This window comes from Typopeltis vanoorti, chromosome 24 (assembly GCF_054136105.1).
Source record: "Typopeltis vanoorti isolate ZY-2024b chromosome 24, IOZ_Tvanoo_1.0, whole genome shotgun sequence".
NCBI lineage: Eukaryota > Metazoa > Arthropoda > Arachnida > Uropygi > Thelyphonidae > Typopeltis > Typopeltis vanoorti.
This window is the reverse complement of record NC_143572.1, coordinates 84,478,809-84,550,897: the sequence shown is the minus strand read 5'-3', so window position 1 is coordinate 84,550,897 and position 72,089 is coordinate 84,478,809. Positions and strand designations below refer to the sequence as shown.

Below are 72,089 nucleotides of genomic sequence, written 5' to 3'. Positions count from 1 at the left end.
ATAAAATTTGATTTTTAAGTCGCGCGTTGAAAAATATATGAAAAGATAAAGGAATACTACAATTTGTAGACCGCGTTATATCGAAACCGCGTTGTATAAGTACCGCATTATACGAGGGTTACCTGTATATTGTTTTCTATTATTCAGATAGGATCTGAACCAGTCATTAGTAATTCCTCTAATGCCGTATTCAGATATTTACATTAACAATAGATCATGATGAACATGAAGGCCTTAGCGCTTTTTCGGTATGGTATCCAGATCTAAACCAATATTGATTATTTGCATAAAAGGATGTGGTATTTAAATAGCTATTTAAGAATTTTTTGTTGTTGTTATTAGAATTTCAATAACCTTTGAGATTGTGGATAGTATAGATATAAATCAATAATGTAATTTCTGAATTCATCGCTGTTAACTCCTTTAAAGGAGGTAGAACTGAAGCAGTCTTTAAGTGTTCTATGAATTTATAGTGTTCAAAGAATTTATTAATGATATTTGTAAAGAACTGTAATTTGTGCTTAATGATAATTTTTACTTTTTTGACATTTATATTGTCACACCCCATTTTTTAAATCCGATTACGGCACTCTTTACCTCAACTTTGTTTACTGCACGTAGATACATGGAATTCTTAATCCACGGAAGGTGACTCACGTACTTTGTCCTTTCTGCAGAGTCGAAATCACAACTACCATAGTTTGTAAAGTGGTTGTTCATTTTAAGTACATCGGTGACGTCATTTCCCTCTGGGAATTCGCGCGTTTCTGCCTTGCGTTACCAATTACCACATTAACCAGCCTCCATTCTTTACTTTTATCATTCATACAAGAAAAAAATTTCGATAATAGACGATGTTCTTTTGCTTTCTTTATTTTTCCTTCAGGTGTTGAGCGAAATTTTTGTAGTCGTGTTCAAATTAAATTGTAGGGATTTTTCCTATGCTTATGGCAGAGCTTCTCTATTGTCCATATCATATTTTTTAGTTCGTCTATTATCCAATTTGAGTAAACATCCTTTTTTTGCTGTAACTCTTTTGTGATATTGCGATTTGCTATCTGCATATTTGTTCATTTTGATAAATTCCTCAAATAGCTGATTTGTGACCAATATGTGGCTTTGAGACAGTTGATAATGTTTTATGTAGTTCTCAGATTTATTATAATTGGTGCCAATTTCGAATTTTTAAATGTCTACCTGAGTAGATCATGTCAATACTATTAGGTAAGATAGATTCAACAGTATCGAATGGTGCTCTGTTATTTTGCTAAAGTAGATTGCAGAAGATACCTCATAGGCCATTCTGTTTCTTATGAATATGTGACAATACAACTTGCTGAGTTGTTCGCTTCTCTCGTATTGCCATCGATGTAAGCAAGAAACCCATAAATAGATACTATATTTTTATATTCTTCAGTTTTACTATTATTCTTATAAAGGTTCGATACATTTATTAAATTTATAAATTAATAAAGGATATAAATTTATATCCCCCATTAGCATGACACTGTTGTGGTTTAAGGTTTTTAGGACATTATTTAGCTGTGATAGAAAGATATCAACTGGGCCATCGTGTGCACGGTATATAGCAAATATAAGTACATTCATTGCTGTGTCGTAAATCATTACAATTTCAGCGCTTTGCATTTTGATTCAAGTGTATGAAATTTATAAATATTTTTCCTAGTGTATACCACCTTAACCATTATAGTCACAAGTAGTATGGTAGGCACTAGTGATCAGATCAACATCAAGATAAGATAAGGAATCGTGACATGATTGGTCGTTCATTTGATGATGTTATTATGTGTGATATCATGAGTTTGAAATGTTTGGAATTTCCCTGTGGGCAGCATATGTGTCAGTGACGTCAGTTCCTGTGTTTTGGTTCGCATATGGAATTATGGGTGATGGTAGAGATAATGATTCGTGTGGTGATTGGTGGTGCACTTCTGACCAGATCAAGATCAAGATAAGAAGGAATCATGTCGTGTGTGTGTGTTGTTTTCAGATGTTGATAAGTGACGTCATTTGTTGTTGTCAATGAGTGACATACTTTGTTAGGTGTAAATAAGTGACGTTATGATTTTGAATGGAAAAGGGAAATATATTAGTGGATAAGGAATCATGTCATGATTGTGGGGACTCTTTTAACCAGATCAAGATAAGATAAGGAATTCTGATGTGGATGTGTGTTATTATAGAGTTTGGAATATTTGGAATTTCACTGGGCTCTCGTCTGTCAGGAATATAACGTAGTGTGTTTGGTTTGCTTAAACATTGTGGGTATAGTTTGGATATAGGAATCATGACGTATGTGTTTGGAAATTTCTGGGGAACATATGTCTCTCTGTGATATCATATGCTGTTTTGGTTTGCCTATGGAATTGTGGGTGATGTTTTTAAGATAAGATACCTTGGAATTTTTCCAGGGTAACATCCGTCATTGTCATTATGTTTTGTCTTTGGTTGTCTATAGATGCCTGTACTAATTTTCCAATACATTTTGGGGTATTTCTTTCCTATTAAAGGGTGGGAATTCTTAGAGTAAGTTGTGATGGCAGCAGTGTTTAGGATTTTCTGAATAATTTTATTCAGAAAATCCTCAAACACACACACACACACACACACACACACACACACACACACACACACACACACACACACACACACACACACACACACACACACACACACACATTAGAACTAAAATGTCGCTAATGTATCCATGCTGATACTTTAATATGTACTTTTTTGTATTTAGTCTAGAAATTCTAATGATAATTTAAATTTACTTACAGTCTTTCCAGAATGATTCTTCTTAATGCAAATAGATATTCCAAAAAATACTCACCATTGGAAAAGAAAAATCAAAAAACATTAACGAACTTAACAGCCAGACCTGTTCTTCATTTAAATGATACCAAATGATGAAACAATATGTGCATGAATTTCAAAACTTCAAAAAAGCTGATGAATTTCTTGTTTCCTCTGGTCATAAATATTCCTAGTTACACAAAATGTAAACAAACAAACAAGCCATCTACTTGAAAACAATAAGTGTGTAAAATCCTTAATCAGGAATGAATAAGTTTAGGATATGCGTCATCACAATCATGTGAATGGTAATCACTTAGACATATGTAAGTGTTTGAGAAACAACCAACTGTGCGAAAATGATACATGTTGAACAATACCACAACTCATATACAGGGTGTTCGGGATAAATTTGACATATTTATAATTAATTATATTTTTCCGTAAGTTACATGTATTAACACACACTTCTCTTCATTTAAAAGTTTGGACCCTTCTTCATTCACATACAAGATGTCAGAAAGGATGGATAGCTGGAACCCACCTGAATCATGGAAGAGAATAACTTCTATCATGATGATTCGTGCCCGCCATCAAAATAAGGATATTACGACTGCTGCCCAATGCTCCCTGAATACAGTAAAAACAATCAGGCATGAACTAGAGACTTGCAATGGTGACTACGATGATGTAGCAAGAAGAAAGATCCCTAGCAGACGATCTGATTGCGTTCGTACAGCAGAATTCCTCGCAAATCTGCAGGAACAGGTGTTGAACAACCCTGGCATTGGAATTCGGGCTTTGTTCGTGGAGTTGCTAACTGTAGTCAAGCCCTGGATAACAAGGGTAGCCAATGGTAGGCCGTATGTATGGCAGCAGGATTCGGCCCCTTGCCACACCTCCGGGAAAAGTCAAAAATGGTTGTCTGAAAATTTCTACGACTTCACCAGTTCAAATGTTTGGCCTCCAAACTCCCCAGACCTTAACCCCATGGATTATTTTGTATGGGGCGCAGTTGAAAAAGACACCAATCGCACTTCCAGTAATACAAAAGCCCAGTTAATGGATAAAATTAAAACAGTTTTTGCGGCCCTTCCCAGGGAGACTGTAGCATCAGCTTGTTCGAGGTTCCGAAGCAGAATTGAAGCTGTGATCGATGCTAATGGTGGTTATTTTGAGTAAATCTTGTTGATAGTATTGTAATTAACTCTGCCTGTAATGTTTTTTTGTCAATTCATTAAATTTAATAGATACAAAGAAGATTTTCTTTTTCCTTACGAAACTGTCAAATTTATCCCGAACACCCTGTATTACAGGGTGTGATTAATACAAACAGATTAACCTACAGTTCCATAGTCTCTTTTGTGCTGTGAATATATGTTAGCCCCAGTAACCTATAATGAAAAAGTCAACTGCATTTTCAGACTTGTCTTTGTGTTCTGTGCTGTGAATATATGTTAAAAATCAACTATTTGGAATATTCAGAAAACCTAGATAGTACCAAGATATTCCCATTCTGGAAAGAAATGTAAGTTAATTTCCTTTTTTTTGACTTAAACATAACAACTGATAATTGTAATTTCAATAATCTTTGCTCGTATGTTTTGGTAAACATAATTCTAATACTTAATAGTTTTTTTTTCTATAAGAATAATCATAGGGCACATATTAGAGTATCAACATGGATACATTAGCGACTTTTCATGTCTAATTGTTTACATGGATATGACTCAGTCATTTTCATGAAAAGACACCTTTGAACAATACAGCGCTTTCAAGTAACCACTCGCTGGCGGATAATTACTCATAAAAAACACACCACATTCACTACCGTGGGAAAATAAACAGAATGATCCCACGAGCTGAAATCTAAAAGAAGAAGTACTCAACTATTTCAGTTTACAGTATTTACAGAAATTTCGTTCTTTTTGGTTTTTGTGTTTGTGGTGTGTTGGGGATATAAAATTCAACTCTTTTGGAACATTTTTTTTTGGAATATTCGCATTTAGAAGAGCCGTTCTGGAAAGCCTGTAAGTAATTTAAATTATCATTAGAATTTCTAGAATACATACAAAAGGTTTTGTAATCCATTTAAATGTCCATTTATTTTAATTTATTTTTAAATGCTGTAGAGACACCAGAATATAATTAAATTATTCAGAAAAGCTGAAAACACTGCCACCACTAGACTCTACTGTACTCTAAGAATTCCCACCCTTTAACAGGAAAGAAATACCCCAAAATGTATTGGAAAATTTGTACAGCATCTATATTCAACCAAAGACAAAACATGATGACAATGACAGATGTGTGTCACTCTGGGAAAATTCCAAGATATCTAATATCAAAAACATTGCCCACAATTCCATAGGCAAACCAAAACACCATGTTTTGGTTTGCCTATGGAATTGTGATATATGCACATATATCACAGAGAGACATATGTTCCATAGAAATTTCCAAACACTTAACGTCACGATTCTTATCTCTAACTTAAACTCACAATGTGAAAGTGAACCAAACACACCACCTAATGTCCCTGACAGACGAGGGCCCCAGCAAAATTCCAAACATTCCAAACTCTATAATAACACACATCCACGTTACAATTCCTTATCTTATCTTGATCTTGATCTGGTTAAAAGTGTCCCACCTATCATGACACGATTCCTTATCCACTAATATATCTTCCTTTCCATTCAAAACAATAATGTCACTTATTTACAGTTAACAAATGAGATCACTTATCTTCATCTGATAACAACAAACATTCACATCACGATTCCTTATCTTATCTTGATCTGGTTAAAAGTGCCCTACCACTCACAGTACGATTCCTTATCCACTAATATAACTCCCTTTTCCATTCAAAACAATAACGTCACTTATTTACAACTAACAAATGAAGTCAATTGTTTAGAACTAACAAATGACGTCACTTATCTTCATCTGATAACAAAAAACATTCACGTCATGATTCTTTATCTTATCTTATCTTGATCTTGATGTGGTCAGACGTGCACCACGAATCACAACACGAATCCTTATCTCTACCATCACCCATAATTCCATAGGCGAACCAAAGCACAGGAACTGACATCACTGAAACATATGCCCACAGGAAAATTCGAAACTCATGATGTCACACACAATGACATCATCAAATAAACAACCATTCACATCACGATTCCTTATCTTATCTTGATCTGGTCAGAAGTGACCCATATACTACTTCGTCTGCTTACCATGTTATGCAGTGCTTGCAGACAGAACATAATTTCATCGCATAAAGCTATCCTTTCTTCCAGTCCTCTTGACCACAAAACAGCTTTTGTGCTTACACCATCGCACTATTGCCACCTTTTGCTTGAAAGTTGAGAGGCTTTCTCTAACCTAACCTAACCAATTTCGGAAGTTGTCTCGACAACGTAGATTTAGACACATTCTCGCCTAGTTTTTTCCATCGGTTGTGAAATTACATTACACACTGGAAGCAGTTTTTTCTTGATATTCTTCAATCTCCTCTAATTTCTTGATGTAGTTATTAACTTTCGATCGCTGCAACAGCAGTTGAAAGGTTTTAAGTAACAGTTTGAAGCTGAAAATTTCGTTATTACTTTTAGTAATAACTAAAGGTAATAACGAAAAGTTTGAAAACTCCAGTGATTAGAATACTGTCTCAAAACTCTACTCAAACTTGCTTGAAAACATTTCAATTCCTTAGCATAAAACTGTGGAGTTTGGCCTATGCACAGAGACCATATGAAACTTCTTAGCTTCCGATATGTCACTCGTTTGACCTATGTTTTACGAATGATTAATTGAAATCTACACAGAAACGATTCCTCAAACACGAGTCAGTCCTGCAACTACTGAAATATATGCTATTCCTACGCTCTCCTCAAAACCGATGGAATAAATTTGGAATATTGTAATATGTTGAATCACAATAAAAAATTATTCTATTTTTTTAATGTTTTCAAATAAGTTTCTTATAATTAAAATTACATTTTTATGTGATTAAATGGTTATATAATCTACAAAGTAAGTAGATTCAAAGGATGGTAATTCATCTCATCTCATGTCGTATTCCTTTTTTATTATTTATTTATTTTTTTTAATATGCTAATTCATATTTTGAAGTAAGTATTCTTTGCAATAAATTACAACTGCAAATAATTCAACACATTTTCCTTGATTAATCTAATTTTTTGATTCGAAGGTGTGGAATCTACTGGTGGCTTTTAAGTAGTGACTGTTATGTCAATAACGATCACTACTTAACAGAGTTGAGAGAATGCAGTCCAGTATGTGGCATGCTGATATGGTTATTTGGAAATCATTGAAGTAGTGTTTTAACATCCCTGTATAGTGTAACTGGAGTTTTAAGTGTAGTAGTTTGTGTTTTGTCTTTGCGGCCAGTATGACAGTCTTCTTCACTTCCAGAGTCCTAAATGGACCTCTGGGTCACTCATGGCTGTTAGATGATGTTTCTTGTTAGCCTCCTCCCATCATCTTGGTCTCTTGTTTTTGATGTCAGTTGAGAAATGGAGGAAACTGCCAATTTTTTGATGTTTTCAGACCATTTTAGACCATCGATGTCGGACCTATATCCTGAAACGATATAGGTCCGACATTCCTAAAGTGCTTGCCTTGGAATGCAATTAGCCCTCTCCACATATCTGAAACATTTCTTCTCTCTTCTTCTGACGACTGTTAGAATATTTTCCTTTTTTTCGTCTGTTGAATCAATCAGTTTTCGGACATTTTCGTTGGTTTCGTGAGCTGTATGGGGAATTCTCAAATATCTTCTGTAAGTTTCCATTTCAAAAGACATGAGTCTCCTCTCATCTTCCCTCATAAAGTCCAGGCCTCACAACCAAACAAGAGGATAGAATTCACCAAAGTGTCAATTAGTCTTAGTCTGGTTGCGATTGCTATTCTGTTATCTCTCCACAATGGTTTTAACTTTTGTAGTGCCTAGTTGCCTTAGCAATTCGGTATTTAATTGCGGTTTCGAGCGACCATCTTGACTCAGTGTGCTTCCTAGATAAGTGAACTTCTTTGCATTCTTAATTTGTATCTCTCAGGATGCGATGTCTGATTTTGAGGTTATCATTGTTTTTGTTTTTTGCAGGTTTATGTATAATTTATATTTTTTTTAATGTTCCGAAAACTCTGTTTGTTATCTATTGTAATTCTTCTTCACTTTCTGCCAGAAGATCGATATCGTCTGCACAAGGTAAGTTGTTTATTATTAGTCCGCCAACTACTATTCTATTGTCATATTCATGAAGAGCTTCATTTATGATATATTCCATTAAACAATTAAAAAGAAGAGGGGACAAGATGCTTCCCTGGCTTATCCTCCATTCTGCCTGAAACTGTTTACTGTGGCAATTTTTAATTTCAATTCTCATATCAGATGAGGAATCAAGAGCTTTATTAATCTTAATGATTTTATTGTCTATACCATATAATGTTCTAAAATTTTCCATAATGCCTCTACCATATTGAGTAAAAAGTTTTTTGAAGCTCTTAAAAGCTGTGACAGATTATTTTGTAATGTTCAATGTATTTTTCACCTACTATGTGTAATGTAAAAATATGGTCGATTGTACTTCTGAACCTTCGGAAACCTGCTTGTTCTGATAGTCTGCTTTCTATTTTCTCGTCGATTCTTCACAATAATATTTTTAACAGGATTTTGCTTGCATGGCTAATAAGTCGTATTGTCCTATAGTTGCTACATTTGTTGCTGTTTCCCTTTTCAGGAATAGTTCCATATACATCCTGAAATAAATTTAGCAAGGTGCCTATGATGATGCCATCTCCTTTGCATATCAGTTCCATTGTATCACCATCAAGTCCTTGTGAGTTTTCTATTTTTAAGGAGTTAAAAGCTGTAATGACTTCTTTTAATATCAGGTAATCTCCTTCCTCCGAACCTCCTGACAAAATTCCGTCCAAATATCATAAGTCAGTATGGGGTCCTTTCGAGAAAACTTGGTTGTGTAACATTTCCATCTATCAACTAGTTTCTGGTTATCCATGATAAGAGTTCCATCTTCTATGCTCCAATTAATTGCAGTAAAAGGTTTGGTTATTTTATTGATAATTTGAAAAGCACTTTTAGAATTATTTTTATTTAGGTCCTTTATGATTTTGCATTCGTCTAGTATACGTAGGTTTCTAGCATGTTTGACTGCTTTATTTAATATTCTTGGTAATATCTTTATTCTGCTCTCTATTGTCACCACTCTTAATATGAGATTTTAAATTTATTCTTTAAATAAAAGATCCAAAATATTATTGATTATCCATGGTTTATTGACTTTTCTTTTGTATCTAAGAATTTCTTCAGCTGTTTCAGTTATCTTTTATGAGAAGTATTTGGTTTTGATTCGATATTATTATATTTTTTGAAGCTTGTGTCAAAAATTTGTTTTTATTTGTGTTGAAAAAATAATATTTATTTGGGTGTTTCTTAAGTTTTCTATATTGTACCTTTTACGATTTGTTTCTGTAGGTGATATTTCCCTCATTTTCATATTTGTGATGACCATATTGTGGTCATTGCCAGTGTCAGGTCCAGGAAACGATCTGCTTCTTTTGAGTTTGATGGAGTTTTTAAATTTTGATATTGCAAGGACTAAGTCTATTTGGTTGTGGTTTACATTAGGGGAAGTCCATGTCCATCTTCTGGAAGGTAAATGGGAAAACAGTATTAGTAATGGTGAGTTCATTTGGTAGGCAAAATTGATCAATTCAAAACCTGTTCCTTTCTCTCCCATATCCATAGGGTCCGACAAATGGGAGATAATGCTTACCGATGTCTGTTCCAATTTTGTTATTCCAATCACCATGTACAACAAAAGGTATTTTGAATTCGCTCCAGTCATTGTTGCATTAAGTTGACCAAAAAATTCCTCAACTTCGGAATCCTCATCACCTGTGGTTGGGACATTGACATGTATGATGGTGACATTGAGAGGTTTTATTTTTAGGCAAATTAAAGCAATTCTGCTATTGATAGGATTAAATTCCATGACAGAATTTCGTGATGTTTTCTGTATCAAAAACTTAACACCTTCTTTTCATCTGCAATCACATCCAAAGTAAAGAAGTGGAATCTTTCATCTGTTGTTAGCTCTCTTGTTTTGGGCCATCGAATTTCACAAAGTCTGATAATAGTCCATTCATATCTTTTTAGTTTGTGCTGTAGTAGTTTGAGTTGATCTAATATTCCAGGTTCTGGTCTTTAATGGTTGCAGAATCTGAATCCAGTTTTTTCATTAATTCTGTCAGTGATATTGCCAGTCTCTAATTTCTAATTGCCAATCTTGGAGCTGCTACCAAATAACAACGCAGACATTATTGAACTGGGCGACTTCTGAGCTGGAATGGTATGCTGTGTTAAATACTTCACCATTAATGTCTAATGCAGTAAATGAAGTCAGATGGAGCCCATCCCCTCTTCTGTCTTAACCTACTAGCATTTAGCTGGGCATAGTGGGATGGCCTTCATGCCTTGGATATCCCAACCAGGAATAATAATACTCCCGACGTGCTTCGCCCATCCCACCCAGGGCATTTTCATTTCGTTTCCATAATACCAACTCTTATTTTTTAATGCAGTAAATATAATATGTTAATAAATAAAATAATGCCTGAAATTTTGATAATTGACTCTAAAACATTTAGCAGTTACAATCGACTGTAAATGTTTCCAGAATAGAAAACAATATGAACTTTTTTAAAGTTCCTTGAATCTCATCAGATACCTTTTCCTGATGTAAGTTTTTAATAATGGCCAACACTTCTTCCAAATGGTGTACTGCACTTTAGAAATAACTTGGATCATGTACAAAATCTTATGGGTATGGTGTCGTTTCAAATGAAACTAAACAATAGCGGGGAGGGGAGAGATTTGTATAGCGATAGATAACCATGAGCGAAATTAATGAGAAACAAAATTTGAATTTAAACTGATTATAAATTGGATTAGAAATTAGGTAAATCGCTGTCAGAATTATAAGAGAATACTGTGGTGAATATTAGAGAATATTATGGTGCTATTAAAGCGATTGTATAGCCGGAAACCGAGAGCTACAAACGGTACGAACGAAAGGTTTCTCACCAGTAGCATTCTTACATGTCTTTTCAGACTCGAACTGTCTGAAAACATCTTGTTGTAAATTTCACAAAGAAAAGGTTTCTCATGAGTATGCACTCATAGATATCTTTTCAGATCACAACTGTTTGAAAACGTCTTGTTTGAAATTTCGCATAGAAAAGATTTCTCACCAGTATGCACCTTAGATACCTTTTCAGACTCGAACTGCATGAAAACATTTTTTTTCAAATTTCCCAAAGAATAGAGTTCTCACCAGTATGCACTCTTGGATGTGTTTTCAGATCATATCTCTGAAAAATTCTTGCAAATTTCGCATAGAAAAGGTTTCTCACCAGTGTTCGCTGTTAGATGACTTTTCAGACTCTAACTGTATGGAAACGTATTGTTCCAAATTTCACATAGAAAAGGTTTCTCTCCACTCATAGATGTCTTTTCATACTCGAACTGTCGGAAAATTTCTTGTTGCAAATTTCGCATGGAAAAGGTTTCCCACAGATATGCTATCTTAGATGACTTTTCAGATCCCAAATCGTTGAAAACCTCTTTCTGCAAATTTTGCATAGAAAAGGTTTCACATTAGTGTGCACTCTTAGATGACTTTTCAAATTACAACTCATTGAAAACTTCTTGCAAATTTCGCATAGCAAAGGCTTCTCACCAGTATGCATTCTTAAATGACTTTTCAGACATGAACTGTATGAAAACTTTTTGTTGCAAATTTCACAGAGAAAATTTTTTTCACCAGTATGCAATCTTAGATGATTTGTCACACTCGAACTGAAAGAAAATGTTTTGTTGCAAATTTCGCATAGAAAAGGTTTCTCACCAGTATGCACTCTTAGATGACTTTTCAGATTACAACTCTGTGAAAACTTCTTGCAAATTTCGCATAGAAAAGGTTTCACACCAGTATGAACTCTTAGATGACTTTTCAGACTCGAACTGTATGGAAACGTATTGTTGCAAATTTCACATAGAAAAGCTTTCTCTTTAGTATGCACTCTTAGATGACTTTTCAGACTCGAACTGTCTGAAAAATTCTTGTTGCAAATTTCGCATAGAAAAGGTTTCTCACCAGTATGCACTCTTTGATGACTTTTCAGATTACAACTCTGTGAAAACGTCTTGCAAATTTCGCAAAGAAAAGGTTTCTTACCAGTATGCATTCTTAGATGTCTTTTCAGGCACAAACTGTATGAAGACATTTTGTTTCAAATTTCACAGAGAAAAGGTTTCTCGCTAGTATGCAATGTTAAATGCCTTTTCAGACTGGAACTGCCTGAAAATTTCTTGTTGCAAATTTCACATAGAAAAGGTTTCTCACCAGTATGAGCCCTTAAATGACTTTTCAGAACAGAATGGTCTGCAAATTTCCCATGGAAAAGGTTTCTCACCAGTATGCACTCCTAGATGTCTTTTCAGACTCGATCTGTAAGAAGACGTTTTGTTGCAAATTTCACATAGAAAAGGTTTCTCACCAGTATGCAGTCTTAGATGTCTTTTCAGATCACAACTGTCTGAAAACGACTTGTTGCAAATTTTGCATTGAAAACGTTTCTCACAAGTATGCACTCTTATATGACTTTTCAGACTCGATCTGACAAACATCTTGTTTCAAACTTCAAAGAAAAGGTGTCTTACAGTATGCAATTTTAGATTACTTTTCTGACTCGAATTGTCTGAAAACCTCTTGCAAATTTTGCAGAGAAAAGGTTTCTCACTAGTATAAACTCCTAAATGACTTTCCAGATCCCAGCTCCTTGAAAATTTGTTGAATAGAAAATGTTTCTCATTAGTATGCATTTAGTTAATTTTTGACTCATGTTGCAAATTTGACATGAAAACAGTTTCTCTCTGATGTGACCTCTTAGATGAGTCGAGTCGAAAAATTTCTTGTAACAGATTTCGGTTTTAAACGAATAATCATCTTTTGTTTGCTGCTTGATGTGGTTTTTATGATTGAGAACATTGTCTTCCACATATTTTCGAAGGAAAAGCTTTTCTTCAGTGAGAACATGAAGATCTTGGTGCCTTTTAAGGTACCATAGAGATGAGAACGTAGAGGTATGCATAATTAATAATTAAAAGGTTTTTCTTCAGCGTGAGATCTGAGATGCATTTTAAATCTTTGTCTATAACCATATGATTTTCTACAAATTTTATAGAAAATTTGTAGAAAATCATATACTCAAACGGCTTCTCTCTCTCTCCTGAACCCTTCTGATGTAAAGCAAAAGCTTTACTTTATCATAAAAGGTTGTGTTTCATATTAAACAGGTGAAACCTTTCTCCTGCAAGGGCACACAAACTATTTGGAGTTTTAGTTTCTGAGACAGAGCAAATGTCTTGTTTCATATTTGGGATTGAAAAGTCCTCTCATTCGTGTGAATAACGGAATGTGTTTAAAGAAATGCCGTTGGGTCAGATGATTTGCCACTTCCTTCACAGGAAACACGCCTTTCTCCACGCCTTTGCACATTGATTTGTGGTCGGTTGTTTTTGTGTTCTGTATGCCTGGTAATTTATTTGGGAAAACTTTGTAGTGTTCACAATTTCTGAAATGCACCTCAAAAGAACTAAAATAGGAAACGTTTTTTACATTCGGAAAAATGAAAATGTTTCCCAGTATTAGCCAGTTTTATGTGTCTTTGAAGAGAGGACTGTAAGCGATATGTTTTCTTGCATTATTCGGACTTGAAACGGTGTTCTGATGCGTGAAGCACAAGTTTGTGAATCTTCAAATAAACAGCTGGAAAACCGTCTGTCGCATTTCGCATGTCAACAGATTTTCATTGCAGTTCAGTGTAGCCTTGTGCCTCTTCAGGTGTGTAAATGAGGAAAGGGTCTTGCTGTAATTTTCACATGAAAATAGCTTCCCAACTGAGTGCGTTTTCAGATACTCTCGAAGATTTCCTGAATCAAAGAAATTCTTCTGACATGTTGTACAAAAGGAATATTTTCCCTTCTTCCACGTGCATTTGCTGCCCTTTTAGGCTGTCACGAGGATGAAAGTTTCCCCATATTTTTAGCATGACTGTTTACCTCTGGAGTCTATTATTGTTCGATTGCTGTTATTTATCTCGTGCGTTTCAAGTTGACCTGATCGCTTAAAGGATTTGTGGTATTCTTTGACATAGATTTTTTTTATTTGACTGATTATTGTGCGTTTTCTGATGTCCGAAATTCTGCTCTAATATACCAACTGCGTCTTGGATGATGCACGAACGAAATTCTTTTCCCGATTTTCTTCTCAATTAAGATATTTCAATAGGCAATGCTACTGAGCTATTCTTGCAGGAGATTTCCTCATTGTTTATTGAATTTGGGGTCGTCAATTCCATTCTCATTTGATGCTTTTCCGTTACGCCATTAGAAGAGCAACCTCTTCGGAATTATTTGATTTTTATTTCGCAAATCCAACATGAAATGTTTATTACAACATAATAGTTTTCATACAAAGCGGCTTATCAGCTTGGTTTTAATGCATTAGTAAGCAAAATGTCTCATGGCAGTAACCCTATTCACAATCTGTAAAGAGAAATTATGTAATTAATGCTAAATTAAAACTCCATTTAGTAAATAAAATATTCTCAACATGTTAAATAATATTTAATCGCAATTAATATATGAATTTTAATCTAGAAATTCAATATTTTTAATGAATAGTGGAAACTTCGTTTTTTTCAGCATACATCTTCCATCATTTTGGATAATTCCTCCAAGATATTAGTGATTTTGTTGTGTCCCATTTTATGATTTTTATTCTACTTTATAATTTCCGCTTACCTATGTTCTTCTATTATTTACGCACGAGATACCACCAAAATTTTTACTAATACTTAGGTTATTTCTCCCCTTTGTACCCCTAATATTTGTATTTATACTGCGCCTTTTGGGATATTTAGTTTAAGATATTTTATACAAAAACAAGGAGAAAGAACTCAAATATGTCTGAAAGTGTAACTATGTTGCAGTCGTGACACTTTATCTCGTTTCTTAACACATTACTTTCCCGCATGATTAGGTTCGTATTTTTCAAGTGGTGCATTGGACAGTACGAGCGATTTAAAGCGCCAGTACGAGCCATTGCAGGTTCTTACGCATTTATTCGTTTACTAACAAGCGAGAGCGGTGAGCGCTCCGATTCTGATCTGCACACCGCTTTGAATAATAGGCTATATCTTCGGGAATTTTTCGAATGTCTTGATAAAAAGTTACGAACAGATTTTTAAAAGCACATACTTTTAGAAAATAATATTAAAAAAATCGATTTTTTTGATCCTCTAAATAGTACTGCCTCCTTAAAACTATCAAAAACTTACAAATTAGCAAAAAGAAAATGCCACAGAGGAAAAACCTGACGTGATAGAGAAAAAGGGATTTGATATTTGAAATCAGCGCACCGAAATTAGTAAAAAACAAGTGTCAGATCCTAATCAGCAGAAATTTTTTTTTTTTTTGTTGGCCAGTGTAATAATATGAAAATCTTTAATCATAGCAAATGGAAAGTGTAATACCTTTAAAAGCAAAATTAAATGAAAGTAGATATTTACAATTCATGTACAGTGGTGCCTTGGTTAACGATGGTAATCCGTTCCAGGATTACCGCCATTATCCAAGGCACGATTCCCCATAAGATTTAATTGAAAATCGATTAATTTGTTCCGGCTCCTCTCAACCATAGTACATATTAAAATGCAGATAAAACTCATTTAAAATATCATAAAAATACGGTAAATATCATTTATTTATTATACATTACATGTATTTGCTTCAAAAAAATTAACATTAATAATATTAATTGTTCATGAAAACGATATATAACGATAATTATCAATCTTCACCAGAAGGACAATTGGGCTCACTTCGGAGTTTTTTGACAAATGGACCTGTAAAAAACATGTCTAGGGTTGTTTGCTTCTGCCTCTTTTTTTAAAATGTTTCTGAAAAACTGCATGGACTTTTCATTAAATAGACCTACAGTTCTGATAACCCTAGATTTGCTTGGATTCCATTTCATACTAACATTTTGAACTTCCCACCACTTTGCCAAAACATTTTTGATTTCATCAGTCGTAATTTGTTCTTTCTCTCCATCCTCATCTTCAGATGAAATTTCCATTTCCTTTTCTTCATATTGCTGCTTAAAAAATTCTTTTAGCTCGTCAGTAGTCAGTCTCGGTCATGCATCTCCAATAATTCTTCAACATCATCTTCCTCTACTTCCAAGTTAAGATCATGAGCAGTTGCCACAATATCCTTTACCAATTTGTTTCCTTCATCTGAAGTTTCTTCATTACCAAAGGAAGGACACAGTTTCCTCCATGCTTCTTTGAGACATTTCATTGTTACTTCTTGCCAAGCCTTTACAATTAGCCTAATTGCTATGACAATGTTGAAATCTTCCTTCCAAATTCTTCTTAGGATTATGTTGGTAGCCTCACATATTTCAAAGCACCTGGTAAAAAGTGCCCTTGTGTAAAGTTTTTTTAAAATTTGCAATTATCAGCTGACCCATAGATTGAATCAGAGATAGTCTTGGGAGGAAGAAAAATCACCTTGATAAAATCTAATTCCTCTGGTAGCTCTTTTCTATGCCCGTTAAATGGCCAGGTGCGTTATCCAAGGTTAAAATGGCTTTTAGAGGCAGATTGTTTTGCTCAAGATAGGCTTTGACAGTTGGTCCAAACACTTCGCGAATCCAGTCTCTAAATTATATTTTTGTGACCCAGGCTTTGCTATTAGGCTTCCACAAAACACCAAGATTGGATTTAGAGACATTGAACTTTTTGAATGCTCGGGATTCTCGGAGTGGTAGATTAACATTGGTTTTACCTTGCAGTCTCCACTTGTATTTGCTGCTAAAAGCAATGGAAACCTATCATTCATTGGTTTATGCCCAGGAAGTGTTTTTACTTCCTTTCGTGATAAATATCCTGTTGGGCATTTTCTTCCAAAATAACCCAGTCTCATCACAATTGAAGACTTGTTGAGGTAGGTAGTCTCCTTCTTCTATAATTCTTGTAAAGCTATTGACAAATTTATCTGCTGCTGCTTTGTCAGCACTAGCTGCCTCTCCGTGTCTGACCACACTATGGTTTCCTGTTCTTTTTTTAAAGTTGTCAAACCAACCTCTGATACTTTTGAAATCATCATCATCTACCTCAGAACTTGATTCCAAAGTCTTCTTTTTCAAATCTTATAATTCTGTTTAGCTTTCTGGCAGATTGCAATTTGAGATGTAGTATCGCCGGCCCTTTCTCTTTCTTTGATCCAAAATAGTAATCGATTTTCCATTTGCTCAGAAAGAAGCCCTCTGACATTCAACTTTGAAGTTCCCTTAGCAACTTTAAGTTCTTTTTTAGCCAAAATGATTGATATTGTAGAATGACTGGTTTCATATATTCGGGCTAGCTGCATAACTTTCACACCTTCATGATGTTTTGCTATTATTTCTTTCTTCTGTTCAATAGAGAAAATTTTTCTGTTTTTTTTCCCTCACTAGCTTTCTTTTTGGGACCCATTTTGTCACACGGTAAAAAAATCCACTCTATAAAAAAAGATATGTAAAATATGGTTTTATTACAAATTGCACAACACTAAGACAAGGGATATAAAGGACATATTGTCACCTCAAAATAAAAGTAAAAGTTAAAAAAAAAACTTTTTGAAATAAAAGTTAAGTTAAATTCGAAACCTGCAATTTTTGACTTAGTGCATTTTCTTGTAAGGTGACGATATTAGATACAGCACCTACCGTAACATACACTGATTAGCAGCTTATAGATACAACGATTATATATAGATGAGATTTGATTTTGCCTTTTGATGGCGAACGAACAGTGACATGCACCTGCCGATTTATTGTCCATATGAACCAACACATAAACAATAAATGCTTAAATACTCATTTTCATCATGAAACGCATTTATAACCACAAATTTTAAAATAAAGCACAGTACACTACAAGAAAAGAAAGAATAAACGGAAAAAAAAGTCACAGCTGGCTACGACTGGTCAAACATATCCGCACTTTACAGCTATGCCACGTAGCTGTTCTCTATTTGACAATGTCTTCCTGCGTATGGCTGAGTGCGATCAGAAAATCCCGGTTTTTTAGATCGGATAGAGGTTCACATAATTGAGAGTCGTTAACGAAGCGATTTTTTTCTTACAGCCACTCGTCGTTAACCAAGTGTTGTGTCCCAATTTGTGATTTTTATTCTAACTAGTAATTTCCTCTCATCTATGTTCTACTATTATCTATGCTCGAGATATCACAAAAATTTTTTTTTTTAATATCCAAGTTATTTCTCCCCTTAGTATCCCTAATATTTGTATTTATACTGCGCCTTTTGAGATATTTAGTTTGAGATATTATATACTAAAACAAGGAGAAAGAACTCAAATATGTCGGAAAGTGTAACTATGTTGCAGTCGTGACACTTTATCTCGTTTCTTAACATTAATTTCCCGCGTGATTAGGTTCGTATTTTTCAAGTGGTGCATTGGACAGCAATTTCAGACAACTTTTATCATTGGACAAAAGGTTTATTAAATTCCTTAACATGGTACAATTCAAATATTAGTTATTACTCAATTCAATGCTATACTAAATATTTACAAACTGACATTAGCTTATCATAAATATTTAAGCTATGATCCTATAATGGGTATTACGATCATGCAGCCATAACAATTCAACACATAACTTCATATGACATGGACATATAATATTAATTCACACTAACTATCCAAACTTAAGTAGCTTAACTAAACCATTTACTGCACTAACACATAAATATGACATTTAAACTTTCTTATACAATATAATAGATATGCAAAATTCTCTGGACACTTAATTACTCATATAACATTAACACTAGCCAGCTTACTTTCAATATATTCTGTCAAATACTAAAGTCCTAGTATTGTTTTCTTGGTCACTTTAACAATTCAGTATTAGAATAATGATAACTAATACAGAAGAATCTTAGTTAACACGAGATATAATTTACAGTACCTTTCTTTCCTGAGTTTTCCATATGGGCCTCTATCTTTTTCTGATTGAAGTATCCTGGTATAACCTCTCTGATAATCTGTTTCTCTTATGTTCCTTTTGGAACTGAACTATGCATACGTGGTTTTTACCTTTCGTTATTCAGGACACACTTTGAATCGTCTAAATAACGGCTGTGCAACTCGCGACGTGGATATCGATTTCTTTACAGTTTTCCCTTTTTCGTGGTTGTCACTGAAGTTGAAACACAAAGAATATGCTTTCTTTTCCTCGACTATATGGCATTCTTCGCTTCTTACATAGGAAATACGGAACCGAAATTCCGCTCACTTTTGCTCTCCGTGTTGTTACGCGGAGATACAATTCCAATCTCGCCACTCAGGAAAACACCTTGAAACCCATACGAAGGAGCTCGCGAAGAACTCTCCTGGAACAGCACCAAAAGCCAAAAGGTCTAAAAGCCTAAAAAAGCCTAAAAGCCTAAAAGTCTTGTGGGGGTGGGGGAGTTCCAACCCTTTTATACCTGCTCTCCTAACGGCACTTTCCTTAACTTCTTTTCTCCGCCCCCTACTTGTTTTTACTTCACCGATCAATTAGGGTGGCGTTTTTCTACCAAACGTCCTTTGATCGGCGAGCCTGTAACAATGTCTCAATCCGGGAATTGACCCTAAGCGTTGTTTGTTTTTTTTCTTTCGCTAGCCTCTAAATTAATCCCCTTTCAAAATTTCTCTATGAATTTACTTAATATTTTAATCTCTAGCCTCTCACATACCATATCTTATGACTAATCATTTTCTGTCGTATTTAGTTAAATTTTCTCTCTTATATCATATCACAACATTAATATATTCTTTCTTTTTTTTAGTTAGTTTAACAAACACCTTTATTTTTTATATATTTTATTGGATGCAAGAAAATTTCTTTTTCTTTTAAATAATTCATCTATTATCTTTTATGCAGGGTTTTTAATTTATTTATTGTTTATATTACACCATGATAGCTGAGAATTCTACATTCTTAAGATATCAGTTGTAACACAAGTACGTCGTTAGCTGAGGCTGTTGTTAACCGAGGCACCACTGTATTATGAGTGATTTTGGCACGGTAGGGGGGGGGAGAAAATTCATTTTGTAGTAAATAAGAAATTTTTCTATGTTGGATGCTGTGCTGCTTGTGTTCGTTACATTTGAATGCATGTTTGATTTGAATATTCCTTTGTACGGAAACCGATGGCTAATATATAACCCACGGCATCCATAATAGTAAGACGTTGCCTGCATGCGGTGGTTAGTGTGGTCGGCCGCATTTTCCTGCCAGCGACCGTACATTACCAATACGAAATATAGGGGAACTTGAATTGCAGGTTTTATTCCTGGTGGCAACACGAAACGGGAAGAAAGGACCAGCTCAGCACGGTAAGAAGACCATGCATCACATCAGTGCGTCTCCTTCAATGCATGCTAAAGTGACTAGAAAAATTAAATCAGATAAAAAATTAGTTAACACCTTTTTATTCCAGTATAGGGAGAAGGCAAGGATGTTTCTACCATATCTAACTTTAAAAAAAAGTTAATATTAGCCTTTATTAAATATGGATATGCACTAAATATACCGTAATAAATAGTGCGCCTGTTAATAACATTTAGGAAACAATACAAGTTGTTTTTCGCTCTGAATAGTATAGAGATTGCAGAAGCCATGGACGTCCAGTGGACACCCATCCATGAGATCGTTTCAGGGGACGTCCTTACTCCGACATTTTTTTTTTTTTTTACATGCAGGATGCATTGAAAGGATATGGTTCGACAGAGTACTAGTTGTTGTTTGGCCACAAGTGATGTCTCTTATGTTCTTAGAGATGTAATTCGATGGATTTTTCCATCTGGTTAAAAGAAAGTTTATTGCAGTTGCACCAAATTTGGAAAATGCCGAGATATTTCAGGTTGCAATGTTTTTGTTTGGGCATACTAAGCAAGGAGCAGAGTTTCTGAAGAGGAGTAAAAGAAGTCCAGATGTTGTTCTTTTTAAGAACTTTCGCCAGTTTAGGTGAAACGGAGCTAATATACGGTAGGGTTATCTAACCTTTTTCACTATTTCTATTTTCAGTATGGCAAGGAGATGGATTGAAAAGTAACTTATTATTTGTATCGAATAAATAGGTATATACAATTCAGCATAATTCTTAGCGTGAAAGTCAGCAACAGAGTTCATGAGAATTTTATCACGATTAAGTATGGTGGCCTGTAAATAGCATTTAGTATTAAAGGGTGTGTTCGATTGGCCGTATTAATTATTTCAATGTAAAGGATTTCAGCATGCTCAAACTGATAAAGTTTAATTTGCTATTAATTTTTCTTCGAGAAATATTAAAATTCCAGTCTGGAATTTGAAAAGCTGTTGCTTCATCATTTGTAACGAATACGTCTGTTATGACCAATATATCAATAACATCGTTGATTCTTCTAATGTTAATATACAGGATGGAGAGGCCTCTCGTTTAAACTCTGTGTTGTTTCCATGTATCGAGGTCTTCAAAAGTACAATTGCTGATATATTCTAGTTTATTTACGTCTGGCTGATTGTTCACATCATCATTGTTGTTGTTGTTTTTGTACTGAAGTCCACTTTTTGATCTAATTAGAAATTTATTGTTATGCTTTTGCAACCTGTCTTTGTCTTCCAAGATTTTGATTTATATTGACTTTGAAATGTGTGATATCCTTAAGAATATCTTAGCATCTCTGGTCCAGAATAATTGATACTTTTTTTTTTCTGTGTTCGATTTTCTGACTTGGTAAAACATATCATGGTTGAACTGTGTTAACATCCTCAAGTATTTATACGTAAATCCGGCAATTTATGCAGTGCCGGATTTACGTATAAGCTAAAAAAGCTACAGCTAAGCGCCTAATCTGCAGTGGCCTCAAATAAAATTTTCATATATTAAAAAGGCGTATATATTTTTAATTTTTCTGAGACCAGCTGATGTAAATTAAAACAGTAGGAGTTCACTGGGTTTTGTATAGCTTAGGACCTCAGCAAGTCTAAATCGGGCCCTGACTTTATGACTCACCTTTCTTCCCTTGAGAAACTGAAGCTTTGTTCTTCGCATGTGAATGACCAGTGTCCACACTGTGATCAAATTTCAGCACTCAAAGTTTGGATACTATAAAGGCGATTTCGATGATTTATATATCACTGGCTTTAGCATGACAGGTAGAATTACTGTGCAACAACTTTAAATTAAAAACAGGAATTAGAACCCCTTTAACCACCTTACCGGCCATTAAAGATCAAATATGCACCTTCAAAAGCTTCGTATCCATCATAAATTTCAATGTGATATCAATGGTATTACAATTTTAATAGGCACTTCGCATCCATGGAAATGTGGACGTATATATACGTCCTGGCCGGTAGCGTGGTTTTAAGCCATAATAGCAGAGGAGCAGCGATATCACCTGTGTAGGCATATGAAGTGGTGTCATCACATCCGTTAGTAAAATGAAACCGAACGCTCTCAGATTGATATTTATTTTTATAGTAATTATAATAATAATAAGAATCTTCAAAATATCGATGCAAAATTTTGTTTAAAAATAGAAAATAATTCATCTGGATGATTTCAAATGATACCTAATTTATAAACAAGGATTAACTGGCTTATTTATATACAGTTTTTCTTCAATCCGACAAGGAATATCAGAATTTTGGCAAAAAATTGCGATACCATTTATCAATGACGCCACTTGTGAATATATATTAGAAACTTGATTTTGGTTCCAATATCAATTATTTCTATTTACTAAATGTCTTACTAAAGATAAAAATATAGTGTCCATAATCGGTTCGTTTCGCATCCAAGAACGTTTTAGACATGTTAAATAAAAGGAACAGACTTTGTCCCTCCCCTTTGTTCAACTCCCTAAATAAAGGAATTCAGTAAAATAATAAAATATGAATGCATACTGTTCGAAAATAGATCATTCTCTTCTTTTATAATATTATTTTCACCTAGAAAAAACGAGTATTAGCAATTTAAATATGCGCTTTCATTCGTGAAAGAATTAGTGCTCATTCCTGTGTTTTATTCTAATCAGTAAAAGGACGAACTTGATCCAGGTAGTTGAAATGCGAGAATATTCTCTTCGTCTGAGAAAAGGAATATGAATAAAAGTTAACATATCATTGCATGCCCCAAATTATTCCTGCGATGGTAATGTGAATTCGAATGCTCTGAAAAACTAATTAATGGGATATCTTAAAGATATCCCATTAATGTTGAATAACTAACATGTATAGCAATAAAATAATGAGAGAAATCTTATTTGACATTAGAAGGCTACTACTGCTAGTAACAAGAATAAACATTTTTGTTCATATACCTGGAGAAGCGAGAGAGAGAGATTTGTTGGTTTAAAGTAAATCAGAGGCAGTTACGATCTTTATATCCTCATCGATTTAATGAGAATATTGAGATCATGGCTGACACAGCTCCGAATTTCACAGATCCTCTTATAAAAATTAGAAAAAGAGCACATCAGATAAATTGGGTGCTTCAAAGCCTGACACCTAGTTGTGATGAAGTAGTTTCCATCCCTTAATAAAGTTTTGATGCATCCATATTTGGAACTTTTTGTTCAGATTTTTTCAGTGGGTTTCTTCAGGATGTAGAAGTGGTTGGGAGAATTCAATGGCAGTTCCTCTCAAGGTGCTTTCAGGTTTGTAGAAAAAATTCCTAAGAGAGAGGAGCAGGAGATCACCGTTGGAAATTCAGTAACAGTGTAGTTAGTAGGGATGTAAGGTTCAAATTGTTTGCTATGAAAGTGGCAAATGAGTGGAATAGGATGTGTGAGGTGGTTGGCAATGAGAAACGCCAATTAAATTTACATCAGATAGAATATTTTATATCTGAACCAGAAACGAATGGCCAGAAGACAAGCACATTTCTGCGGTGTGTAGGTAAGAGAAATAGAAGAAAGGCGGAATCTGTTCCAATGCTGCTTGAACAGCTAAGTTTTCATTCTTTGAGGAAATCATAGTGGTCAAGGTTTTTCCAAAGGACAGAAGCAGATAGAATAAAAGAGATGGCAGCGAAGTTTCTTCGGTGAGTGTCAAGATGGTCTTTAATATATTTTTTACCAGTTGTCGTTGTTCTAATGATTTTAAAGTAGGCTGGAGGAATATTAGTGTCAATTCAGCATTACACTGTGCATGAAAGTGTGTGTAGAAGTGGCACAGGCAAAAACTGAACGTCTATGGGAGAGAATTTGAAGTGGGTATTCGAGAAATTATCATTAATTAGTTGGATTGCCCTTTTCAGATAGAATCGAGCAATTTTACAGAGGAGCTTGTTGTACCACTTCAAATATAGGAGCAGTATTCCATGACTTAGTGGATTTTGGATTTCTATAGAGCCAGGATCTGTGGAGGTTCGAAGTAGTGTCTTTTGGGAAAAAATACAAATATTTTCGAGAATGCAGAAGCTATATTTGAAATGTTGTTGTGCCAGAAAAGATCGGGTGTACAGATCAGTGCAAGAAGAGAATTCTGTTCATGTTAATGTTTTCTTAATATTATTGAAGGCAAGATGTCTGGAATTCCAGTTCTTTTTTGCGATTGATCATAAAGATCTGAGTTTTGGTGGCATTGACACTTACAATGTTGTGATTGCCCAACTGGGAAAAACTCTTAGAACCAAGTTCAGGTCACTGGTCATGACATCGAGGATTCTAATGCTTTATTACTACAAGTATTGTCGAATGAAAAGGAGGAATAGGGTGTACTGTCATCTGCATAGCTATGGATAAGATTGGAAAAGACCAGATCATTTATATACAAAGAGGAAGAGAAAAGGGAAAGAATAGAACCCTGGTGTAATCCTACATTGTTTGGTAACACGATGAGCATAAACCGTCCACTATGATATGTAGTGAGCAAAAAGTGGGAAAGTTAATGATCACGTTGCAGAGTGAATACGGCAGACCATAAGATGGATGTTGATTATATTGGCTCCTTAACAAAACCCGATCAAATAAATTTGAAATGTTGAGAGCAAAAATATCAGCTTCTGCAAATTTATCTATGGGGTGAGTCCAGAGGTGATTGCTGAACACAAGTTCAGCTGTAGATGGAGAGTGGAGAAATTCATACTTTTGGCCATGATTAGTTGATATGTCTCTAGATGCTTCAGGAGTTTGTAGTTGTTAACCTCCATTTTTTCAGAGACAGTAGAAGTGAGACTAATTGGATTGCATATCATTGGTTGTCTATAATCATTTTTCATTGGGATAGAATGGATGTGAACCTGTTACCACGTTGCAAAGTAGATGAGATCTGAATATGATAGATTCAAGTGGCAAAACAGAATTGGTGTTAGTTCTGGGACACAATCTTTAGCATAAATATTAAGCAAGCTTCGGATTCTGGGACACAATCTTTAGCATAAATATTAAGCATTCTTCGGATTTCATTTTGTTGGAAGAATCTGGAAGCCATGAGGATCGCCTATATCGTTGAAAGCAAATCACCTTTCTCCAGATCATTAATGCAATAATTGGAAGAGAAGACTGATTGCATTAAGTTGCTTTTGTCTTTATGTGATATAACTTCTGTACCATAAGGATATAAGAGTGATAAAAACATGGATGGAAAAAGTTGCTCCCAATGTCAATGGCAACGGACAAGAAGGACCGACTGCCATTTGGGCATGAGAAGAATTTATGGAATTTGATCCTTTCAAAGTCTGACTTCGATTGGGTGATGAATCTTTAACGACTGTTGCAAGGATTAGAACAAGCAGAGTGGGCAACAGAAGATTTTGCCTTCACCCATCCATAATATGCAAAGATACTTTTCTATTACAGTATTGATGTAATTGTTTATGAACCACAGCTTTGATGGTGGGTGAGAATTTCGAGTGGAATAAGAGATGAAAAGCTTCATTCTTGTCAAGATGATTTCAGTTATTCATCCTGGGCAGGGGTATGGATAAGAAGAACTGAAGCAATAGACGGACAATCCGTCGGAGGAATATAATCCACTGAGATACTTCTAGATGCCACCCTTGTATTACTTAGTTAGCAAGAAGACAACCGATTACCACAGTATACAAGGGTAGGGATCATGTTACGAGTAAGTCAAGTGTGTTTGCAAACTGAATGGGGTTGTCAGGTAGAAAGGTAGGAAGAATAACGATCCGAGATAGGTCATTGCTGATGACAAACACCTCAACATCCCTTCCTGATTGATCGATGAAACTGGAGAAGCAGAAGCAATATGAATTTTGGACTTTGAAGTCCCCATCAAGGATGGCCTTCCTACTGCAATATTTCGACTGCAGAAAGTTCACTTTTAGCTGAAGAGGTTAGATTGTTTGGTGGAGTTTGGAGAGCAATAAAGTAGCACATGAAAAGGGTATTGATTTGATAGAGAAATTTTGAGCCAATGAATTCAGGTGAAGTGATTAATTTCGCGGTGTTGGAAGTGTCGATTTTGGAAATGGAAGCTCATGATGAAGCTGGTGATGTAAATAATTGGACTTTCATTTTTAGTCTTCAGGATGGTCTGAAACTTCATCATTTGCCAGTGCATATCCAGTGGGTAGGATGCAGAACAAGAAATCATTTTCTACATTCCTCGAACTATAGCGACACAGACTGTCAAAACTCAGGAAAAGAAGAGCACACAATTGTGAGCAGTTTATGGAAATTCTTTACATAATTTGCGATGACAGTATTTTTCGACATGGGTTGAAATTCTCGCCATATGTTCAAGGAAGAAATCACATCCGATTGTTTATTACATTGTTCCACACAACATCTATGCAATGGACCACAACCCAACGAAATGCGATTTTACTCCAGATTTCAAATACTCTTCTACAAAAATATTTCAAAAATCCATAAAAGCAGAACAAAAAATCCAAACATAAAAAAATCCAAATATCTAAGCAAATAACCCAACACTAATACTTACCAAAAAAAAATTCTTTCTACATTAACTTCACCAAATATTCGTGGCTTAAATAACAGTATAAACTATCTGCAGTGCCACCTGCTGTCATGGAAATCAAAACAATTTTTCATATGAGAACCACATAAGCAAACTACTCATTGCACAGGTCTTTTTGCCCCATTGGGCTGCACTTTTGCATTTACCAGAACCGACATACCATGCCACACTAAATATCCTTGAATATCAACTAAGTAGTTTTATTACTTAAATAAAGAGCCAGTAGGCGTCATTTCGGCAATGTTACATTATTTAAATTAAGGGTATATTAAATTCCCCATTGTTTCAAAACCGAAGAAGAAACTCAAAGATCGGAATCACAGTTTCATGCAGAATATAGTAATAGTAAACTATAAAAGTTGTTGCGCTTTTATTGAATTGAAGGTCGAAATGAAGCCTATTGGCTCTTTATTTAAGTAATTTAATGGCTGCATCTGTTTGACAACTCATATAGCAGAGTATATAAGTTCTTTTCGCTATACCCTAAGTATTTATTTGGTCTACCTATTCACTGATGAGATCTCAATAAATATCGAAACCGGTCTAGGTAGTGACCTTCCACCATAATGTATGACATCATACATCTCCTAGGAGATGTGTTTTACATTATGGGAAATACTTAGAATAGTGATAAGAGCTTTAACCGCATTTGGTACGAGTTGCCTTAGTTTGTGTTACGTACTATGTGCTTTAGCTTACGCTAGTATCCGCCGATATTTTATAGTTTACTATTACTATATTCGGCATGAACCACTTTGATTCCGGTCTTTGAGTTTCTTATTCGGTTTTGAAACAATGTGGGATTTAATATCCCCTTAATTTAAATAGGTAATATTATATTATATTACTGTTCTTCAACCGATTGATTTAACTCCGAGAGGTGTCGCGCATAGCAGTGGATTGAACAAGTCGATGTCATTTGTGTATTCGTGTGGTGAAGTCCTCAATTTGAATACTAGCTGTCGAATTATCAGTAAGTAACCTCCCATACTTATTCTTAAGGTGCTTAATTACTAATTAGTAAGTAAATTTTGGTTTGTCATGTACCTTATCACTACAAGTTCATATAACTGATAATTTTGTGTCTTTTATAGTATCCAAGCAGTTAATGAAAAAATATCTAGCAACCGGAGAACTGCCATTACTTCCAACTTACGTACACGGCGGAGTGCTAATTTTAGGAAATGGCGATACGCCGTAAAGTATGCAAGGAAGTAACCGAGATAAGAAGACTTTATAAGGTTGGTGAACTCTAATTGTATTAAAAACTATCATTTTTACTGCGCAAAACTGAATGAAAATCCGTACAAAAAAATTATCAAAGACAGAAAGCTGACCTGTCAATGTACTACATGAAAATTTAGCGATCAACCAAGCTCATAAGAGTCAAGTCGTTTGTCTAAAGCGGTATGCATTCCTCTGCTGAACAGTTGGCTCAGACAAATATGTCACTCAGCCGTGATACCAGTGCAGCTACAGAATCGTATTAAATTTCAAAATTTGCATATCATGCACTTTCTTAACTTTTAGTTATGACAGCGCAACCAAAGAAAATTACGAGTCATCAGCACATTTTGAAACATTCCGTTTATAAAATCGGCCTCTTTTCTTCCAAACCGTCATTCATTAACAAGGGAGTCTATTGGAAATCGCAGCGGACGCATAACTACGTGAGCGGGTACATCATCTTTGATGGCAACCGGATGTGACGCACCGGTAATAAGGGGACAAAATGGAAGTTTCACATTGAAGGACTAGGTGACACAGTGCTGCCATAGAGAGAGGAGCATAATGACTCGCTACTCGAGTGCTGATTTAAGGAGTTAATATTCCTTATGAGGAATTATACTAACTGTTTCTGTATTATGCAACCATGTAGACTGCATAGATTTCGGATTTTTTACTCTTTCAAATATTTTGTTTTATTCTTTAAAATGGTGAAAACTAGAAGCGGTGCTACCCGCTTGATGACAGGTGATTATTTCGCATTTTCACTGTAATCTGCTTTCCTTTGTTTCTTTTTGGCAATTATCTGGTTTTGCACTGTTGCTTCTTTTTGACATTCTTGGAAGAATGAAATTGTTATAGTTAAAAATATAACAAAATAAAAAATCAGTTGTAATTGAAAAAAATTATTAACACATTCGCGTCGCCAAGGATCGTGAGTGACTTAGGTTCGTTCACTACGTCGTTATATTCTTAACGCATTAGCTATAATATCAGTTGCGACCAAGATTTCATCTTCTTTTATGGTAACTTTTTCTAGAACTTTCTGTTTTCTTTTATTCTTTGGTTTCCAAATGTAGACTTCCTTTATTATTCTTTCTTCACTGTACATATTCAATCCATTTTATTCTTTGGGTTGAAAGCCAATTGTTTATTGCTTGTATTTGATATTGTTTTCTTATGTCTGTATTTTTTATTTTATCTGGTCTAGTTTTGTTTACTACTTAATATATTCATTTCACCAGTGTTTAACATTTGTGTTGTTTTCGTAGTGTCTGGTCTTGTTTCTGCCTTATATGTCATAATAGGCCTGATTACTACTTTATAAATTCTTTTTCAAGCATCCTGATATTCTTTCAGCTTTTTCATCTTGTTCTCTGAATTCTGGATGTGGCCTTCCTTCCCAGTTCATTTGTATACCTAAATAATTGTAATATGTTATTTGTTCTATAATAGTAGCTTCCAATTCTAATTTACAACTTTGTGGTTCTTGTGATATTGTCATACATTTTGTTTTTGATATCTTCATATTATATAATTTTGCTGCTTTATTAAATGCAAGTAGTAATATTTTTAACTGGATTTCATTTTCTGCAATTAATATTACATCATCTGCATAACATATAGCTGTTATTATTCTATTTTTATTTCCACTCCTGTATTATGTATTTTTTAACGTTTTGTGTTATTCTATTCATCATTATGTTGAATCATGTTTGACTTAAGGTGTCTCCTTGTCTAATGCTATTATTAATTTGTATTTTCTTTACTTGTTTTTCATTGTGTTTTTATTGTTATCATATATTTCTTTAGTAAATAATTAAAGAAATATTTATTAAAGAAAGAAAGAAATTAAAGTATCAGAAAACATAACAAATAGTTAAGTTTTCTGATACTCTTCTTCTCTGCAATATATCTATTACATCTTGAATTAATATTCTCTGAAATGCTCTTCCAGGTCTATAAAGCAAATAAATAGTTTTGTATTATATTCTATTGTTTTCTCTATCAGTTTTCAAATTATAAATATAGTATCTGTACATGATATATCTTCTCAAAAACCTTATTGGTCATCTAGTAGACTAATTTCCTTTGTTATTTTATTATTTAGAATTCATGTTAGTAATTTTAACAAAGTATTTCATAAATTTATCCATCTATAATTTTCGGCATACCTGTTGGTCCCGCAGACCAACAGATATGCAGCAGAAAAATGGCAAGCCAGCTGCATTAATTGCCTAAAATCTTTAAAGATGAATTGGCCAGCAAATAGAAGCAGAAATAGTGCTACCATGTAAGGGAGAGCTGACACACCGAACTGAAGTCCACATAGAGTAGGTAAGAAGACAGCTGTGTGGAATGCAAACAGCATATGTAATATTTCAACCATCAACATCAGAACATTTACACACCTGGCAAATTAAAACTGATTGAGAGTGAACTAGAACTGTTCCAATGGAAATAGTTGGAGTTGCAGAGACCCACTGGACCGAGGAAAAAATGCAACCTTATTTTACTCGGGAAGGAAAGATAACCATCACAGAGAAGGTGTAGAACTAATCATTAAAAAAATGATTCTTAAACTCAATAGCTGAGAAGAAAAATTTCCTCTAGAGTCATTTTCCTGGGATCCAAAGGAAAAGAAAGAGGAATATTCATAAAAATAATAGAGGTTTATAACCCAGTCCAATCACATGAAGTTGTGGAATATTGGAATATAGTGAATTTCTTGAAAAACTGCAAAGAGAAAAAGGCAAACAAGTACTAGAGATATCCTGATTATTATGGGAGATTTTAATTCAAAGATTGTTCAGTACTCTGGAGATAAATTATAAGTAATGGGAAAATTTGGTCATGGAGAGATGAAGATGAATGAAAGAGAAGAGGACTTGATTAATTTTTGCAAAATAAATCAACTGTTAATCACAAATAACACATTCAAACACAGGTGACAACACAAATACACTTGGACTTTACCAAACCATGATGTCAAAAACTGTATGGACTATATAATCAGTAATAAGAAATGGAAACATTCGTCCTAAAATATCAAAACATTGAAAAAAGATTGACATGGATATAGGCCATAAACTACTATCAGCCAAACTAAAAGTCAGTTGCAAAAGATAGAGAATAAACCACCAACAACAAAAGATGATAGACTTCTCAAAACTAAATGATAGCTTGATCAGATCTAACTGTCACAGATCATTGAAAGACAAATTAAATAATCTTGCTTTAGATACAGTCCTGGAGTATTGGAAAACAGGTAAAGAAATAGCAACAAACATATGTGCTACCAGGCAAGAGTGAATAAAGATTGGCTTACACCAAAGATTTTGGACTTATGCGAGAGAGTAAGAATATCCAAAACTAACCTCTTTGTACCTTGATTACCTTGATGGACCTGTGGTTTCAATCAGGATTTCTCCATGACTGCAGGTCGTAAAGAGCCCAGCTATTCCTGTCTTTCGCTTTTCTTCTCCATTTTCTTCCAACTTTCTTAATCATTGGGTCTTCCCACCTTAAAGTTGGTCTTCCAGGTTTCCTTTTGGTATTTCTGAGATACCAGTTTGTATCTCTGACTCTCCATCTGTTGTCTCCCATTCTGGTGAGATGTCCTGCCCATCTTCTTTTGCTGTTGTAGATTGTTTTTATTACATCTGTGAGTCCAGACTTCTTCCTGATTTCTGTGTGTCTATTTTGTTAATAATGCATATTTTTCTTTCTATTGCACCTTTAGTTGTTATTAAGCTTTGTTCTTCTTTTAAAGTTGTGTTCCATGTTTCACTGCCATAAGTTAATGCTGGTAAGATGTGACTATTGAAAAGATGGGCTCTTATGTCTATATCTATGTTTTGTTTGGTAATTGTTGATTTTATTTTGCTGAAGGCTATCCAAGCATCTATACCAAGCTATCCAAACTAACCTCTTAAAAGAAGATAATGAAGAAAATAGAATATTATACAAAAATTGAAAAAGAAATCAACAAAAACTGTAGATTTGCAAAAATCATCACATACTTAGAGGAAAAAGCAGGATTTGTGCGAAACATGACTCAAGACATTTGAGATAGTTAAAGAGCTAAGCAGAACATACTCACCCAACCCAGTTTCAATATTGCAACAAAATGGAACCACTACAAGCATCATTGAAGCAATAAAAGAAATATTGACTAATCATTTTAAAGAAACATTTGCAGCTGTAGAAAACATAGAACAAGGTGCCTTGAACCGTGAAGAAACTTCTGACACAAAGGACATCCTAAATGAAGAAATACATAAAGTAATCAAACAAATGAAAAATGATAAAGCACTAGCCACAAAAAGAACTTATAGAAGAATGGGGAGAAAGCATAATAAATTACCTAAGGAAACTGTTCAACAAAATACTAATAAAGGAAATTTACTAACAGAATGGAGAACAGGCAAGATCATACCCATTCACAAAAAAAGGAGATGTCAGATCCTCCACTAACTATAGACTTATCACCCTTTTAAGCCACTGCTATAAAATATTCATCAGGATTCTTCAAAACAGAGTTAAACATTCCCATGAAGAACAGATGTAAGAAGAGTAAATGGGATTTAGAAATAGCAGAAGCACAATTGATGCACTTTTCACATTAAACAGATTACCAGATCTCATGTGAGACAAAAATAAAAACTACTGCTGTTTTATGAACTTCAAACAAACTTTTGACTCAATAAACAGAAGCAAACTTATTAAATTTCTAAAAACAGAGGGTTTGACAAATATCTATTAAATTGTATCAAGAATTACTATTCAGAAACACAAACAATAGTAATATACAAAAACATAGAAAGAGATCAAATAGCAATTTAAAATGGAGTTATGCATCGCTGTCCATTGTCACCATATTTATTCAACCTGTACCTAAAAGAATTAGTAGATGGACTCCAGATATGTGAAGGTATAATAGTAAATGGAAGAAATACAATACATTTAAAGTATGCTGATGACATTGTTTTCACTACAGACAGCGAAGAAAAATTAGAAAATATCCTGACCTAGCTACATTCAAACAAGTAACAAATAAGATATGAAAATCAATTTTACTAAAACAGAAGTAATGGTGATAGGAAGAAAAAAGAAAGAAATTCAAATGAAAATAGGAAAAAATAATACAGAACAAGTAAAGCAGTTCAATTATCTAGGATCAATGATCACTGAAGATCTAGACCAGTGGTCGCCAAAGGGGTCGATATAACATTGTTGGGAGTCGACAGAAAAATATTAGGCAACATTGTATTGGTAATATTTAATTTGGTTAACTTGGATTACCTCCGTGACAAAAGACATGGAGGTAATGACAACACAATTAAGAATTAATCGTGGGATCAGTACCTCCATCTTACAGGTCTATGAATAGGACCAGTAAGATGGAGTAAGGTCATGAAAACAGTTACTGAGGCCAAAATGACATATTTACCAATAAACGGATGTTGGTGGTTCCTGCCGGCCGCCTCAGTGGGAGGGAGATTGCAAAACGTGCGTCGTTGTTATTTACTGATACTTACAAGTATTCGATCCCACTCTCATTTTTGCGCATCGGCATACAAGTGAGCGTTAATTAATGTTCTAAAATTCATCAACATACATATTATAATTCAATCGTTATTCATTCATGAACTTAATGGCTTGTACTTTAAGGCTTGTTTTGGTAATCTTTCTGTTTTCATTCTTTGAATGTGTTCCATCCATTTATGTTTATATTTTTTAATTTTTTCTATTACTGGTTCTTGGTTTAATTCTTTCATTATTTCTTCATTTTTTTTTTTGATCAAATAGGGTATAGTTTGTAGTTTTTCTCATAAACTTCATTTCTGCTATTTGTTTTATTGTCCACATTTCACTTCCATACAGACTGGCAGGGCTAACTTAAGTATTGTACAATTTTAGTGTGGTTTGTTTTTGAACTAGGATTGGTTGAAATATAGAGTTAATTACACCTGTTCTTTTTAAATATTTTGCAATTTTTACGTTTATATCTTTTTCATTTTCATATGTGATCGTATATCCTAGGTAGTTAAATGAATTCACCTGTACTAATCTTGTTATCTATTACTATTTTAGTTGTTGCTGGGTTTTGTCCTTTAAAGGCCATAGATTTTGATTTTTCTGTTGATATTATCATACCATAATCTTTGGCTAACTCATTTAGATCTAAAATAGCTTTCTGTAAGTTATCTTCAGAATTTGTAATTATTATTCGGCAGAATGCAGAGTGTTTAAGTTCACTGTCGGAGAAAGTTTAATTCCTTGATGTAAATTTTATTCCATTTTATTATTATTTCATTTAAGTAAATAACAAAAAGAGTTGCTGAGAGGGATGCCTTGGTTAATCTCTCTTTATATGATAGTTTGTGATTTAATCTTATTTGTCATTGATTATTTTCATATATATTTGTGATAGCTTTTAGGATATTATTTGGTATTTGTCTTTCTTTTAATATGTTAAATAATGTTTTTTTTGTTTTTTTTAACTTTGCCAAATGCTTTTTCAAAGTCAATAAATGTAATATGTGATTCTAAATTGTATTCTCTTCTTTTCTCTATTATTAATTTTAGGCCAAAAGCAGGGTCTATACATGATTTTCCTTTTCTAAATCCAGTATGTACTTCTAAAATAAAGTTTTCAGAATATTTCATTAGTTTGCTATTTAAGATTCTGCTATATAGTTTGGAACAGGAATTTAGTATACTGATACCTGTTTAGTTTTTAGGGTCATCTCTATTACCTTTTTTAAAGAGAGGAATCACAATTGCTTTTTACCATTATATTGGGGGGGATACTAGTTGAATAAATTTTATTTAAAAATAATAATAGTCTTTCTTTGAATCTTGTTCCTGCATGTTTATATAGTTCTGAACCTAGCTTATGTTCTCCAGGTAATTTTCTGTTTCTTGTTTCTTTCAGGCTGATTTCTAATTCTTTAGTTATTTCGTTTTCGTTAATTGTTTGCCAGTTGTCTTTTTCAAATATTTGTCTGTCCACAATTATGTGTAGTAATTTATGGATAACAATGGGCACACTAAAAAAATAGGAACAATAAATGATTAAACAAAGAACTGAAATTAAAGATGTATAAAACAATGATAATTCCCACAGTACTGTATGGCTCAGAATGCTGGATCTCTTAAGAAAAAAAGAAATGGATAAACTCAATACATTTGATCATCATGTTGGAGCTTAGATTTTTTACAACACTCAGAAAGGATTAAAAAGGAATTTAATACTTCCTATATTTCATCCTAGTCACTAGGACATCGACGGGGATTACAAAAATAACTAATGTAACATGTACACAAATATCATACAATACTCAGCCCAACCACGTGGGTGACACTAAAGTCCTATCTAGGTGGAGCGCCCTCTAAGGGCGGTTGTAGGTGGCCTGGAATGTAAGGTGGGACCTCTGGTGATGAGTGTTTCCCAAATCTTCGGAAGCTTAATGCAACTGTATTTATTAAGGTTTGGTTGATTTCTAAGAGCTGCTGCTACTAAGAATAGTCTCTCTTTCTTGAATTTGCTGTGTTGGAGCATAGTGGTTTTCTTCCATGATACCCTGTGGGTGGTGTCCAAGACATGGTCAGCCAAGCCTGAATGACCATAGTTGTGTTTACAGATGTAAGACTTGTGTTCCTTTTTGATGAGAGGTTTACTACTGTCTGGAGCTGTTGAATTTGTGGTTGTGGTTTGTCTTTAACCAGGTTGTTATATTTCTTGATGTTTATTTTTTGAAATTCTTTCTGTGCAGAAGTTTCCGAAATGCCAGAGCGAATCGACCAAAGTTCAGGGTTAAGAAAGGTGGAGAGCTCTGAACGTAAGAAGCCAATGGCAGCATTCGTCACTGAGAGGGTGGCACGTGCAGAGGCGATTTGTTCGTGTAGTAATGCTGGGCTGGCATGGTTATATATGCGGAGTGCTTTTTTGGAATGGAAATTGGTCTTTAGTTTAATGCAGTTCGTTATCACTCTTGTATCCCGACATCTTTTTAAAAGGCCAGCCTATTTAGTTGCCAAGATAGTCGTAGTTTTGACTTACCGTCAAAAAAAAAAAGAACAATTGTTTACTCTTCCTAGACACCTTAGTCACACGTATGCCTAATGATATGCTTGCCTTCACTGTATACAGAAAACCCACACACACACAGGCAGTTACATTCACAAACTCTCCTGCCACCACCACCCCTCTCAAAAATATGGCATTATTAAAACTCTTACCAAGAGAACCCACAATCTTTGTTCCAGTGGAACCGCCCTCACTACTGAGCTTAACCACATACACAACACTTCCCTCTCCAATGGCTACAGCAATCACAGTATCAAAAAAATAATCAGTTCCCCCCCCCCCCCCCCCATTCCCCGTCCTTCTTGTCAACAAGATTTTAAAAATGCGATCACCATATCCTACATCCATGGCACATCCGAAAAAATAGCCAAGATTCTAAAAAAGTTCAACCTACACACAGCATAAGCCCCACCGCAAACTTGCTACCCTTATCCATTCTAAGAAAGATCAGCTTCCTCCTCTCTCTCTGCCTGGAGTTTACAAAGTACCTTGTTCCTGTAAGCTGGCGTACTTTGGACTGACAGGCAGATCAGCATCACTCCGCCTAGAGGAACACAAGTCTTACATCTGCAAACACAATTATGCCCATTCAGGCTTGGCTGACCATGTTTTGGACACCACCCACAGGGTATCTTGGAAGAAAACCACCATGCTCCATTACAGCAAATTCAAGAAAGAGAGACTATTCTTAGAAGCAGCAGCTCTCAGAAATCAACCAAACCTTAATAAATTCAGTTGTATTAAGCTTCCGAAGAATTGGGAAACACTCATCACCAGGGGTCCCACCTTACATTCCAGGCCACCTACAACTGCCCTTAGAGAGTGCTCCACCTAGATAGGACTTTAGTGTTACCCATGTGGTTGGGCTGAATATTGTATGATATTTGTATACATGTTACATTAGTTATTTTTGCAATCCCCGTCGATGTCCTAGTGACTAGGACGAAATATAGGAAGTATTAAATTATTTTTTAATCCTTTCTGAGTGTTGTAAAAAATCCATTAAGCCTCCAGCATGATGTCCTCACAGCACTTAAGCCTCTACACAGGAATCAATGCTTTTGAAATGAAATTTCTAAGAAAAATCAATAGAACAAACTGGACAGGAAAAAAAAAATTAGAAGGCAGAAAAAAACTTAACTTTAAAAACTATAACTACTGCACTCAAAAGAACCAGCTGGTTTGGACATTTTTCAAGAATGAACCCAGAGAGACTATCAAACATATTATTAAATGGTAGAAGGAAGACCAAAAAGAAATGGATTGACAACGTTAAAGAAAGCACCCACTTGAACTCCACAATAGATCTTCATAAAAAGACAGCAGGCAAAGAAATGGCAAAGATTCGTCTCTGAGAAACTCAACCGACCATGAGCAGAAGAGAAGATATATTTTTTATTTTATTTTATTATTATTTTTTTTTTAATACATCCTTTCTTAAATATGGGTATTATACTTTTTTTTTTTTTTTCATTCTTCAGGAATCTGTTTTGTTTTTATTATTTGATTGTATAGTATATCTAAACTCCAAGTTATAATTTCTTTACCATTTTTAATAATTCATTATTGATATTAACTAGACCTGGTGATTTCCTACTCTTCAGATTTTTAATTACATTTTCAATTTAATGTTTTTTCAATTTTTCTGTTGTATTCATTTCTTCTTGGTTAGTTTGTATACCTAGTTTACTTTTATTTCAGCTATTTATTTATAAAGGTTTTAAAATAATTTTCTAATTCTTCTAGTTCTACTTTTAATATTGGGATAAATATTCTTCTTCTTTCTTTTGTGTATTAATAAATCTCCACATTTGTTTATGTATACCATAAAAATCATATTCAAATTCTTTTATACGTGATTCCCAAAATTGACTTTTTTACTTTCTATTGTCTTCTGATTAACTTTTTTACTTATTTCCTTTTATTCGTTCCAATTATCTGTTCTTTTCATTTATAGATATTTTTCTTTTGTTAATATTTTTTTTCTTAGTTAAATCATGGAGGCCATATTCTTTAATTTTCTTATTTTTATTTTATTTTTTACCCCTAATGCTTCGGTTGCTATTTAAGTTAAATTTGTATTAAAAATCTTCCAATTATCTTCTACATGTTGTTCACTGCTTTTTAGTCTATTGTAGCATACTGTTTGTGCTGATTTTCTTGAAATTTTATTTTCACCCATTTGTTGTGAAGTCTTAGTTTGCATATTAACACGTTATGTTCACTTCCAGTTTCTTGTGATGTTAACATTCTGACGTATTCTATTTCTGATGGGTGTATTACTTTATTGCATATAATATAATCTATTATTGATTTCTGTCATCTTGTATTTTAAAATGTTATTTTATGCTGATGAAATGTATTGTTTATTTTTTAAATTTTATTTGCACAGAATTGTATCAGTGTTCCTGGATTATTGATTCTTCATTAAATCTTTAGATAATTCCATGTATTGGTATTTTTCCTATTCTTATCTTTAAGTGTCCCATTATAATTAATTATTCATTTGGTTTTATTTCTTGTACTATTTGTTGTAGTTCCTTATAAAAAGAGTGTTTTTTTTTTTATTATTTTCATCCTTCTGGAGCAAATATTGTAATTATATTTATCTCTATCTGTTTTTATCTTGACTATTAATATTAACTCTTTAATTATGTATTACTGTTCCTACTCCAGCTTCAACTTTTTTTTTTTTAACTCTGCTGTACATAAATATAGCATTATAAGTTCATTATTCCATTTCCTTTTTTGTTTGTTTGTTTCTGTTATGCTGCATATTTCAGTGTTTCTTATGGTTATTTCTTGAATAAGTTCTTCCTCTTGTCCAATCTCCCATTCACCTCTCCACCACAGTGAGGTGTGGGTAGGATTTAGAGAGCTACATCATTATATACTGAATTTGCCTTCACCTCACACAATTTAAAATAAATATTCCAATCCAAAAAACACATAAAGATAAAAATTTGATAAGCTGGAATTCGTAATGTGAGAACTACTTGTATTTTTTTATTTTATTTATATTTAATGAAACAGTGTGTATATGGAAAAATACATGTTAACCTCCCAACAGGCCAGAACTTCTATTTATATACATCCACAAAATGTGGATACGATGCATGCTCTGTTGTAAGAGCAGTTATTAGTAGTGTAGTGTGAATGTCATGTTTATTTAAACTTACATAAACCTTCTAGCTGAAGAGAATTCATGATTGTCGCTGCATCTCATTTGCCAATAACAACAAACGCAATACCTTGTTCCATGCTGGGTAACTGGACTTTTTTAATAATCTGGAAAGTGGACAACCAAAAATTGGTTGTCCACTTTCCAGATTATTATTTTCATTTTTATTCAAAATCAAATTTTGTAGATTGCCTGAAGGATGCACTTGATGACTTTGCTTTATAAACCCTCTGTCCAAAATGAAACCGAATTTTTCGAAAATAGAATAAACTAGTGCACCCACCCCTTGTTTATTTTTGTTGTCGAAAGTGCCAACCCTCATTAGGGTTGTGTTAACTCTTTGTGACATTTGTTTCATTAGAAGTAGAGTTATAGTGCCAAGAGTGACAGTGTGTTTTGAGAAATGGTCGGACGTCACAATATTCATGCCATACACGACAAATGCTCGCTATCAATCACTTCAAAAATTCGAGATAAAACTCACCATTGATCGATTGGGCAGCAGAATGAATTCTTGGTGGATAATGCACTTTGAATCATAGAAACAAATCAGCATTGTCTTTTTTTTGGATGCCCCTCTTCTAGTGGTCTCCGCTCAGCACTCTGGAGCGTTGTTTTGAGCTCATACTCAAAACACCATATTTTGTAACTAGTAACAATCATTTCAAGGAAGTTAGTCCTTACAAGCGGTTTTAATGAGATCATTGCATTGTTCAATTCGATACTTTTTTGGTCATCGGTCAACTCGTGTGGAAGAAATCGTGAATTTAATTCATGAAGGTCCAAACGTGCACAATTGATTTTTGAATCCCAAATTCATTTTCAATCAATCTCGCAGACCATTTCTTTGATGAAATCACGCAATTTTTGGATTTTGATGGCTTCAAGCATCTCACGACCACTTTGCAATCGCTTGAACCACTCGTAAACTTGGGATAAGTATTCATCACCGTATGCTTTTTGAAGCATTTGAGTTTCGGTAAAACTCTTACCAAGTTTAACACAAAAGTCATTCCTAGATCTCTTTGAAACTCATTTTCTGTTCGTCAAAAAAAAAAACAGTTGCTATTTGCACTATAACTCGGCTTCTAATGAAACAATTGAATCGACACTAATGAAGGTTGCTACTTTCGACAACAAAAAGATGCAACAGATTGCACCACTAGTTTCTTCTATTTTCGAAAAGTTTGGTTTCTTTTTGGACAGAGGCTGTTGATAACAATACGGAAATCTTTAATCATATCAAATGTGTTATATAATTTTCAGAGAATGTTCATTTCGCATTTGTATGATTAAGATTTCTGTATTATTATCTACACCCTCTGTCCAAAATGAAACGGAACATTTCGAAAAGAGAAGAAACTAGTGGTGCGACCTGTTGTATCTTTTGTTGCAGCAACCTTCCTTAGTGTTGATTCAGCTGTTTGGCATTTGTTTCATTAGAAGCCGAGTTATAGGTATGAAATTAGAACAAAGTAGAGATTTATAATTCATTTACAATGAGCAGAATGGGTGGAGGAGTTGTAATACTTCAAAGCAAACGAAATTTTAATCAATTGTGTATAGCAGGGTTTCTCAAACTGTGTTCCATCGAAGATGAATAGGTGTTCTGCGAGAAGTTCTGGAATTTGTCATTTTAGTTTTCTAAGCATTTTTCATGAATAAATATTTTACGGTAGAAATATTCTGAGGAGAATAATATTCGTCAATATGTTGAAAAGCTCAGACCCAGAATGCCTAATAACATCTGTGTATCGTTAATTTTCACACACGAAAACCTTAACATTTGGGAAAGGGAATACCACTGTTTATGACCGGTCATAAAAATTACCTGCAAGCAGATCATAACAATGGTGGTAATCCTGTGTTCACGAAACTGAAGGAAATAACTTCTGTGTAGCAAATGTCAGTAACCAAGCACCATATTTTTAAACATGGAAATATTCATGAATTATCGTTAATTTTCACACATCAAAAACTTTCAACAATCGGGAAAGAGAATACCGCCGTTTATGACCGATCATAAAAATTGCCTGCAAGCCGATTACAACAATGGCTGGCGTGTTCTCAAAACTGAACGAAATAACATCTATGTTGCAAATGTCAGTAACCAATCAGCAAGGAAGTATAATGAAAATTTTTCCACTGAAATTGAAGATCAATATAGTCTGCATCCAGTTCTCAAATCTATTAATACTGAATACTTTTTCTGCAAGTTCGTATTGCAGTGTGTAAGTGCTTGTTCTGAAACGGGAGTGCCATGATTTTTTTAAAAGTAATAGGAATACAGATTTAAATTCTAATATGAATAAGAGACAAGGCACTTTGTTTAATTTTGGTATTAAGAAATCTCTTATTGAAGGTGTTTGTGATGGAACAGATAGTGAGTCATCCACCTGAAGCCTACAAAGATCTCCAGGATGTACAAAAGGAGAGGAAAACTATCAGCACACAGAAGAAAAGTCTGCATTCACTCATAAGTATTTATAATAATATTATAAATATAGTTCGTGATCAGAATAGGATATGTCAATGAAAACAGCATAAATTAATTTAATGATGGTTTATTGATTTTGATTAAATTAACTTATTCAAAACATCAAGCGTTAATTGATGTTTAATTAATAATTAATTTTCAATTATTAGTTAATAACATCAGCTAAATTACCTATTAATTAATACATTACAAAATAACCAAGGTGTTCCATGAAAATTTCAGGATTTGTGAAGTGTTTTATCGTAGAAAAGGTTTTAGCAACCCTGGTGTATAGGATACGTATGTCTCATAATTTCTTCATATATCTATTTTTGTTACTTTCACTCACAAATGTTATTTTACAATGGTAAAGAAATGGCGTTTTTGATAATGAAATGAGCACTAGAAATAATGATAATAACAATTTGTTTCATTTTACAATTTCATTTGAAATACAACTGAATACAATTTTGCAATATATTACAATTAGACATGAAATAAGAATGTAATGCAGTTTAATGTCTTGTTCATAAAAGCAGAGTTGTTTTCAACCAGTTTGTTTTGAGGGCAGGGAGAATGTTAGTGAATGTATCTGCCTGTATGGCAGGTACATCCATAATATATATGTAAATAAAATATAGAACTGAGATGAGACCTCCACATAGCCTATAAAGGAATGAGGAGAACCGACCAGGGCTTCTGACCTAATGTCCTCACCTTCTCGCGGTGTACACAGTTGGGTATCTACCTGGATACTGAACAAACGAGGAAGGGCTGGCAATTTGGGATTTAGCCAACCAGATTGTATTCTTATTGGTTAAACCAAAATAAAAAATGATGGTACAACATGACAAAATTTCATGCTGGCTGGGGCGTCACCCAGTTTAAACAACCCCATTGTTTTCGCCAGGGAACCAGGGCGAACAGCGAAAAGTCAGCTACTGGAACAAATCTGAAATCGCACTACAACTCAACATCACCAGAGTTAAAGATCGGTACTGTCAACATAAGAAGCCTGAATGGCAAAGAAATGGAGCTAGCTGAGAAATTAGATAAGTACCAGATCGACATAATAGGGGTGACTGAAACAAAAAAGGCAAAAACTGGTGAGATCTTTCTGAGCAATAAATACAAAATGTTATATTCAGGCAATGACAATCAAGGAAAAGGAGTAGCCATAGTATTCAACACAAAATACGAGGCTAATCTTCTTGAATGGCAGGCAGTCTCAAGTAGAGTGATATGGGCAAATATCAGAATGGGGAATTGGAGAATGAGATTTATTTGTGCCTACGGTTGCACAGAAGGTTCTAAGGTAGAAGTGGAGGAAATTTTTCATGCTTTAGAAAAAGCAACTGACACAATGAAAAAGGAAAAGTTGGTCCTTCATTGGGATCTAAATAGCAGAGTAGGAAATGATTGTCAGACACAAAAATATTTTGGGAAAATTTGGAGAAAAGAGCAAAGCTAATAGTGATGACAAATACCTGTTGTTGGATTTCTGCTCAGTACATGGACTGGTTATTACTAACACCATGTTCCAACATGAAAATGTGCACAAATTCACATGGAGAGAAGAGGTAAGGAATAGAAAAAGTCTCATTGACTATGTTATTGTTGATAGTGATGTTTTCTCCCTGGTGCACGACACCAGAGGGTACAGAGGATTTGAAATTGGAAGCAATCATTATTTAGTCTTGACTAGGATAAAATTGAATTTCATATTGAAAAGAATAGCATGTCAGAAAGTTTTAAAGTGAATAAAAGTTGAGCAGCTCTCAGATGTGAACTGTAGACTAAAATACACAAAGATTATTGAATAAAAAATGAAAGAGTTTGAGAACAGGAACCAAACCTTGGAGATTCAGTGGCAAGCCTTAAAGAAAATCCTGATTGATTCTGCCAGAGAGGCATGTTGTGAGGTTGTCTGCAAAGATAGAAAAATCAGAACTCCATGGTGAACACAGGAAGTTAAAGAGGCAGTGAAGAAAAAAGAAGAAAGCATATCAAAAGTTTCTGGCTAATAAGTCACTTTTTGCTCTTAGAGAATAGAGTGAAAAATGTAAGAAAGTGAAACACTGTGTAAAACTAGCTAACAAAAGTCATGGGAGGACTTTGGCAAGAATATAGAAGATAAATATCAAGATGATGGCAAAATATTCTAAAGGTTGTTGAAAAAGCTTAGAAATGGAGGAAAGTGTGCTGTAAAAGTAGCTAAATGAAAAATTGCTAAATGAAACAAGCAGTGAGAGCACAGTGGTAAAAAAAAACACTCAACTGGCTTACAGTCAGGAATACATATCCATACTTCGAGTAGAAAAAGTCATCAAAGGCTTGAAATGTGGAAAGGCAACAGGAGTAGATGATATTCGACCAGAAATGCTGAAGTATGGTTGTATAAAAGTCTTGCAGTGGCTGCACTTTCTAGTTCAGGAAGCCTGGACAGAGGGACGAATTCCCAATGAATGGTGTAGAGCTCTAATAGTATCCATATATAGAAAGGGCATTAAAACTGAATGTGAGAATTACAGAGGTATTTCCCTAGTGAGTGTTCCTGGCAAGATCTATGCAAGGAATTGTGGAAGAAAAGCTTGGTGAAGAACAAGCTGGATTCAGGCCAAATAGAGGCTGTCAGGATCGGATCTTCACTTTACGAACAAATTGTTGAGGAAGCATGGAAATATTACAAAGATCTGTATTTAAGTTTTGTCGATCTGGAAAAGGCATATGACCAGGTGCCAAGAGAGAAGCTATTCAATATGCTTGATATAATGCCCCATTGACACAATGGTGTCAATGGGGCATTATATCAAGCAATAGTCTTTATTTGAGTTGTAAGTCAGCATTTAGAATTGAAGGAAGTACAGGAAGATGGTTTGATGTTAAATCTGATTTGAGACAAGGATGTACATTATCCCCTCTGTTATTGATTATCTATATGGATCACATTATGAAGGAAAGTTTTATTAAACATGATATCAGAATTGGAGATGTTAATGTCAGCTCTTTGCTTTATGCAGACGGTGTTCTACTTCTAAATAAATTCGTTGCAAGATTCCCTGACTAAATTGAACAACTGTTGTAATAGATATGGTATGAAGCTCAGCATTAAAAAGACAATCAAAATAGGCAGAATTGTTGAAAATGTCAACTGTGTTGTGAACGTGAAACCTGTGGAACAAGTAAAACATTTCATCTACTTAGGCATGATTTGTACTGAAGATGGTAAATGAAATATGGAAATAAACAACAGAATCAACAAAGCTGGTATGGTAGGCAATCAATTGAATAAATTCACATGGAATAAAAGAGAAATTAGTCAAAACACTAAATTAGCTGTATACAAGACAGTGTTCAAACCAGTTTTAACTTATGGATCTGAGAGCTGGGTCAGAAGTAAAACACTTGACCAAAGACTAGAGACTGCGGATATGAGTCCCTGAGAAAGATTACAGGCATGAACAGATGGCATCAAATGCAATATCATATTAAAAACGAGGATATTAGGAAAGAACTTGACATTGTCAGCAGAGCTAATCTCTGGTGGTATGGTCACTTAAACAGAATTGGCGAGGAAAGATAGCAAAACAAGTGTTCTCTGCCAGGTTGGCAGGAAAACCACCCAGAGGATGACCAAGATATAGGTGGATGGATATGGTACAAAATGCCTCAGACAATAGAAATATAAGATCTGATAATGTTGGAGTCTTGATAAGTAACAGACTGATTTCGACGAAAATTGTAGATAGGAAGTTAGTAATGATGTAAATTTTTCTTGTAGTATTATCATATCCTGTACACCCATTGAGGGTACATGTCAGGAATTTGATGATGATAATGATGATAAAATATATAAAATATACCCAACCAAAGTCACTACACAGGTAAGCTTAAGGCTTTATTATTAGATCAAGCTATTTACCTCCCTATTGAATACAACCCCACCACCTCACACATTAGAAAACTCCATAGGCTCCTTAAGAAGGTCATTTCTTGGCCTGTGCAACTTACTAACAAACTAAAATCATTTAAATCTAGACTCCCACCCCCTATAAACAGGTGCCCAAAAATACATAAACAAAATGTGCCATTATATCCCATAATGGATGTCATTGATTTCTCCCACATACAAATTAGCTAAACATTTAGCCAAAGTGCTCACGCACTATATTGGCAACATCCCATCACACACAAAAAATTCAGCTCACTTGAAAGCCAGTGTAGAAAACCTTACACTCCAACATACTGATATAATGTTCATCTTTGAAGTCTCGTGTATATTCACAAATCTCCCACTCAAATAAACCTTAGAGCTAATTCAAGCTAAATTTCCTCCTGATATCTCAGACCTATTTCAGTTCACAATGAACTCATACTATTTTGTTTGGCAGGGTAAATTCTATAAACAGATAGAGGGGACAGCCATGGGTTCACCACTTTCCCCACCCTTGGCCAATTTCTTTATGGAGGCTTTTGCAGAGAAACCCTTAAACTCTGCCCCACAAAAACCTACCTTATGGCTTTGCTATGTTGATGATGTGTTTGCTATTTGGCCATATGGCTCTGATACACTCCATTCCTTAATACAATTAAACAACTACCACTCCAGAATCAAGTTCACCCTTGAAAAAGAGGAAAACAATAGCCTCCCTTTCCTAGACACACTGGTCACCTGCCAACCTGATGGAACCTTGGTTTTCTCAATTTATAGAAAACCCACTCATACTGGCAGATACATTCACCAATACCCCCCCCCACACACACACACTCTCTCACAACAATATGCAGTTATCAAGACACTGTACAACAGGGCTAATCTAATCTGTTCAAATGACAATGCCCTAACCACTGAACTAAATCGCATCCTTAACACTTTCTCAGCCAATGGCTATTTGGCCACATGGCTCTGATACACTACTCTTCTTAATACACTTAAAAAACAAACACCCCAGAATCAAGTTCACCCTGGAAAAAGAGGAAAACTATTTTCCTAGACACACTAGTAACCCACCAAAAAAAAATCCGAAAAATACTGAAACCAGTAAACCATAACCCCTCCCTTCACAACAAAGATTACTCCAAATCCATCACCGTTCCCTATATCTGTGGCACCTCAGAAAAAATTACCAAAATCCTAAAAAAACATGACTTGACCTTGTTACAGACCATATAGAAAATTGGCATCCTTATCTGCTCCACTAAAGACCAACCCAACCTTCCCAAACGTACCTGGTGTATACCAGGTCCCTTGCAGCTGGAAGCGGTCCTACTTTGGCCGAACATGCAGGACAGCGAATATCAGAATTTCAGAACATAAGGACTACATCCAGTTTCACCAGTACAGCCACTCTGGGCTTGCATACCATGCTCTGGATACATGCCACAGAATACGTCGGAAAAAAGCCACAATTATACCTTGCAGCAAGTTCAAATTTGAAAGACTATTAATGCAATCAGCCTCAGCCCCAAGAAACATGCAAAACTGTAAGATCCATAAATGGATGAATTTTAAGAAAATTATTCATTCAGAATCTAACATGAGAATTCTAGAGATAATCCCTGCTCACCAGCAGAAAGTTCTGATTTGTTGTATAGGAAATTGTGTAATAATATATGAATTGTATCAAAAATATTTGTAGTCAAAAACTAAACTGGAGAATTATCAGATTTATGACTTTTTTTGTAAAAAGGAAATAGTAGTTAAATTTTGTCCTATTAGCTGTCTAAAACTTTGTAAGTCGCCAGACAGTATAGAGCACCAGTGCAAAGGATGCGTCTGAAATGCACGTGTCGGTCGTAATGCCTCAGGGTACTGTATATGCAGAAGATGATGCAAGCGCGCTTCCCTAGAAGACAGCACCTAATGGCAGTAAGGAAATTGAGGATCATCTGGAGGGCTTAAAAATTAAGGGTCGTGCAAAAAAGAAGAGAGAGAATATAAGGCAATATGCGCCGTATTGCGAGGCTTTTTGTTCCTGATTTCACCTCGAGGATTCCTGACCAGTGGACGGAGAAAGGACGATCCAGGGTGCTATGATGTCGGACAGTGGGCAGTCTTTCAGAGTATGCTGAACAAGACTCCATGACGAGCTGCGCACGAATCATCGGCCTATGCAGAAAATGTGCCAGTCACTGGATATCTCACTCGAAAGGAGCGGAGATGACCCTCAATCGAGGCAGTAATAAGTTCGAGTCTGGAAAAATTCACCAATCACTACCATCTGATATTGTTGAACTGAATATTTTGTACGTTTCCATTTAAGATGGCTAATGGATTGGAGACAGGTATTTCTGAGTAATTCATGAAGAATTTTCTCTCTTTCACCAATGTCTGAAGCTTTGAAAGATGTAGGCTTTTAATATTGCGATTGAGTTCTATGAATATTACATCAATCAGCAGATGAGGGCTAGAAAGTTTCGAATAATTGTATATATTGTATAATAAATGCTGATTGAACTATGCTAATGCTGAGTGAAACGGATGCCATATGGACATGATTAGCTGTATTGCATTCATTTGAATATTCCTCCTTCAGATTTCTTGTTATCAACAACTGTAACACTAGCAGCTCGAAAAAATGATGGAGATAATTGAAATGGTTTAAAATTTATTATGAACAAGAACTTCATACAAAGGAAATGTTTGCATAAACAATTTCTCAGCATTGCTTCATTTTTGTTCAATTATTTTTAACAAATTTTCTTTGTCACTATCACAATGCATGGTGATATGTGATCAAGACTTTCTTGTGCTGTCATCTGCTTTTTATTTCATGGAGTTACTAGCACTGGCCGATTTTATAATGAAGAGAGTAAAGCTGGAAGTGTAGCTTTTTTCGCCATGAGTGTCTTCCAGACATCCACTTGAAATATCAAGAATTCCCAAAATCAAGGACATTTAATCATTTCATTCATTTGCATGGTCAGTGATTGTTGATTCTTCTGTGAATATGAATAGTTTAAGGAAAAGTAGAATAAGCCTGAACAAGCAGAACTTAAGAGAAATACAAAGTGGCATCTGTATTGGCATTGAACAAATCCGCAACATGTCTGAAAGTGGAGAAACTTTTTATTTCATTTACACAACAGGAATGGAGCTTCATAACATAACACAAAGTGAATATTTTAAAGAAATACCATGGAAATTACTAATGGCTTTAAATGATGGTATTTAAAATGATTCCGAATACTTTATGAGGTTATTTGACCTGTTCCCCTTAATGTTATGGGGAGTCTTAATTTTTTAAAAAATATCAAATGATATGCAAATAACATCTATTTTGGAATTTTAAAATTGAGTAACGTTTATTGTACTGAATTTCTTATTCAATAGTAATCGTTTCTCATTCTAGTTTTTTTAATAATTAAAAGTAGCCTTTCAACAACTCTCTACAAGGCCATATGCTTTCTCAAACTGAAATGACATGGTTTCACAACGCTGACACTTCAAAGGCATATTACATTACAATATAGTGAGTTTTAATCGAGTATGCATTTAGCAAATCTGCAGTGAGTATATTTTCACTGTCAAAGAAGTATTGAGAAACCCATCATATTACATAGCTGCGCTCTGCACGGGCATTTGTGGTTAGCATTTGTTAAGAGTAACACAATTGCTTTCTTCTTACAAATGACAAATCAAAACGAAACTCACTAGAATGTCATCATTTGAATGAACTCGTCCCTTTTTCTTTTATTATTCTTTCTTTAAAGAATATATTACATTTTGATGAAAAATTGAGTTCTCAGAGGACAAAAGATCAAACATTTTCATTTTAAATGCAAAATTTCTCTTATTATACACTAATATCGAATAACAGCACTACCATATTTGGAATTCTCCACATAAATCAGTATGCGGATTATGTTCGTATTAAACAAGAACTGGAATAATTTCATTGGAAATATCAAATTGCTCTTTATTATTTGAAATAATCTATTCATTTCTAAGCAGATTTTCTGGGAAGCGAGGATGGAGTGTTGATTTTAACCCGTTGCATAAAACGTGAATTTTGTCTAAAGAATGGGTGTAGTTGATTATACCAATCTAAGAGCGCAATGATTGGTGACAGTGGTAATTGAGAAGCTAGGATGTCATCATCTGTGTCAATAAAATTTGTTAGTTAGTTACTTTATTGTGACGCTCTTCTAGTAATGATTAGATTTGACTTCAGAAAATTTTTGTCATACCTTTTGTTTCTGAACGACGTTTCAGTGATATATATTTTTCTGTATATACTTCTGTTTATGGTTTAATGTTGTATGCATTGGTTAGCAATTTTTTTAGACGTTTCAAGTTCTGTTCACATTTTTGGTTCATACCACGGGTGAATATTTGACAATTCGGATAATATATTTTTCAGGAGTATGGAGGTTTTAAAATGGCATGGGAAAGTCTCAGCTTCTCCAATCCATATGCATCCTATATCATACTCAGATAAGTTTAACACAAACATGTTCATCAGTACCAGACTGGAACAACATAAACCACAGCACTGTTAAGAAAAATTGCCTAATTGGTTGTAGCATCAATTCCATAATTCTGGCATCTTGACTACTGTCCATGTACAGATTTTGATTTGGGAAGATCTTAATTACTGTTCTTTTCAGTTTTTACTTTTAAGTTTATCATTATTGATTATTATCATCATGTAACTTCCTCAGTGAGAAGGAGCAGCACCACGTCCTTCCAGTTCTCTCTGGTGGTGGTTTTCCTTTTTTTTTCTGCATAGCCATATGATCCCGTCCATGATTTTATATCTTCAAGTCATGTCCTTCGTTTTTTTCCTCTTGATTCTTTTGCAATAATTTTTCCTTCTAAAACTCTTAGAATGCTCTGTCCTTCTGAACCTCTCAGTACGTGTCCTGCCAAACTTATCTTTCTCTGGTTGTTTCCTGTAATAAAGGTCTTTGTGTTCTCACATGTATGCTCTCTCTCTCTATTTGTCACATGTTCTGTCCATAAGATTTTAAGAGCTCACCTATAGCATTACATTTCAAAGGTCATTATCTGTTGTCTTACTCTCTTCTTGAATATCCAGGTCTCACTTACATATGTGAAAATTGGCCACACTATTGTTCTAATCATTCTTTTCTTTGTCTCAATACTCACAGAACTTCTGAACAGATCTTTATTTTTCCAAAATGCATCTTTAGCTATGGGTGTTCTTATTTTTATTTCTTTATCTTGCTTTCCATCTGCAGTAAAGTAGGTGCATAAATATTTGTATTCTGTTGTATGTACAATTTTCATATTGTTTATGAATGTTTCTGGCTTGGATCTGCTTTCTTTTGAGATTTTCATGAATTTGGTCTTTTTTTTTTGCATCTATATCTAATCCAAATTCTTTACCTTCCTCAATTAGTAGCTGATTTAATTTGTTTCTGTTTTCTGGTATTAGAATGATATCATCAGCATATCTAAGATTGTTGTATTTTATACCATTGATACTAATTCATATTTTTTTGTTTTTCAATCTTTTTTCTCACTATAGATATGAAATAGATTTGGTGAAAGGATACAACCTTGTCTAACTCCTCTTTTTATTTTCACTACAGAAGTCTCATTGTTAAACAGTTGCATTTTCTGTTTGGTGTAGATCATTTTTATAATCTTCAGTACATGATCTTCTATGTCTAATTTATCTAATATATTGAATGTTTTATTATGTTTTACCCTGTGAAAAGCCTTCTGAAAGTCTATGAAACATATGTAAATGTTCCTATTTCTTTCGAGTGATCTTTCTGTTAGTATTTTTGGTTCCAGGATAGCATTAATTGTTCCTGTTCCTCTTCTGAAGCCTTTCTGTTGCTAACTCAATTCACCGCTTATAGCTCTTTCAATTTGTTTGTTAACGATGTTTAAAATAATTTTAGATGCATGGAATATTAGACATTTTTTAAGGATTTTGATTTTAAATTCTTTGGCTAATACATATAGTTAAGAAAGAAGTACAGGCAAGAATGATTACCAACCTGGTTAGGAATATAAAAGAGGTTGAAAGTTTATTTTTCACTTGGTTACTCTATAATAAATTTAGTTTAATCCTTTATCCACGTGTGAGCAAACAAAGTTTGTGCCTGAAAGTATCTTCAGGACTGGGGATAAGGTGGTACAACACCAAGGCAACTCCTTGCAAAGGTGGAGCAAGCTTACCTCACTCCTATCTCAGTGTCTCCCATAATGCCAAACACATCTCCTTTTGGATATGTATAATGTTATGCATTAAGGGAAGGGCCACTACCCAGACTAGTTTCAACCTTTATTGAGGTCACCTCAGTGGGACCCAGGCCCAAGTGGAGATACTAGGCAGTAGCAAGCTCAACTCCACCTATAGGAGTTGCCAAACGGTGTGCCACCCTTTTATTAAATTACTCTGGATTTAGAGAAAGATTTTGAAAGTTTATTTTTCACTTGGTATGACTATAATAAATTTATTTGAATCCTTTATCCAAGTGTGAGCAAACAATGAGAGAGTGGGAGCCAGGCCCTCCACTTGGGCCTGACACCCACTGAGGAAACCTCAATAAAGGTCGAAACTAGTCTGGGTAGTGGCCCTTCCCGTAATACATAACATTATACAAATCCGAAAGGAGATGTGTTTTGCGGTATGGGTGATGCTGAGATAGGAGTGATGTAAGCTTGCCCCACCTTTGCAAGGAGTTGCTTATGTTGTACCACCTTTGCCCATGCTTGAAGATACTTTCAGGTGCAAACTTTTGTTTGCTCACACTTGGATAAAAGATTAAACTAAATTTATTATAGTCTACTAACCAAGTGAAAAATAAACTTTCAACATCTTTCTCTAAATCCAAAGTAATTTAATAAAAGGGTGGCATGCCATTTGGCAACTATTATAGGTAGAGATGACCATACTAATACTTCTTCCTGTATCTCCACTTGGGCCTCGTTCCCACTGAGGAGACTTCAATAAATGTCGAAACTAGTCTGGGTTGTGGCCCTTCCCTTAATGCATAACATTATACATATCCGAAAGATGTGTTTTGCATTATGGGAGATACTGAGATAGGAGTGATGTAAGCTTGCTTCACCTTTGCAAGGAGTTGCCTTGGTGTTGTACCACCTTACCCCAATCCTGAAGGTACTTTAAGGCACAAACTTTGTTTGCTCACACTTGGATAAAGGATTAAAATAAATTTATTATAATATAAAAGAAATTATGAGGTACAATTAGCTGCGTAAGGCAAAGGGAATACCAAATATTTCAGTCTTTCTTGTGGATAAGAGGAAAAGCTATTATCAAAAGATATCATTAAGAAATGCTGCTGGTATGAGGGTAACCAAACCAAAGAAATCCATTCGGAAGTCGATATTTTGCGAAGTTTTTTTGTCAGGTTACAGCTCATTCCGTTCCTGATGTGACACGCATATTTGTGAGCTTAGAGAAATGACCAGCCGGAAATAGAGGAACTGGAGGCTCATGCAATATTGCAAAATATCAACTGGAATTCTGCCATTTGAGATTTTGCACCTGATGGCTTATCACCTCATGTTTCCTTTCACTATGATGTGCAATTTATGTGTTGGATCTGGTAGAGTTGAACTAAAGAAGGTATTACCATTATTTAAAGGCAAATCCATAACAGATGTTGAAAATTAGACCTTTTAGCAAAGAGATGATTTATATTTTGAAAAGTTAAAGACCGAATTCAAAAATGGTGATATCAGAATATGGTATATTATAGAGGGCATTTTGTCTGGGTACAAGGAATGGCTTGGGTGTTTGTTGAAATGGATAGGAATGTGGTTGTCAGAGAGAAATCAAAATGTAATGTATGGTTGTGGTGTGCAGTCAAAGATTAAGTTGGTGACCAGCGGGTGGTTGGTCGCCAAGCTCTATCATTCATATTTCAGTGATCAGTCCATTCCTGTTTAATTACTCCATTAACGATACTGAAGGAGATTTAATGAGTGATATTAATTTCTTTGCTGATAATGCTAATTTGAAGATGAGAAGAGTAATTAAAACATGGAGATCTTTCAAAATGACTTGAATAAGCCGTAATCGTGTAAACATTACGATGACTGTTCTTCAATGTGGATTTGTGAACTTTCGGTTGAAATGGGTTCAACCTGTATATTATATTAATTGAATTTCACTTCTGAATATTGATCACACTACAGATATATAGTTGGTGGCTGAGAGGAAAAAGAATTTCAGAGAGGCCTGTAACTAACATTAGCAAAATAGTAAAGATAATTATTTGGATGCTATGAAATATGTTGATTAATAGGGATAAAGTAGTCGTTATTCATGTTTAGAAAAGTTTGAAACGCCTGCATCTGGTGAAATGTTTCAGCATTATTCCGTATATCAAAACGAGATGGAAAAATCGCCGGTCTTCGAAACAATGAGTAAAGTCTGAGGGTTTATCAAATCACAACTGTCAGAAATGGGTTAAAACTAGTACTGTATAAATTTCTCTTTAAGAGTTGCTATAGGATAGGTTCATTCACTGAGCATTCCTCTTAACCCACTAGTATTTGAAATTCACTATTACGTTAATAATTGGAATTCATGGAGTTCTGCAATGATTATATAACTCTTGAAATGGTGACATTTTTTGCATACTCTGAAATAGACGGTGAGCATACAGCTTTGGAATTCGCAATTATTTTATTATCTACAAGTGAAAATCATATAATATTATACAGCTTACTAGAGTATACGGCATTAATCTTAAGAATATTCTAAACTTTAATAATACCATTCTGGTTTGTATATCCAGAGACAAAATATTATAAATATCACAGGATTAATATAATTCTCACGTAAAATGTGCGTGTTCATCTTTTTCGATCCTTCACAATACAAAAACCCGTTTTTTTTTTTTTTTTTTTTTTTTTTTTTTTTTTTTTTTTTTCATATGAATAAATAATTAAACAGTTGATAATAAAAGTGCTGAGCCTAAGTAAAGAACACGATTACTAATCAGTTGACTTTCTAAATACTCACTTGGTGTCCACCTTTAGTCTTATCTGTTTGAGGTATCTTCTGGTACAATACTTTTTGGAAGTTGATTCTGTGAAGGACAATACTACTATTTCAGAGAAATAATATTTCATGAAAATTCCAACTAATAGCAATCCTTGATTAGTTCGAAATTATGCACATCCTGTATATCTTTATAATTTAAGTTGAATCCTGTAATATCTTTAGATGGTAAAAGTTTGCAGTCTTCAGTTGAATCCCATCGTGCTTTATATATCTTTTGTCTATAGTCCTTTGTTCTTTTCACATTTTCACCACTTATTAAATTTTTGTAATCTAGGAAACATAAACTACGATTCGCCCAAAAGCATTTCATTGCCCATAATATATAAAGGTTTCTAACGAAACTCTTTTTACAGATATACTTTTCTGTCATAGTGCAATGATTCATGTGTGGATTCAACATTAGAATTTCGAATCTCAGAATTCTTGACCAATTCACAGAATGTAATGCGATTGTTTGTTGTTATGGCATTAATGCAGTAGCTGGAGAGGACACTGAATGTGAAATAAAAGGATTTGGAAGAGGAGAACGACTTCTACATTTTTATAAATAATATGACCTTATAGTTTGCAATATGCTTTTTGAAATACTGAAATGAAGACACTATACATGAAAATCGCCAAGAGATGTTCCATGAAAACAGATTAATTACATACTAGCTAACAATTGATATAAAAACCAACTCAAATCATACTATAGTCAGCCATTAGCTGAAATGACTAAACATTCGTTATTGCAAAATATCAAGAAAATACATTGAATAAGCATAGAATGAAATAGAATATTGAAATACTGCAACCCACATATAAAATAAAAAAAATTTAAAGAAGAGATTGCGTGCAAATAATAGTGGACAAGACATCAACAAGGAAATAAATAAAATTAACTTGCAAACTGTTTAATAGAGACATACATGCTGAATATTTCTATCTACATTTTTTTTTTTCATTCAGGGAGAAGACAGAAACGCTCGTAGCATTTAAATTCTGAATACAAGTATGTGTCATGCAGCATTCTTATAATATCACGTGGGTCGATAGCATCTATCCACTAGGAGAAAACACTATTACTTAATAGATACAGTGAGTCGTTGATAGAGAAATTATTTGATAGTTATCATCCCCTTTCCAGATTACAATGTAATGTTAAAAGGCTCCTCATTCCCTTCCTTGAAGGAACATCTAAATAAACAGCAAGGAACTTTCACAGATATAATTTGTGCACCACCTTCAAACAACTAGCCAGGAAGTTGTATTTTCAGTACAACCTATCAAACATATTTTATCACCTTTATCTTTGCCTGGATTTATGAAACGTCCTGTTCTTGTCATATTTGCTGCTTTGGCCATTTTGATACTATTAGAATCGAAGACAATCATGCTTATATAAGATGTTTGGATTTTGAAGGTTCAGGCCTTCTCATGCAATCGACGATAGATATAGGGGTCACTTGAACTGTAAAAAGATGCTACACTACAGTAGGATGAAATTTGATTGTAATCATCGTGAAATTCCTGCCACGTACCCTCAAGGGGTGTACAGGATATGATAGTACTACATGAAAAAAATTACATCATTACTAACTTCCTATCTACAATTTTCCTCCAAATCAGTCTGTTGCTTGTAAAGACTCCAACATTATCAGATCTTATATTTCTATTGTCTAAGGCCCTTTGTACCATATCCCTCCACCTATATCTTGGTCTTCCTCTGGGTCGTTTTGCTGCAAACCGGGCAGAGAACACTTGTTTTGCTAATCTTTCTTCGCCCATTCTGTTTAAGTGACCATATCACCTGAGATTAGCTCTGCTAATGCATTCCTGGATGCTGACAATGTCAAGTTCTTTCCTAATATCCTCGTTTTTAATATGATATTGCCATTGATGCCATCTGTTCATGCCTGTAATCTTTCTCAGGACTCATATCTCCAGTCTCTAGTTTTTGGTCAAGTGTTTTACTTCTGACCCAGCTCTCGGATCCATAAGTTAAAACTGGTTTGAACACTGTCTTGTATACAGCTAATTTTGTGTTCCGACTAATTTCTCTTTTATTCCATATGAATTTGTTCAAGTGACTTCCCCCCATACCAGCTTTGCTGATTCTGTTGTCTATTTCTATATTTAATTTACCATCTTAACTAAAAATCGTGCCTAAGTAACTGAAATGTTTTACTTGTTCCACAGGTTCTCCATTCACAACACAGTTGACATTTTCATTATCTTTGCCTTTTTATTGCTGACCTTTATACCATATCTATTACAACAGTTATTCAATTTAGTCAGGGAATCTTTCAGATTTGTAGTGGATTTATTTAGAAGTATAACATCATCCGCATAAAGCAAAGAGCTGACATTAATATCTCCAATTTTGATTATCATGTTTAATAACACTTTCCTTCATAATGTGATCCATATAGATAATGAATAACAGAGGGGATAATGTACATCCTTGTCCCACACCAGAATTAACATTAAACCATCATTCTGTACTTCCTTCAATTCCAACTGCTCACTTACAACTCAAATAAAGACTAAGTATTGCTTGATATAATGCCTCATTCATGCCATATAACTGTAGCGTATTGAATAACTTCTCTCTTGGCACCTGGTCATATGCCTTTTCCAAATTGACAAAACTTAAATACAGATCTTTGTTATATTCCCATGCTTTCTCGACTATTTGTCATAAAATGAAGATCTGATTCTGACACCCTCTATTTGCCCTGAATCCAGCTTTTCTTCCACAATTCTTCACAACCGTTTCTCAAGTATACTTGCATAGATTTTGCCAGGAACACTCAGTAGGGGAATACCTCTGTAATTCTCACATTCAGTTTTATTTCACTTTTTACCTTTTTGACATATGGGTACTAAGAGAGCTCTACTCTAATCATCGGGAATTTGTCCCTCTGTCCAGGCTTTCTGAACTAGGGAGTGCAGCCACTGTAAGACCTTAACTACCATACTTCAGCATTTCTGGTCGAATATTATCTACTCCTGCTGCCTTTCCACATTTCAAGCCTTTGATGGCTTTTTCTACTTCAAGTATGGATATGTATTCATGAACTGCATGCCTGGTCAGTGTTTTTTACCACTGTGCTGTCATCACTGCTTGTTTCATTTAGCAGTTTTTCAGAGTAATTACTCCATACTTGAAGTATATCTTTCACTCCTGTTTTCATGTCACTTTTGTCATCTCTAACTCCTTTTACAGCACTCTTTCCTCCATTCCTAAGCTTCTTCAACAACCTCTAGAATATTTTGTCACCTTCTTGATGTTTATTTTCTATATTCTTGCCAAAGTCCTCCCATGACTTTTGTTTAGCTAGTTTTACACATTGTTTAGCATTCTTGCATTTTTCTCTGTATTCCCTAAGAGCACAAGGTGGCTTATTTGCCAAGAACTTTTGCAGTGCTTTCTTCTTTTCCTTCACTGCCTGTTTAACTTCCTGTGTCCACCAATGAGTTCTAATTTTTCTATTCTTGCAGACAACTTCACCACATGCCTCTCTATCTGAATCAATCAGGGCTTTCTCACAAGGCTTGACACTGAATCTCCAAGGTTGATTCCTGTTATCAAACTCCTTCATTTTTCTTCAATGATCTTTGTGTATTTTATGTCTACAGTTCACATCTGAGAGCCCTCAACTTTTATTTGCTTTTGAACTTTCTTGCCTGTTATTCTTTTCAATATGAAATTCAATTTTATCCTGCTCAAGACTAAAGTGATGTTGATAGTGATGTTTTCTCCCTGGTGGCCTACACCAGGGAGAAAACATCACTATCAACAATAACATAGTCAATGAGACTTTTCTTATTCCTTGCCTCTTCTGTCCATGTGAATTTGTGCACATTTTTATGTTGAACAGGGTGTTGTTAATAAACGTCCATGTCCTGAGCAGAAATCCTTCAGATATTTGCCATTATTATTGGCTTTGCTCTTTTCTCCAAATTTTACCAAAATATTTTGGTATGTCTGACAATCATTTCATTGATTGTCCTTGCCTGAATATAACATTTTGTATTTATTGTTCAGAAAGATCTCACCAGTTTTTCTTTCTTTTTTTTTTTTTTTGTTTCAGTCACCCCTATTATGTCGATCTGGTACTTATCTAATTCCTCAGCTAGCTCATTTTTTTCTTTGCCATTCAGGCTTCTTATGTTGATAGTACTGATCTTTAACTCTGGTGATGTTGAGTTGGGGTGTGTTTTCAGATTTGTTCCAGTAGCTTGTCATTGCCTGAATATAACACTTTGTATTTATTGCTCAGAAAGATCTCTCCAGTTTTTTTTTTTTTTTTTTATGTTTCAGTCACCTCTATTATGTCGATCTGGTACTTATCTAATTCGTCAGCTAGCTCCATTTCTTTCCCATTCAGGCTTCTTATGTTGATAGTACTGATCTTTAACTCTGGTGATGTTGAGTTGGGGTGTGTTTTCAGATTTGTTCCAGTAGCTGACTTTTTGCTGTTTGTCCTGGTTCCCTGGAGAAAACAACGGGGACCTTGTTTAACCAGGCAACACCCCAGCTGGCATGAAATTTTGTCATGTACCAGAATTTTTTATTTTGATTTTAGCAATAAGAATACAATTTGGGCGGCTAAATCCTAAATTGCTAGCCCATCCTTGTTCGTTCAGTATAGTAGTACCCAACAGGCAACAAGGTGCACCACGAGAAGGTGAGGATTGGACATTAGGTCAGAAGCCCTGGTCGGTTTTTCCGCATTCCTTTAAAGGCTATGTGGAGGTCTCATCTCAGTTATACAACTTTGATGCTTAAACACCCTGAAATTTGATTGTATTTTTTTTAATCAAGTGAAGCTCTGTGCCACCATTCTGATCTTAATTGGAAAGACTGTATGCCTCTTTGTAAGTTGTGAGAAGTGATTTCTGTTTATTGGTTGTAATTTTTAATGTTTCATGTAATTATGTCTAATAAATGATTTTATTATTAATTTCTAAAAAAAATTATTAATATTTCTTAATTAATTATATATCTATTCCTACTCCTCTGAACTCTAATACTGTTTCCTTCTACTGGATAGCTGTGACCCACAGATGATATACTATATGCATGCTGTATGAATCAATATTGTATTGAGAATTTAAATGTTTTTACCAGATTTTCTGTCTTCCCCTGAACGAAGATTTTGACATATTGAACGAAATGTAATGAAGTAATATATTTTATTTAGTTTTCTCTTGCAGGTTATTCAAAACCTATAGAAATAAATAAAAGATCAACACAAAAAGTTAAGATTTACAAACCACTGTAAATCCCTTTTATTACTACAAATAAGTTACTTCAGTTAATAGAAGAACGAGAAAAGGGCAAAGTAAAAGAAAATTGTGAAAAGCAAGGAACACTATCGAAGATGACGAAGCAAAATTAAAGAAAGCTTCAAGAAAACAGCATAGGACAATTGGATAAAAAATATAAATAAAATGTGAAAAAGTGCTAATAAGGAATATTGAATAATTGCTGCTCATTCCTCCAGTTCGTCCCGAAAAAAAAAAAAAAAGGAGGAAAGTTATTGGTGAAAGAGAGAAAGAATGAATATCTTGAAGACTTATACCATGAAGAAAACATGAATAGTGAATTTACCGAACAAGAAATCATGGGCCAGAGAACCGCATTAAGGAATTTAAAGAAAGATCAATGAATTTCCTATGTAACACTGATGTGCAACAGATGAAACACCTGCTGAAATTGTAAGAATTGTTGTATTGCATCTGCAGGATTTCATCTTCCCAGATTTCTGCTTGATAGATTAGTGCTAGTGATTATTCAATTTCTAGGAAAATTTTAGCTGGATTATGTGAGAATCAACGGGATTTAAAATAGTCGTTAAAGAAAGTGGATGAGGTTTCATCTGATCATTAACTATATAAAATAATGGTAACAGTGTCAAAAAGGAATATAAAATAATTGTGATTACAGGAAAAATAATGAGAAAATAACATCACTCATATCTTAGAGGAATTATCCAAGATGTTGGAAGATGTACACTGAAAATACAAAGAATTACTATGGCAAATAAGTATTAAAGAAAAAATCATTTAATACAAGCAAGATTAGTAAAGACATATAGAAAGAAAACAAACGAATAAATTTTTCAAGAAATAAAACAGTCTAATATTGAAGACAGTCATTTTGTGTCACATGAGACAATGAAGGTGTTATAGACGTGTTGGAAGGCGATAAACCTGAAAAAAGAAGAAGGCAGCCAAAATACACCTTTTTAGGGGAAGTGTTTACTTTAGTCGGAAGAGGAATGCCAGAAATAGTGTGATCTGGCAGAGGAATCTCTGCATTTCCACAGGGATTATCGCTTAGAATGATGTAGAGAAGGAAATCCTAAGAACTAACAGAATAATATCAACAGAAGAATGGCTGTTCATGCTACCTACAGCTGTAAATCACAATTGCTCATCTAATAATAATTGACACAACCAACTGAATAAAATGGTAATTTTAAGAAATTCGCTCTCCAATTGAAAAACCATTTTTAAACTTTAACCGTTATTTCAGTTTCCATGTGTGCAAGAAATACCTTCATATCTAACTTCATCCTCAGTTATTCCTGAGGACACGTTCAACTAAAGAATATAATACGGCGCCATGGCTCTCTGATTAGCTTATTATTTTGTGATTGTGTGCGTGTGGCAAACAAAATCAGGTTTGTTAACACAATCATCATTTTAAAAGCGATAATAATCTTATTTTCCATTGAAAATTTTGCCGTTACTTTTGTTTTGACTATTCATTAAAAATATTAAATTTCTGGAGTAAAACTCATGCATTAATTTCGATTAAATATTAGTTAAAAAGTTGAATTTAACATTAATTACATAATTTCTCTTTACAGATTGTGAATAGGGTTAGTGCCATGAGACATTTTGCCTACTAATGCATTAAAACTAAGCTGATAAGCCACATTGTATGAAGACTATTAAGTTGTAGTAAACATTTCATGCTGGATTTGCGAAATAAAAATCAAATATTTATTAAGAGGTTGTTCTTCTAGTGGTGTAATGGAAAAGCATCAAATGAGAATGGAATTGACAACTCAAATTCAAAAAACAATGAGTAAATCTACAAAAACAGCTCAGTCGCATTTTCTGTTGAAATATCTTAACTGAGAAGAAAATCGGGAAAAGTATTTCGTTTGTGCGTCATCCAAGATGCAGTTTGTATATCAGAGTATGAACCAACATACGAAAACGCACAATAATCAGTCAGATAAAAAAAAAATATGTGCAAAGTATTCCACAAATCCTTTAAGTGATCAGATCAACTTAAAACATCAAAGTTCAGCAATCGAACAATAATAGACTCCAGAGGTAAGCGGTCATCCTAAAAATGTGGGAAAAACTCATCCTCGACAGCCTAAAAGGGCACCAGAAAATGCACGTGGAAGAAGACAGGAAAATATTCCTCTGTACGACATGTCTGAAGAATTTCTTTGATTCAGTAAATCTTTGAGAGCATCTGAAAACCCACTCAGTCGGGAAGCTATTTCATATGAAAATTACAGGAAGACCTTTTCCTCATTTACACACCTGAAGAGGCACAAGGCTACAGTGAACTGCAATGAAATCTGTTGATATGTGAAATACGACAGACAGTTTTCCACCTGATATTATTTGAGGATACAAATTTTGTGCTTCATGTATCAGAACACCGTTTCATCTCCGAAAAATTCAAGAAAACATCGCTTACAGTCCTCTCTTCAAAGACATAAAACTGGCTAATACTCTGAAACGTGTTCGTTTTTCCTAATGTAGAAAAGGTTTCTATTTTAGTTCTTTTGAGGTACATTTGAGAAATTGTGAACACTATAAACTTTGACGATTAAATTACCTGGCATGAAGAACACAGCCGACCACAAATCAATGTGCAAAACATTTTCCTCAATGTCATTTCTTTAAACACATTATGTTTTTCACATGAATGAGAGGTCTTTTCAATCCCAAATATGCCACAAGACATTTGCTCCCACTCAGAAACTAAAATACGAAATAGTTTCTGTGCCCTTGCAAGAAAAACCTTTCACCTGTGAAATATGTGACAGCCTTTTGTGATGAAGTAAAGCTTTTATTTCACATCAGAAGGGTTCACAGGAAAGAGAAGATGTTTGTGTATGAAATTTGCAGGAAATCATATGGCTGTAGACAAAGCTTTAAGAATCATCTCACATTGAAGAAAAACCTTTTACCTATTATGTCTACCTCTACGTTTTCATCGCTATGGTCCCATAAAAGGCACCAAGATCTTCATGCACTCAGTGAAGAAAAGTTTTTTCTTGCAAAACACGTGGCAAACATTCTCAATCATAAAAACCACATTAAGTAGCAAACTAAAGATGATTTTTCCTTTACAATTGAAACCTGTTAGAAGAAATTCTACATATTGTCTCACATGACAAGTCACGAAAGAGTTCACATCACAGAAACCGTTTCCAAATTAAATTTACAACATGAGTCTGAAAAATTCTCTAAAAGTACATACTGGTGTTAAACCTTTTCTATGCGAAATTTGCAACAAGGTGTTTTCAGACAGTTCGAGTCTGAAAAGTCATCTAACAGTGCATACTGGTAAGAAACCTTTTCCATGTGAAATTTGTAACAAGAAGTTTACAAAGATTTTCTATGTGAAAAGACATCTAAGAGTGCATACTGGTGAGAAAACTTTTCTATGCGAAATGTGCAGCAAGAAGTTTTCAGACAGTTCCAGTCTGAAAAGTCATCTAAGGGTGCATACTGGTGAGAAACCCTTTTCATGCGAAATTTGCAACAAGATGTTTTCACAGTCTTCAAGTCTGAAAAGTCATCTAAGAGTGCATACTGGTGAGCAACCCTTTTCATGCGAAATTTGCAACAAGATGTTTTCACAGAGTTCCAGTCTGAAAAGACATCTAATTGTGCATACACACGAGGAACATTTTCTTTGTAAAATTTGCAACAACAAGTTTTTACGCAGTTCGGATCTGAAAAGACATCTAAAATTGCATACTGGTGAGAAACCTTTTCTATGCGAAATTTGCAACAAGAGGTTTTTACGCAGTTCGGATCTGAAAAGACATCTAAGATTGCATACTGGTGAGAAACCTTTTCTATGCGAAATTTGCAAGAAGACCTTTTCCATCAGTTCCCATCTGAAAAGTCATCTAAGAGTGCATACTGGTGAAAAACCTTTTCCATGCGAAATTTGCAAGAAGGCCTTTTCCATCAGTTCCAGTCTGAAAAGTCATCTAAGAGTGCATACTGGTGAGAAACCTTTTCTCTGTGAAATTTGCAACAAGAAGTTTTCACAGAGTTGCGATCTGAAAAGTCACCTAAGAGTGCATACTGGTGAGAAACCCTTTTCATGCGAAATTTGCAACAAAAAGTTTTCACAGAGTTGCGATCTGAAAAGTCACGTAAGAGTGCATACTGGTGAAAAACCCTTTTCATGCGAAATTTGCAACAAGATGTTTTCACGCAGTTCGAGTCTGAAAAGTCATCTAAGAGTGCATACTGGTGAGAAACCCTTTTCATGCGAAATTTGCAATAAGATGTTTTCACAGAGTTCCAGTCTGAAAACTCATCTAATTGTGCATACACATGAGGAATATTTCCTTTGTAAAATTTGCAACAAGAGGTTTTTACGCAGTTCGGATCTGAAAAGACATCTAAGATTGCATACTGGTGAGAAACCCTTTTCATGCGAAATTTGCAACAAGGTGTTTTCACGCAGTTCGAGTCTGAAAATTCATCTAAGAGAGCATACTGGTGAGAAACCTTTTCTATGTGAAATTTGCAAGAAGACATTTTCCATCAGTTCCAGTCTGAAAAGTCACCTAAGAGTGCATACTGGTGAGAAACCCTTTTCATGCGAAATTTGCAACAAGAAATTTTCACAGAGTTGCGATCTGAAAAGTCACGTAAGAGTGCATACTGGTGAGAAACCCTTTTCTTGCGAAATTTGCAACAAGGTGTTTTCACGCAGTTCGAGTCTGAAAATTCATCTAAGAGAGCATACTGGTGAGAAACCGTTTCTATGTGAAATTTGCAAGAAGACGTTTTCCATCAGTTCTAGTCTGAAAAGTCATCTAAGAGTGCATACTAGTGAGAAACCCTTTTCATGCAAAATTTGCAACAAGATGTTTTCACGCAGTTCGAATCTGAAAAGTCATCTAAGAGTGCATACTGGTGAGAAACCCTTTTCATGCGAAATTTGCAATAAGATGTTTTCACAGAGTTCCAGTCTGAAAACTCATCTAATTGTGCATACACATGAGGAATATTTTCTTTGTAAAATTTGCAACAAGAGGTTTTTACGCAGTTCAGATCTGAAAAGACATCTAAGATTGCATACTGGTGAGAAACCGTTTCTATGTGAAATTTGCAATAAGAAATTTTCAAACAGTTCTAATCTGAAAAGTCATCTAAGAGTGCATACTGGTGAGAAACCCTTTTCCTGCAAAATTTGCAACAAGAATTTTTCAGACAGTTGGTGTCTAAAAAGTCATCTAAAAGTGCACACTGGTGAGAAACCTTTTCTTTGTGAAATTTGCAACAAGAAGTTTTCAAACAGTTCGAATCTGAAATGCCATCTAAGAGTTCACAGTGGTGAGAAACCTTTTCTTTGCAAAATTTGCAACAAAAAGTTTTCAAACAGTTTGATTCTGAAAAGTCATCTAAGGATGCATACCAGTGATAATTCTTTTACTTCTCCTATGTGTAGCTCTAAGTTTTCTGCTATAGAATCCTTAAAAGCACCAAAAATGATACCATCCGATTGATGAAAAGCTTTGTCTGTAAAATATGTTGCAAACAATTTTTGAATAAGGTTAACATAAAAATACACTTGACAGATTGCTCCTTTGCATGCAAAATTTTTCTCAAAAAATTCCTCAACTCGTTTAACCTGAAAAGATGCGAAAAAGTTCTTACCAGAGAGAAACCGTTTCCATTGGTCGAAATATGTAACAAGAGTCTGAAAAGAACTACGAGTTAATACTGGTGAGAAATCTTTCACTTGTACTGTGTGTAGCTCTACGTTTTTGCCTATACAGTCCCTTAAATAACACCAAAAATGCTACCATGTGACTAAAGAAAATTTTATTTCATGTAAAATATGGGAAACAATTTTCTGAATAAGACTATCTTAAAGATCACATTAAAAGTCACAGCAGAGATTACTCCTTTACGTGCAAAAACTCACACAAAAAATTTCTCGACTCGTCTCGTCTCATTTGAAATGACACGAAAGTTTTAACACCAGAGAGACTTTTTTCATCTGAAATTTAGAAGAGATTTTCTGACAGTTCAAGTCTGAAAAGACATCTAAGAATACATACTGATGAGAATTCTTTCACTTGTACAACGAGGGGGGAAACATTTCTGCGAGAGGAACTTCTGGTGACCCACTGAAGAATTCAACACAGCTTATGAGTGGTATGTGATCATGTCTTGATATGTACAATTATATAATTGCATTTATCTAAGTCGCCCTTTTAAGCACAACTTAAAAGTATTTGTTGTAAATAGATTTATTTTTTTTTGAAAATAATTAATCCAAGTGAGTAGCAAAGGTTTTCTAAGTGATAGTTGAGTTTTAAAAATATCATTACATGGACTGAAGGAAAATTCATCGTAAATTTATAAAAACAGTGTGAACGAATGGGTTTTAATATCACACAAAAATTGAATTAATGTTGATATTGTATAGTGCTATATGTTGAAGAAAGTTGCGGCATCGGCAACCTGCTGACACCAAGCAGGGATTTTCCAATCATTTCAAGGCTCAATATTTTTTTTTTGTTTAATTTTTGCTGCTAATTTAGAAATAAAATTCTCTTGAAGGAATGGATACACTGCTTTCCTAAATGACTACCTGTGATTTATTTATTTTTTAAGGTATTTGGTCGATCCTCGCATGTTTAAATTAAATCGATGGCTTCGCTTCGCACTTGAAGATGAAAATAGAACAAAAAGCTGTTTCAAAGAAGTGTTTGAAGAACTTATATATATATATTTTTTGTACAAGGCACTAGGAAAATGAAAAATATTTGAGATCATTCTGGGTAATTTTTGTTTTTTGTTTTTCTCTGACACCTGGTGAATTTTGTAATGCTAATATTTATAAACCATGAAAATTTCCACAAAACCTTTTGATGTGTAGCCATACTGCCCTCGTCCTTTGAAGTTCATATGTTTTAAAACCGTCAGAGTACGAAAGAACAAGAAAATAATGACAGTCTGGGAAACAGCAGCAGCTAGTATACGACAATGCGCAACTTCAATGTACGTGCTTCATTTTCATCATAAATATCAAAGTGGGCTTTTTCAGTGACTTTGAATGGATAAAATTTCAGTTAATTAGTTTTATTGTTTTCCTTATTTATTTTAATTTTAACTATAATTTCATATGTTCCATTTTTTCTTAATTTAGTGTGAAATGAGAATTGTATTTATCTGCTTTGCAGAAAATTTACGTGTGAAATGTAAATTACAAATTGTAATTGCTAAGCAATTTTTACTGGGGTGTTTCACTTTCTGAAATTTAATAAAATGCATTTTTTTAAAGTTGTGAGAATATTTTAATAACATAATTGCTTTTAACAAATACTCATATTAATGTATAAGCTTTTTTAAAAGTTATAATAAATAGTTTTCGGATGTGACAATGTAATTCCTGGGATATAACTGAAATTCAATTCTAAAAAAAGCAAATTAGTTATCACGCACACATTCATTTCTCGACTTCAAAATAGGACTTGTACATCTCTTCTTGAATTTTTGTTCATCGAAATTTAACTTGCAACATCCTTGAGGAAACTTCATCTAAATGAACTCAACAAAGTATTCTCTTATAATTATGACATCGATTTACCTAATTTCTAATCCCAATTATAATCACTTTAGTTTCTCATTCATTACTCTCATGATGCTCTGTCAGTATACAAATTTTTCTCCACCACTATTATTTAGTTTCATTAGAGATGACACCATACCCATAAGATTTTGTACATGATCCAACTTATTTCTAGAAGTGCAATAGTCTATTGGAAGAAGTTTTAGCCATTATTAAAAACTTGCACCAGGAAAAGGTATCTGATGAGATTCGAGAGAACGTTTGAAAAAGTTCATATTTTCTATTTTATAAACATTTACAGTCGACTGTAATTGCCAAGTGATTAAAATTTCATGCATTATTTTATTTATTAACATATTAAACCACTGTATTATAATACAGTGGTTGTAATACCAACTCTATTATTTTATAAAATAATAGAGTTGGTATTATGGAAACAAAATTAAAATAAACTGGGTGGGATGGGTGAAGCACATCGGGAATATTATTATTTCTGGTAGGGCTATCTAAGGCATGAAGGCCATCCCACTATGCCCAGCTAAATGCTAGCAGGAGAAGACAGAAGAGTAAATGGGCACCATCTGCATTAACGTACTTCCTATTAGACATTCATGGCGAAGGATTTAACACATGCCAGTTCGGAAGTCGCCAGGTTCAACAAGGTCTGCATTGCTATATTTGGTAGCAGCTCCAGGGATGGCAATGAGAAATTAGTGACTGGCACTGCAACTATCACTGACAAAAATAATGAAAAAACTGGATCCAGATTCAGAATCTGCAACCATTTAAAGACCAGAACCTGGAATATTAGGACTATACTACAAATCAGATCAACTCAAACTACTACAGCACAAACTAGAAAGGTATGAATGGACTGTTATGAGACTTTGTGAAATTCGATGGCCCAAAACGTAAGAGCTGACAACAGATGAAAGATTTCACTTCTTTTCTTTGGATGTTATTGCAGTGAAGAAGGTGTTGGTTTTTGATACACAAAACATCACGAAATTCTGTGATGTAATTTAATCCTAACAATAGCAGAATTGCTTTATTTGGTAAGAGTAAAACCTCATTATCACCATCATACTTGTCTATGCCCCAACCACAGGCCACTAGGATTCCTAAATAGAGGAATTTTATGGTGAACTTAATGCAAAAATCACTGGAGCGAACTGAAAAGTCCTTTTGATTGTACAAGGCGATTGGAATAACAAACTTGGAACAAACATTTTTGAAAATTATGGAGATAACTACCGTGTTTGAGTAAAAACTTTAGTTTAATATAACAAATCATTCGACGTGTCGACCGTTGTCAAGGTCATCTTCTGGAGCATACACACTATATATAGAGATCAAACTACACTACAATCTAACTGTTACTGACCAACTGCTACAATAATTGTTGGCCTGACCTCTGGTGAAAAAAAAAAATTATACGTCAACATATATTATTAATATATCTGTTGGTTGTAGAATTGCATTGGGCACAACAGCAAGTCTATGTATCTATATATATATATATATATACACACACATATATTAACATCATGATTATACATGTACATTCCATCCAGTTGGTATGGAATGGTTCTAATACTAGCTGAAGGTTGGCTAGAGTCCTGACTTATGCTGGATCTTATATATTAGGTGGGCTGAATGTGTGCCATCCAGATCCTCTTGGAATTTTCATGCCATCTTTGTTGTTGATATTTGAGTGGTTTATCAGAATTTCACAGGCTTCCTTAAATTTCCTTTCATACCATGTTTTTTGTGGTGTAAAGAGCAGGTGCTTTTCCAGTTCATTTGATTGACAGCCGTAATTACCACTTAGCCAAAAAATTGGTGTCAACATTCAAGGAGTTGGTAGGTCATTTCTCCTTCCTACATAAAGAATACACAGCACTTTATAAACAAAATTAAAAATATAACACTTGACAAAGACGAATTATTAGTCAGTTTCGACGTTTCTGCCCTTTTCACAAATGTTCCCATCAATGACACAATTCTCCTAATACAGAACAAATTTCTGACCGACATTATGGCCATCTTTGCCCACGTATTATAGTTCTTCGTGTAGCATAACAAATTTTCCTACAAAAAGAAGTTACAGCCATGGGCTCACCACTATCCCCGCAATTGCTGACTTCTACATGGAAACTTGAGCCAAGGGCTATTGATTCTGCCAATCTAATACCAACAGTCTGGCTTAGATAATTTGACAATGTGTTTCCTATCTGGCCGCATGGGCGACAAATGCTAAACACATTCCTTAGTCAAATGAACAAACGACACGAACGCATATAATTTACCATCAAAATTGAAAATCAAAACTCGCACCCGTTCCTAGACACAAGTCTTCCTTCACGGTCTACCAAAAACCAACACACCCTAGCCAATACATACATGCTAATTCATACCACCACCCATCAAAAATATATAGTCATTAACACCCTTAAAAACAGAGGTACAACAATTTGCTCTAACCAGCAAGCCCTGAAACAAACTAAAATTCAATAGCGACATATTCATAAATAATGGGTATAACAAAAATACTATTAATAACATACTCCATAAAACATCAACAAAAAAGAATCTAGATTACAGTAAAATCATAGTCGTCCCATACATTAAAGGGTTATCAGAAAAAAGCAACAGAATCCTATATCATTATAACCTCAATGTCATCTTTAAGGTGTACTAAACTTAAAACCATATTCAACTCCTTTAAGGATCCTCTCCTCCCATTGGCACATCCTGGAGTCTATTGCATCTGCTGCACCTGTAACTTACCATACATTGGTGAAATAGGACGTACAATCCTTATACGTAAGAAAAAACACATAAGACACATTAAATATAACAATTATGGTGAAGCAGGCCTCTCAGATCATTTGCTCAACACCTGACATGAAAACAACTGGAAAAGCTCATGCTCTTTACACCATACAAAAAACCTGGCATGAAAGGAAATTTAAGGAGCCTGTGAAATTCTGATAAACCACCCAAATATCAACAAAGATGGCATGAAAATTCCAAGTATCTGGATGGCACACATTCAGCCCACATATACATAATATATAAGATTCAGCATGTCAGGACTCTAGCCAATCTTCAGCTAGTATTAGAAACCATTTCATACCAACTGGCTGGAATGTACATAAATAATCATGATGTTAATATATGTAAATACATAAATACATAGACTTGTTGTTGTGCCCAATGTAATTCTACAACCAACAGATAATATTAATAATAGGACTCTAGCGTTGATCTATATATATATATATTTTTACCAGAGGTCAGGCCAACAATTGTAGCGGTTGGTCAGTAACTTTAACAAACCAGTTAGATTGTAGTGTAGCTTGTTCTCTGAATGTAGTGTGTATGATGACCTTTTCATAACGGTCGAATGTAGATTTTAGTTATATTAATCTAAAGTTTTTACTCAAACACAGTAGTTGACTCCATAATTTTCAAAAATGTATTTGGATCACCATGTAAGCCTAAAAGAAAGGAGTCATCGGTAAAGATTAAAAATTTTCTCCCATTTGTCGGACCCTATGGCTATGGGGAGAGAAATGAAGAGGTTTTGAATTGATCAATTTTGCCTACCTAATGAACGCATCGTTACGAGCACTGCATTCCCATAAACCTTCCAGAAGTTGGACATGGACTTCCCCTGATGGTAAAACGCACAACCAAATCGATTTAATCCTTGTAAGCACAAAAATTAAAAACTACATCAAACTCACAAGAACTAGGTCATTTCCTGGGGCTGACATTGGCAATGACCACAATATGGTCATCACAAATATGAAAATAAGGGAAATATAACCTAAAAATCAACTCATAAAAAGTATAATATAATATAATATAGAAAAATAAAAAGACACCCAAATAAATACATTCCTTCAACACAAATTAAAACCAAATTTTGACACAAGCTTCAAAAAATAAAATAATATTGAATGAAAACCAAATGCTTCTCACAAAAGATAACTGAAACAGCTGAAGAAATTCTTGGATACAAAAAAGTCAAACCATGGATAACCAAAAATATTTTGGACCTTTGTGACTTAAAGAAGAAATTTAAAATCTCATTAAGAGTGGTGACAATAGAGAGCATTATAGAAATATTAATAAGATTATTAAAAAAAAGAAGTCCAACATGCTAGAAATCTATGTAAGTAGTATGGGAGGCTATCCATGATAAGAGTTCCATCTTCTATGCTCCATTAATTGCA

General features: G+C 34.4%; 1 protein-coding gene and 1 long non-coding RNA gene across 2 annotated transcripts; both read left to right on the top strand.

Annotated features, from left to right (window-relative positions):
- Positions 1 to 27,896: 27,896 nt before the first annotated feature.
- LOC150093506 (uncharacterized) lies at positions 27,897 to 67,556 on the top strand. Its single transcript, XR_016550401.1, has 3 exons — positions 27,897 to 27,961; positions 28,083 to 28,229; positions 66,888 to 67,556. It is a non-coding gene; the product is annotated as an uncharacterized LOC150093506 (long non-coding RNA).
- On the top strand, positions 61,857 to 67,556 carry LOC150093505 (uncharacterized). The gene has a single exon (XM_090413345.1). The coding sequence runs from the start codon at positions 63,464 to 63,466 to the stop codon at positions 65,768 to 65,770; it is 2,307 nt and encodes a 768-aa protein (XP_090269471.1). The 5' UTR covers positions 61,857 to 63,463; the 3' UTR covers positions 65,771 to 67,556.
- Positions 67,557 to 72,089: the final 4,533 nt, after the last annotated feature.

Bases quoted from the DNA above. Each gene is read 5' to 3' on its own strand.
- LOC150093505 (XM_090413345.1), top strand. From the start codon at position 63,464: ATGAGTCTGAAAAATTCTCTAAAAGTACATACTGGTGTTAAACCTTTT.